The sequence below is a fragment of the Amblyomma mixtum genome, chromosome 2 (genome assembly GCF_055824585.1).
Source record: "Amblyomma mixtum isolate Tamu chromosome 2, ASM5582458v1, whole genome shotgun sequence".
NCBI lineage: Eukaryota > Metazoa > Arthropoda > Arachnida > Ixodida > Ixodidae > Amblyomma > Amblyomma mixtum.
In genome coordinates, this window is record NC_143013.1 from 223518810 (window position 1) to 223590545 (window position 71736).

Sequence of the window (71736 nt, forward strand, 5' to 3'; positions counted from 1 at the left end):
ATCCGATTTCTCATTTGGACGCCAGGTCACCAGGGTCTACCAGGGAACGAGGCCGCCAACTCGGCCGCCCGCGCACTTAATAACCGGGATCACGATCTGGATCAGGACACCTGTCCTCTTTTAACATTCAAAAATATATCCGCTCATTACCGAGACTAGCACCGTCAGTACCCGGCTCCTCTCAAGGGCCTAGGAAAAGCGGGCGAAAGAATACTTCTTAGACTCTATACTAACGCTCTACTGTGTCCGGCAGTACTCAAACATTGGATCCTTCATATTCTGGCCTCTGCTTATCCACATGGTCTGAACACGCCAGCGAAATCCTTCTCTTCCACCCCTGACCCATTCCCCTACTCAAGAGGACTGGGAGGTGGCCCTGCTCGGCTGCCACGACTTGCAGGCCCAACAAGCCCTGGTTCAGCGAGCTCGTGTGGCGGTCAGACCAATGGGGTCCCTGATTAAGGCCGATTCACACGACGGTCCGCTCGCCCGCGGCCTGCGCACTACGTGTTCATGCGTCATCACAATGAGAGACGCGCTGTCGGCCCGCGGCCTGCTCAGTGCGCCTCTCAATGTGCTAACGCATGAACACGTAGTGCGCAGGCCGCGGGCGAACGGACCGTCGTGTGAATCAACCTTTAAGGGGCTCCACCTAGTATTGTGAGTGGAGCTGCCCACTAGAGGCTGCTTCCCTGTCAACCTCTCTGTAAATATTATAAAATGCTTATCATCACCATCATCCGTCCGTTTGCTATTACAGAGCCCCAAATACGTGCATCATTATTTTCAAGAATATCATTCTTTTAAAGAGTCTGTTAGCACTTATTTAAGCCAGTTATTAAAGAGGACCCAAGTGAAAACGCATCACTCAAAGCTAGTACCATGAAGCCTACGCAAAAGAACAATTCATGAATATGCAGAAATTTAGCGGCTAAAGAATCGGTAAAGGAATCTTAAAGACAAATATTTTATCACTCTAGGGATTGCGTTTTTCTGTTTGTTATTTTTGCTCGCAGTGATGATTCAGTGACTTTAGCATTTGTAGGCTCGACTCAGGGTCCCGAAAAATATTATTAATAACTATATATGAGCAATACACGATTGCCCCCATAGTCTGGCATAGACACCTCAAAGTCCTGAATCTACGCAGAAACGTGTGACATATTTTTGGGTTCTAAAACCTGATGTTTGCTCCATAACTTCCAACTGCGGAAGAAATGTTTGCATACATTACATGAGCTCAGTGATTCGAACTTGAAAGAAGAGAGGAAATAAGGAAATAAGGGCTGAGTTGACGTAGCCATACCCTCTCCGCGTGGCATAAGTCTTATATCTGAATCATTCACAATGTATATTTTTTTTCTACGTGTACTGCTTCTACTTTAAGTCTTGAATACCAGCCCCAATCCAGTCCCGACATTTCGAATGCCGCGACTGCGCAGTTTCCGTGTTGACACATAAACCTGCTTTCAACTTCATGCCGCAGCTGCAGTATACACTTGCATGCTGCTCTCAGTCCGCGCTTGAAAGCGTTGCCTCCGCTCGCGCCCCAATTTTTCTTTGCGTTTATTCATTTTACGCCGTGTAGAGAGGCAAAATCTGGTCGCTGCATTTTTCCACGAATATGAGCAAAATGCCAGAATTCTGCGTGGAACTCGCAACATGGCAGAGAAGGTATGCCTGTAGAATGCCCCATATAAGCGTTTCGGCCACCGAGATGGTGCAAGAATCAGTTTCAACGAGCCAAGCTACTGACACCCTTGAGGCTTATATATGCGAAAAATTAATGTAATACTTTATTATCTTAAGTGTTTATGTAATAACTTACAGGAAATTATTAACGCCGCCGCGGTGGCTCAGTGGCTATGGTCCTCTGCTGCTGACCCGAAAGACGCGGGTTCGATACCGGCCGCGGCGGCTAGAATTTCTTTGGAGGAGAAACTCTAGAGGCCCGTGTACTGTGCGATGTCAGTGCACGTTAAAGAACCCCAGTTGGTCGAAATTTCCGGATCCCTCCACTACGGCGTCTCACATAGCCTTACTCGCTTTGGGACGTTAAACCCCATAAACCAAACCAAACCAACTTATTGATTTCTGAACCGTAATTCTCCGCTGCCGCTTTCTCGCGTACACCAAAGGGAGCCCATTGAACGAAGAAGGCTAGGATGCCTGAAGCGAATTCCTGACGACGGATCATGACGATATATCTGCTCCTTCATAATGTGCCCAGCAAGGTTACTCTTTGTGTTCTGACGATGTGAAGAATAACGAAGATGCGATCGCTAGTCGACATCTGAGTTAAATATTTATAGTACACTTCTAGAACATACAGCAGCGCAGCAAAATATGTCGAAAACTGTGCCGGCTTCCGAAGTATTTTAAAATTAAGACAGATATCAATTTTATAGGTGACTCCTATTTTCTAAATGGTAAGGTTGGTTTCTTATCAGAATAAGCACATACTGGTGTCTCATTCTTTGTATGAGGTTCGATATGTCGGAGGCTTACGGCGGCAACTTTGGTTCGAGTTTTAAGTGGCTTGCGCCTGATAAAAAATTATTTGGGCGGACTCACCACAACATCTCAGTGGATGTGGGTTTAGGTTGCCCACGTCAGGTTACTGGTTTGATCACGACGACAGATAATGTGTTTTAGTGGAGGTGATATTCAGAGATAAAACTGTATAGGGAATTTTTCCTGAACAACAAAGAGCCTCATATTGTGATAATATATCTGCAGCCCTCAGTTACGAAGGGCTTCAAGACGCAAAGTGTGGTTGCGGAATGTAAAAGTCTGAAGATTATAATCAAATTGAGAGTCAGTGCTAGTTATGCAATTATGCTACAATGGCCATGCAGTTTATTGGCTGGTTGAAAACTGAATACACATTCAGATCTCAAACGCTTAGGAAAGTACAGACCAATTTAGGGAGCAATCAGTTGAACTGCTGCAGATTTGGGAACATTGGTTCCTAGTTGCCGAAAGTGATCACAAAATTATGAGCATCAAGCACTTTGATTATGCTTAACCTTTTAAAAGCCGCTTTATGAGCCTACTTTAAGACAAAAAATACTTTTGACAATTCACATATCCTTTCTAGAATAACCGCGAAAACAAAATGTAGCTACATTTACAATGACTAAGCATGCTTTTTAAATGTTGAATTTCTGAAATATTGGCACCTCCTATATACATAACGCTAATGTCGTCTGAAGAAATCAGATTTTATTATCCCTACAGTGCGAATTTCTGCTTCCTGCTATCTGAAGACAACCTTAAAGCTGCGTGCAGTTTATCCGGAAATTAGAGAGCGAATTATGCAGAAAAGCACTATGATTGAACAGTGCTTTCTTTCACCTTGCTAGTTGCATCGCATTCAGCCTTTCTGAAGCCGCGATAGTCGGGAAACCGTTGGACGAGTAACGAATTTTGCAGCATAGCTATGATATGCAGATCCAATGACGACCCAAGCTTGGCTCGGTTCCGTGATCACGCGACCACCCTCTACACGTGCTTCGCGCTGCTTTTTCAGGTGGAGTGCGCACAAAAGGCCGATTCATACGGCTGTCAGTTTTCTAGCTCACTATACAGTATTGTGCGTTTTTATTGTGAATATTTTCAAAAATTTTGCCGCCTCAACCGCTAGCTCGTTTGCGATGAAACTGCACACAGAGCTTGCGTATTATGGTAACTTTTGTATCGTAGCAAGTTCTACAACGGTACTTACTTAGTTGAGCCGTGCATGATGCGAAACGTAATCGTCTGCGTAGAGATCGGTGAACCAAAACCCGCAACGGAGGCTTTAGCGCAACGGAGGCTTTAGCGCAACGGAGGCTTTAGCGCAACGGAGGCTTTAGCGCAACGGAGCCTTTAGCGCAACGGAGGCTTTAGCGCAACAGTGTTAAGGGTAGCGTTGTGCAAAAAATCCGTTGTGTGGTGGCTTGAACGGAAAATCCGGATTAGTCAAAGGGGTCGTGACGGCAGAGCTATACGAACTCGCACGATTAATTAAAACTTCTAACAATGTCGACACACTAAAACTGTGATCACTACACAAATGCTCATTGGTCCACAGGGTCGTGCCGTCATTCAACCATAATTATGGAGTGCCTCTGAAGAAAGAAAACCAATGGTGCTGAGAAGAAAAATGGTCCAGCCGGGACTCGAATCCGTGCCCTTTCGGCCGTGAGCCAGGCTCGCTACCCGTCGACCACTAGGCTTCCGAAAGGAGCTATTAACGCTAACGTTTCATGCTCTTCACGTGGACATGCCCTTCACGTAGAGCTTAAGTTTCCCCAGAATTTTTCGCTATTGACAGCAGTTTCTGTCATAAATCCAATTTTGTGAGCAATAAATTCATCATGCCCTGCTGAATATATAGCAATAACGGTGCAAGTTTCCTTCGAATTTTTTTCGCTATTGACATTAGTTACGGTCATGACTAACTTTCTGAGCAATACGTTGACCATGTCCTACTGAATAGATAGCAATAACGGTGCACGAGATCAAGAATTGACTTTTGCTGACAAGAATTCCATAGAGCTGCTTTCAGTCTGCCTTCAAGGAATCACACTCCGGCGGCTTGGGTAAGGCAAAACGTTCGTACTTGAGTGAACGTAAAAAACAGTACCAGGTCAGCGGTTGATTTTTTAAAACCCCAGTTTTACGCCAGTTTTACGCGATTCAAAATTAGAAGGTCGTACAGATGGCAAACGCGCCTACAGTCCCAATAAAAACACGCCAGCGCAGCCGTGTTGTTCAGCAGTGCTAGCATGTAACTTTATCTTTATGGGCGAATGAGGGAGAGGTGGTGGGTTTGGAATTCTTCCCTTGTTCGTTGTTGTGGTGCAGCTCAACAACCCGCGGCAATGAGAACGAAAAACAACTCTTAAACCGCGAAGCACTGTTAGCTGCTGGGCGGAATCATAAAGCATTTCCCAAAACCACCATTGGAAAATGTTTTGCTTCTTTATAATGGGAAACAGACCGTCTATCTGAGCTGGAAAACAACAATTCCCGTACGTAGACAGGTCGGGGCACTGCAATTTCCTTCATAAAAGTTTCACTGCACCGCAAGAGCATTCACGAAAATTGAGGTAAACAAACGCAGTTATCGGTTGAGGCGTCTATTCGTCTTTTGATTCCAAATTTTATGAATTGAGGAGACCGCAACAGAGGCCTCCTCAAATGATTCAATTCGCGTTAAAGAGGCTCATGTGCCGGACTGCTTAGGCGGTCAGCCTGAGTGGAATCGTGCTTGTCTGCAAATAACACGAATGGCTCCTGCTTCCTGGCCGATAACCGCAGGCACCTGTAAGACAGATAGCATTGAGTTGTCTGAAGGTCTAAAAGGAATAAACGAGACTCAAGGAATAAATCGATGGCTGTTCTTCGAAAGTATCCAGTGCGAGAGTGGAGTGGTAGACGGACAGCGCGCGCTTTGTCAAGAGGATTCAGTCTTACTGTCGTCGACAATGAAGACTCTTTTGAAGCAGGGACAAAACTTTCGGCAAATTTCTGTGCGTTGAGCCTATACGTAAGTACGACTCAGCAATTGTTATTCTGCTAGTGCAGAATACAAGTAAGCTTGAAAGTTTGCTACTCCCTTTCTCCTGAACGTTGAATAAAAAGCTATGCCCTTTAGAGTTTATCTGTACCCTTTAATGGTATGAAACACATGCGACCGAAAATATGAGCTCCGATTTCTAATTATATTTACTAGCAGAAAGCGAGAGAATTGAGATCACACTTTCCCTGGCAGCAACTACGCCTTACGAACTCAGTTTGTTCGTAAGCAGTGGAAGGAAGGCATTAAATGAATGTAATATGGCTATGATTTAGTTATTTTAGTCAAGTTCTATGCGTTTCTTTCCGTCCGCCTGTCTGTGTAACAGATTAAATTGATTGCGAGAGAGTCAGGGTATGGCGAAACACGAAAGGAATCAGAATGTAATAGAATTGGAATGGTTTGGTATATGGGGATTCAATGTTCCACAGCGGCTGAGGCTGTGAAGAAGCTGTAGTGAAGGGCTCCGGAAATTTCGACCATCTAAGGTTCTTTGACGTGAACTGACATCCCGCAGTACATTGTTCCCTGGAATTTCACCTTAATAGAAATTTTACCACCGCGGCCGAGATCAAAGCCGCGTCTTTGGGATGAGCAGTCAAGCGCCCTAACCGCTGAGCCACCGCGGCGGCCCGGAATTCAAATGGAACAGTTGTGTCACCTCGCTGTGAACAACAAAACAGCAGAGCACAATGCCCTTATGTCGCAATAAGGATTTTCATTAAGCAAAGTCAGCTAAAATATTGTGTTGAGGCTTATGTCTGCTAGCTTTATTTGTGTGCAAAATATCATCAAAAGGACCCTACATAGTTGGAGGGGACACTTCCGCTCCGCCTTAACGGTATATACAGGGTGTTTCACCTAAGACTTTCTGCAATTTTTAAAAATAAGCTATTTGAATTAGATGCGCACTTTTTCTGGCATAGCATTGTCAGTGGTGTACTACATCATAATGCAGCTAAGACGTGCTAACTAGCAGGCTTGTTAACCAATATTTAATAGTTAACTTTTAAACTATTACCGTTGGACTCCTTAATTATTGAGACGCATGCAGCCCACCATAAGTAATGTCCATATCCGTTTTTAGAATTTCGAGAACGCGATGATCCTCGGGGCTGTGGCCCAACAAATTTCACCTACATCGCGCCAAAATACATGCGGTTTGAGAAGCTTGCAGGCAAAGCAACCTCTCCAGTGCACGTAACTCCTCGAAATAGCCAAAATTTGTTGGGCCACAGCGCCGAGGATAATCGCGTTCTCGAAATTCTAAAAACGGATATGGACATCACTTACGGTGGGCTACATGCCTCTCAATAATTAAGGAGCCCAACGGTAATAGTTTAAAAGTTAACTATTAAATATTGGTTAACAAGCCTGCTAGTTAGCACGTCTTAGATGCATTATGATGTACTACACCACTGACAATGCTATGCCAGAAAAAGCGCGCATCTAATTCAAATATCTTATTTTTAAAAATTGCAGAAAGTCTTAGGTGAAACACTCTGTATAAAGCGTTATTGTTAATGGGTTTGTGCCCATAGATGCAAAGTTGGTAATTCCCTACTTGTCTTTCATGGACCCTTGGAGTCCTCATACCACTCCAGGCGCGGTGGTGCAGCGGTTAAGGGATGCTGCCACCGGTTGGGCTTGTGCGACCCAGGTTGCTCGGCGACCAATCATCAATTTAACTGCCACCTATCATGGTGCGCAATTTACTTACTATCCGCTGTGCAGGTTATGATTGCGCCACAAGGTTACACGAGTTATGTGGTTCACCTGCCTCCTAGATTGCTTTTCGGGAACTTTCCGTGCATTTTTCGCTTAAGTTCAACGACGCCCACGGCGACGACGAATTTTCTGCTACACGAGTTCTTTAACGCTACCCTGTTAATACGTCGAAAGTAAGACAAAGCCTTCTCCCGCTGATAATACGACATACCATGTCCAGCGCCCGCTGCGGCCGCATTATCCCACTAACCTCATCCGTCTACCTTACTGTCTGACGCCCACTACTCCACTTGCATCGCTTCGAATGCAGTCCGTAAATGTTTATTATTGTACATTATCTTGCCTTTAAAACTACATGCTCTGTCGATGCTAATTTCGTGTAGTTCACTTCAACTAGGATATTGCTAATTCTGGTTTGTGTTTTGGCCAACTGCTTTCTTCCTTTCCTTCTTTCTTCCTTCCTTTCTTTCTTTCTTTCTCTCTTTCTTTCTTTCTTTCTTTCCTTCTTTCTTTCTTTCTTTCTTTCTTTCTTCCTTTCTTTCTTTCTTCATTTCTTTCTTTCTTTTCTTCTTTCTTTCTTTCTTTCCTTCTTTCTTTCTTTCTTTCTTCCTTCCTTCCTTCCTTTCTTTCTTTCTCTCTCTCTTTCTTTCTTTCCTTCTTTCTTCCTCTCTTTCTTTCATTCTTTCTTTGCTTCTTCCTTTCTCTCCTTCTTTCTTTCTTTCTTTCTCTCTTTCTTTCTTTCCTTCTTTCCTTGTTCCTTTCTTTCCTTCTCTCTTCCTTTCTTTCCTTCGTTCCTTCTTTCCTTCTTTCCTTCCTTCTCTCTTTCTTTCTTTCTTTCTTCCTTTCATTTCACTCTCTCTCATTCTTCCTTTATTTCCTTCTTCCTTCCTTCCTTCCTTCCTTCCTTCCTTCCTTCCTTCCTTCCTTCCTTCCTTCCTTTCTTTCTTTCTTTCTTTCTTTCTTTCTTTCTTTCAACGGTGATTTTTCATTTCATACTTTGTGCGTGTCTTCAAGTTCAGGACTTTTCGTTCCAAAACTAGTTTGGAGTTCCCAGAATAAAAACAAGACTGCGGATGTCAGAATACAATCCCAGATCACAAGGATGATGTGCACTGTATAGAAATGCATACAGATAAATGCACCAGTATGCGCCACGGTTGAAATATATTGCTGTGTTCCTAAGTGAAATGCTCCAAAGCGGTCAATGAGCCCATTAGCCTCAGCAACAAAAGAAATAGCTTTCAAGGGATTTTGTGTTGGGTGCCTAGAACAACAAGAATGGCGACGACAAAGCCGGTGATCGGCATCCAGCGGAGGATACCATAAATCAAAGTTCTACTGCAATTTCAGGCAGTTTCTGTCCTCACTCGGCTTCCACCTGCTAGGCTGCGGCTTATCAAGGTTTGTTTTTCGGTTACGCGGCACGGACTGCGACAGCCCTTCTGTTCACTAAACCGCCAGCATGGTACAGCTGGCTTGCATCCGGTGTTCGAGTGAGCAACACGTTCAGGGATGAAATAGTGTTACTGTTCTGATCAGTGCATGCAGCCGTGAGTCTCATTGCTAAAGAGAAAAACCCAAGTGAGTGATAATATTTCGTACCAATGGGAAAGCAGCTTTTACTTATTGCCAGGTGGGTGCCTGCGGCTTGGGTAGCAATGACGTCCAGCAAATGTCGAGAACTCGTGTTAGAAGACTAAGCTAGCAAAAAAACGTCTAGAACAGGGTGTCGAACCGGAATTTTTTCGGGTTCGGTTCGGGTTCGGGTTCACGCCTTTCGGGTTCAGTTCCGGGTTCGGCTCCAAAGCGACATTCCGTTCCGGTTCGAACCGGTTCGGTCAGCTCCGAACCGGTTCAAACGGGTTCGAATGGGTTCAGACAAAAAAATTGCTAAACGTAGATAGATTTTAAGTAACCTGATTATGTTCTCTACAGTTCTGTGTGACACTGACATATTAAATAAAAAAATGGAAAATGTTTTCACCACAAAATGTTGTCAGTGCACCTACTTAAGCTTACTGTCCGCGGCAAAAAGATAGGAATTCACGGTAGGAGACGTGAAATCAAATGAACTCAAAATTAGTGTAAATTGGCTATGCATACTTTAGAATTCATCTGACGAGATATATAAGGAGAAAAGCTGGTGGATTTTGCATCTACAAAACCCTTCAGCTTGAGCAGTTCCGTCACTCGAGTAATAGGTGTCCCAAACGAAACGCGTGAGTCGAGAATTTCTCCTACGCAGAATATTTACACGGGAACCCCCTACCTCACCGTACACTAATGAGAGAGGAAGCTCTTCTGTATTGTACCGGCAGGTATGTACAGAGAAGGCGCTTTTCCTTCACCCCAAAACCAACTCCCCCACCCCATCTCCGGCGCACCTCCAACATGCATCTCGAGAGCTTGCGGAAAATATTTTATTTAAATCACCTGCTCGACATCGTCTTTGTAGCTCGCGTTATACATCTCGAACCCCTAAAGCTCTCTGTCTCCAAAAACACAGCAAATTGTGGCTTCTCACCAGGACAGCGTAAAATTAAGACTTTCGCCTCTGCTGATGTCGTCGCCATCTTTAATCCTGACAAAAAGCGTACGATAAAAAAATGCAGGCTTGGGTGGGTTGGTAGCACTTTGTTTCTGTACGGACATATTTAGCAACATCGTTGCGACGCCGCGCTGTGACACTGTTGCAAGTGCTGTATTGTGCGAAGAAAAAGGTAAATTAGCTACATAAATTTTGTGACCTTTCTAGGACGCTATCAAAGGAAGCTTATGCGTCAACCAAATTTTTTAATATGTTGATAGAGTTTGGTGAACCTGTCGGGTACTTTTGGTTCGAAAGGACTACTTAACGGTGTCAAACCCAACCAAGAATCTTGTGTGAAGCCTCGGAATATATTAATTTCGGAGGAGCGTCGCGCCAGCTGCCGCCGAGTGGAGAGAGGGTGAGACGATGAAGAGCGAGAAACGAGATTAATCGATTTAGCCCATGCAGTGTCTGCTTCGTGTTGTCCTTGTTTCCAAACGCTGCAGTCTCCATAATGAACAACCAACCTGCGCAATCAGCTACCCTCATCGAGAAACGGGATTGCGTGCACTCGCAGATGCCAGAAAGATGAGGCGCAGAATTATCACGTCGTTTCGCATGTCTACTCGGTTTAACTACGGTAAAACCCTATTAAGGTTTTGTCCACCAACTAGATTCAAGGTTTTTAATTTTTCAAAACCACAGACAACCCCTTCCTGGCCGTTGTGCTTATTAGGTGATTGAGTCCTCATATGTATTATCTGGACATGCCCTTGAGAGAATTTCGCGCTGATACATTCGGTTTCCTCTCCACTTTTCCTTGGAAAACTGTACGGCCTCTCCAAATGCAGATGAGAAAGGTTCTCATCGGTCACTACTTCTTCCCATAAACGTGCAGCTTTACCTAGCCTTTCTTGACAACGGTGTATTAGAGCGAGTTCAACGGATGCAGATTCAATGTGCCGTAAAAACCTTTTTTGGACTTCAAAGCGTTTTTTGGACCAAACGCGTGAGTAGAAAAACCTTTTTTGGACTTACGCGTATAGGCCGTGCATCGCTCCAAGGGACGTTTGTGCCACCGTCAGTGAATTGCTACCTGTGCTAGCAATAAAAACTATTTGTGTTCGTTTGACGGAAACTTCAGGAGACTCTTAAAAAGGACATTGAGATCATGCCTTACACTATAACATTTCTTCTTGTGATGAAAGACGCTGAAATTTCGTGTGAACTTTTCGTGTTAATAGGACTGTTTAGCGTGTGGAAAAGCCGCATGATGGATAAACACGCAGAACCACCGCGTTCAACGAGGTCACTGTTCAGAGTACAGTGTATTTCAGCGCAGGAGGTATATGCTACGCAAGTTAAACCTTCAGACTGGTTGCCGCTTCTTCTTGTGTTCCTACCGGAATTTTGATGCCCGGGCGGAATAAGGGAGTGATGGTGGCGTGATGGCGCATGCCGAGATCGCTGAATTCGACCCGCTAAAGTAAGATACGAGGCGGTCAGGGAGGTCCCTGGTATTCCATAAGACAAAAGAAAAACAAGCTTCGGAGATGGCCGAGTAGATTAAGCCTGATGACATCGTCATCATCATCATCACCAAAGGCATCAGAAAATCGAAGCTTCCCTCTTGCGCCGCGACTGGTTCGAATCTCAATAGGGGTTAGAGTGTTTTGTGTTTTTTTGTGTGTGTGTGTGTGTGTGTGTGTGTGTGTGTGTGTGTGTGTGTGTGTGTGTGTGTGTGTGTGTGTGTGTGTGTGTGTGTGTGTGTGTGTGTTTGGTTTGGTTTGGTTTATTGGGGTTTAACGTCCCAAAGCGACTGAGGCTATGAGAGACGCCGTAGTAAAGGGCTCCGGAAATTTCGACCACCTGGGGTTCTTTAACGTGCACTGACATCGCACAGCACACGGGCCTCCAGAATTTCGCCTTCAAGAAATTCAGCCGCCGCGGCCGGGATTGAACCCGCGTCTTTCGGGTCAGCAGCCGAGAACCATAACCACTGAGTCACCGCGGCGGGGCTGTGTGTGTGTGTGTGTGCGTGCGTGCGTGCGTGCGTGTGTGTGTGTGTGTGTGTGTGCGTGCGTGCGTGCGTGTGTGTGTGTGTGTGTGTGTGTGTGTGCGCGCTTGCGCGCGTCTGTGTGTGTGTGCGTGTGCAGCCTCCACCCTTGATGCACATTGGACACTTGCGCACTTCGGTGGACGCACATCCGGGCATTCACTGGTAAAAATGGCTGCTGGTTTAGCATTGCTAAGCACTAAATATTGTGAAAAAGCACGGTTTTTTGCAGGTGCACATAACCGCCTTGTACCTTAAAGCGCGATAGAGGTGTCCACTGACCCAGGCAGCTAGTTATGCGCCTTTCCTATCCTAAAAATCAGGTTAGGCAATCCGCCTACTCAGCCGGAGTTGCTGGGATCGAACCCGGCCGCGGAGGCAGCGTTTCGATGGAGACGAAACGCACAAAGGCGCGCGCGTGCTGTGCGATGTAGGTGCACGTTAAATATCCCTATAGGTGGTCGAAATTATTCCACAGCCCTCCAATGCGGCGCCTCTTTCTTCCTTTCTTTTCTCACTGCTTCCTTCATACCTTCCCTTACGGCGTGATTTGGGTGTCCACCTAGATATGAGACTTACTGCGCCCTTTCCTCCCTCTAACCCCCCTCCCCCCCCAAAAAAAAAAAAACTAAACCTTCCTCTGTTTTTGCCACAGGAAAGGTGCATAACTGCCTCAATTGGTGGACGCCACTGGTACTCACAGCGGGATCGAGGCGTCCACTGACCCAGTGAGCCAGTTACACTTGCTACTGTGAGGCTTGACACACACAGCTACACGCAGCTACACACAGCTTAAATCTTGAGAACGTGGCTAGAAGTGCTCGTGCTCTAAAATGCATCTCCCCCCCCCCCCCCCCCCCGCGCCCTCCCCCCTTCTCTGCAGCCGATGTAGTCGAGGCGGATTGCTGCTAATGCTTCACGTAAGCCGTCGCCAAAGCATTCTGCAAAAGAACGCCTACAAGCATAAGCTTCTCATCTGAGACACCAACAGCACCAAGTGAGACACCGAGAGGCAGATACAAGCCGCCCGTCAGAGAATTCAAGATCCAGCAGTCCGAGAACACATGACGAAGCCGTCCGCTAACGTTTGGAATTTTTATATATTGTTACGCCCAGGGTTTATTAAGACCGGGACGGAGGACTGAAAAGCAGCTGGGTCCGCTTGCCGAGCACGAGACAACACCAACCTCGTTCTCCTCATCTTCGGCTTAGTCAGAAACGCCGACCATGTAGAATAGGAATAGGTAGAATAGGCCTTTTCATGGGCGTCACACTTCCCCTTACGCAGCCGAAGCCCGCTGGTCGAGTTAAGAAGCGCCGCGCGATTGGTAGGGCTTCAGCCGGGCAACGTGAGCGACTTCGGTTCGCACTGAACGACGTCCGCTTGCCGTGAGACGAGCTACGCGGTAATTGAGCTCGCTAAATTGCTCAATAATGACATAGGGTCCATCGTAGTGGCACAGCAGCTTCTGAGATAATCCTCGCTTTCTGATAGGCCGCCACAACAAGACCAAATCACCAGGCCTGTAAGTGACGTGTCGGCGGCGGGCATCGTAGCGCGCTTTGGACCGATCTTGGGAGGCGAGAACACGAAGACGAGCAAGGCGTCGGGCTTCTTCGGCGAGACAGTGTCTCAGCGATTGAGGGATCTTCAGGAAGCTTGTCAGAAAATGGTAGTATGGTGTCCAGGGTGTAGTGTGGGGGCCGAGCATAGAGTAAAAAGAAGGGGCTGTAGCCAGTAGTCTCATGGCGCGCGGTATTGAACGCGTACGTGATGAACGGCAGGACGCTGTCCCAATTCTTGTGCCTTGAATCAACATACATTGACAGCATGTTGGTGATCGTGCGGTTCGTGCGCTCAGTGAGTCCATTCGTCTGGGGATGGTAAGGCGAGGAATGACGAAAATGCGATGCGCAGGAACGGAGAAGCTGCTCCACGACGTCAGCGGTGAACTGCCGACCACGGTCACTGATGATAACTTTTGGAGGTCCATGACGTAGAACTATGAATCGTAGAAGAAAAGAGGACACATGATACGCTGTAGCTGCGTGTAGGGCTGCCGTTTCACAATAACGAGTAAGGTAATCGACACAAACCACTATCCAGCGGTTTCCATAATAGGATTTCGGAAACGGGCCAAGGAGATCTATGCCCACTTGCTCAAACGGTGCTGCAGACGGTGTCACAGGGTGAAGCTGACCAGATGCAAGGCTAGTAGGTCGCTTGTATCGTTGACACTGAGTGCAGCTGGCGACGTACCGCTCAGTCGTGGCCCGCATTTTCGGCCATTAGAAGCGTGCCCGAGTACGGTGCAGCGTCCGTGCTAAACCAGGATGTCCAGATGTAGGGTATATATATAAGCATAACAGTTTCAGCGCATCGGTGTAACATAACCATTTCATCATAGCTGCATTTCATTGGAATAGCATCTTTCTGGACATTATCGCATGCCAGCGCGCACATGCATATGCAATGCCTTTTTGCGTAATAATTTTTTTAAAGTACCTCTACCGCTGCTACAAGCCCGTCTTTTCATTGCTTACTTCCATCACGTGCAACGAAGAATGTTCGCATACTGAAAAAAAAAATCTGCGCCAATTAATACTTCCTTTATTTTGTATAGTAATATATGGGATTTAACGTGTGGAAGCGACATGGGGGGCTATCAGGCACGCCGTATTGGAGGACTCAAGATCAACATAGACCAGCTGAGGTTCTTCAACGTGCGCTCACATCGCACGGTACGTGCGTGTTCTTGCATTTCGCCGCCATCGAAACGCGGCCTCCGCTACCGAGATCGAACCCGCAACCTTGGCATCAGCAGTCGGTCGCCCCAGCCACCGGGACATCATGAGGAGTCTTATTTAGTGTCTGATGTTTGAGATAACGATTACCTTCGAAAGTAAATGTTGCACAACATGGTTAGGTCGCTGCGCCTGTGTTTCACATATTTATGCCACATGACACAAAGAAAGGGAGGCTATTCTCACTAGGTTTATGAGTTAGAGCAGTGCTAACAATTTTATTTTATACGCAAAGATGCAAAATGGGAGACAGTAACAAACCGAAGATTTCACATCAATCAGGAGTACAATTCTTCAGAATTGCCGAAAGCGCATTGCAGAAGCGCCAAAAAATCCATTCCTGGACAGCAGACTTCCTTGAGTTTTGTTGTCGCATAGACTGGATGTCATTTTCGCTCTGCGTAACGGGAACAGATTTCGATGGTGAAATCTACGCGCGAGTACATCTCATTTTGTCTAAAAAAAACAGAAATAAAAGCATGCCGATTTGCAAAAAAAGTGGTGCTGAAACGGGTCCCGAACCGGTTCGGAACGGTTCCTTTAAATCGTTCCGGTTTGGGTTCAGTTCCAAGATGGCGAAAAAAATATGGCTTCGGTTCGGTTCCGGTTCCGGGTGAAAATTCAGGTTCGGTTCCGGTTTCGGGTTCAGGTTCGGTTCCGGTTCGACACCCTGGTCTAGAAGTAATTTGGAAAGAAGTGTGAAGAAGATTATATTTTCTGCATTTCTCACCAGCTCGTGTTCTCATATCCGCTGCTAAAGTGTTCTTATGTCTTATTTGAAAAACGAGATTACCAGTACTTTACTAAACATAAAATCAAAAGAGCTACTACTGGGGCTAGTTGGAAATACATACTTGAAGGAATTGGTGAGTGCTAAAAACCACGGAAAAAGGACGAACAAACAGGACGAAGCGCTTTCTAACAACTGTTTTAATCTCAAAAGGAACATGTTTCTGTGGCTGTTGGCTTCTGTCATGTGTCTATATAGTCATGTTCCTTTTGAGATTAAAACAGTTGTTAGAAAGCGCTTCGTCCTGTTTGTTCGTCCTTTTTCCGTGGTTTTCAGCGCTCACCAATTCCTTCAAGTAAACATAAAACTTGTACTATTTAGGTTAGGTTTAGGTTTATGGGGTTTAACGTCCCAAAGCGACTAAGGCTATGAGAGACGCCGTAGTGAAGGGCTCCGGAAATTTCGACCACCTGGGGTTCTTTAACGTGCACTAACATCGCACAGTACACGGGCCTCTAAAATTTCTCCTCCAAAGAAATTCTAGCCGCCGCGGCCGGGATCGAACCCGCGTCTTTCGGGTCAGCAGCCGAGCACCATAACCACTGGGCCACCGCGGCGGCCACTTGTACTATTTTGTGAAAATGTAATAAAGAGAAAATATTTCTTCAAAAAATGAACGCCGATAGTTATATTCGTCCCGCCATTATATTGTAGCGGATGAAATGGGTTTTATACAGGTGAAGGCTGGACGGAACACAGATGGCAAACAGCTCGGAGCCCCAGATGAGTCTGCGCGCGCCTCCCTCTTCTTCCTCCAAGTCCTCAGTAAGCCGCTACGCGGCGTAACAATTTCCCCGGGGGCAGACGATGCTCGTCCTCGAGAAAGTCAGGCAGATCGACGCTGGCAGCGCTTCAAGCGGGCCACATGAACGACTTGTGTCTTGCAGTAACGGCGTTTATCCGTCGTCACCTTGGCGATGACGTAATTCAAGTCATTTAATCGGTCCAACACGACGAAGGGGCCATCGTACTTATACAGAAACTTTTGATACAATCCTCGCCTGCGGGTTGGCGTCCAAAGCCAGACAAAGTCTCCAGGAGAGTAAGTGACTGCGCGATGATGTGAGTCGTAGTATTCTTTTGAGCAGCGTTGAGAGGTCAGGGTACGTAAACGGGCTATACGACGGGCTTCTTCGGCACGGCAGAGTATCTGGGCAACGGACGCGTTGTCGTTGAGGGAAAACGAGGGGAGTTCGGGCATACAGCAAATAGAAGGGAGAATACCCTGTGACCTCATGATTTGCCGTGTTATAAGCGTACGTCACATATGGCAACACGGCGTCCCAGTTGCGGCGGTCAGACGAAACGTACAGGGACAACATAGTTGTCAGGGTGCGGTTGGTGCGTTCGGTAAGACCGTTGGTCGGCGGGTGTTACGGAGTAGAGTGCCGGTAGTCTGATCCACAGAGCCGGAGCATTTCTTCCACGACATCAGTAGTAAATTGCCGTCCACAATCACTTATTATAACACGGGGTGCGCCGTGGCGAAGAATAACAGAGTGGAGAAGAAACGACGAAACATCATCAGCCTTGGCGGTAGCGAGAGCCGCGGTTTCGGTGTATCGGGTAAGATAGTCCACGCAGACAATCACCCAACGGCGACCCTCTGAAGACTTTGGGAAATGACCAAGCAGGTCAATTCCAATCTTTTCAAAAGGGGAAGTGGGTGGATTGACGGGCTGCAGAGGACCGGCCGTCGTGGTGGTTCGTGCCTTAAGGCGTTGGCATATTCACATGTCGCAACGTACTGCTTGGTGGTCTTATAAACTTGCGGCCAATAAAAACGCTGCCGAATTCGATGGAGGGTACGAGAGAAGCCTACATGACCAGATGTGATGTCATCGTGCATAGCGTGCAAGACTTGCGACCGGAGACTTTTCGGGACGACCAAAAGCAGGGAAGCACCATCGACCGAGTAGTTCTTCTTGAACAAAATACCATCTTTGATAATAAATGGGGTTGAATCTACTCCTCCTTCTGCTGCTTCTATAAGGGGCTGCAGTGAAAAGTCCCTACGTTGCTCTCGGCTAAATGTCTCCATACTGGGGAACGTCGGCTCGCACGAGGCTAAACAGTCCTCGAAACCGTCTTCATCATTGGCTGAGGTTGGCAACGGGTGGCGTGACAAGCAGTCTGCATCACTATGACGGCGCCCACTTTTGTAGCAAACGGCAAAGTTATATTCTTGTAGGCGCAATGCCCAGCGCGCCAGACGACCAGATGGATCGCGAAGTCGATGAGCCAGCAGAGAGAATGATGGTCCGTAACAATGGTGAAGTGGCGTCCATACAGATACGGTCGGAACTTGTGCACAGCGAACACAACGGCGAGGCACTCCAATTCGGTGACAGTGCAGTTGCGCTCACATTTTGTTAACTTGCGGCTGGCATAGGCAATAACGTACTCAGCCCCACCGTGCAGCTGGACAAGCACCGCCCCAAGACCGACGCCACTGGCGTCAGTGTGGATCTCCGTCCGAGCAGAAGGGTCGAAGTGCCGCAGAAGGGGTGCTGACGTGAGAGAAGATTTCAGCTGATGAAAGGAGGAATCGCACTCGGAGGTTCACACAAACTGCGAATCCTTATGCAGAAGAGAACTGAGGGGGTGGGCAATCTGCGCAAAGCCAGCAATGAAGCGACGAAAATATGAAGAGAGTCCGAGGAAGCTCCGAAGGCTTTTCAGGGTGCGTGGAGGCTCGAAATCTCGTACTGCAGCGACCTTCTGCGGATCCGGCCTGATACCATCCTGGTTGACGAGGAAGCCAATAACTAGAGTTTGCCGGTCCCCAAAATGGCACTTCTTTGAGTTCAAAATGAGTCCCGCCGAGCCGATGCATTCGAAAACAATATGGAGTCTTTCATTGTGCTCAGGGAAGGTCATGCCGAAAATGATGACATCATCCAGGTAACACATGCAGATTTCCCATTTTAAGCCACGAAGGATCGTGTCCATAAATCGCTCGAACGTTGCGGGGGCGTTGCATAATCCAAAGGGCATTACATTAAACTCGTACAAACCATCTGGGGTTACGAAGGCTGTCTTCTCACGGTCGGATGGATGCAGAGGAATTTGCCAATAACCAGATCGCAAATCAACAGAGGAGAAATATGACGCCGAATACAGACAATCGACTGCGTCGTCAACGCGAGGTAGCGGGCATACGTCTTTCTTTGTTAGCGCATTTAGACGACGGTAGTCAAAGCAGAATCGCCAAGAGTTGTCTTTTTTCCGCACTAGGAGCACAGGGGCGGCCCACGGACTGGAAGATTCGCGGATGACTCCTTTCTGCAGCATTTCGTCCACCTGTTCTTGAATGATCTTGCGCTCTGCCGGGGAGACTCTGTAGGGTTTCTGGCGAATAGGGGGTGCGTTTCCTGTGTTAATTTTATGCTGTATTCGAGAGGCTGGGAAATGACTACCCGATCCCGTAGAGGCAAAGTCGAACACTTGAGCATGACGTGCCAATATGTCTTGCAGCGTATGGCGTTCACTAGACGGGAGTGATTTGTTGATCATGCGCTCAAGCTGAGCAGAAAAGTCAGACTTCCCGGGAGCCGCTTTGCTGACATCAGAAATAGTTTCAATGGCGTGGGTCACATGGTTCTCAAATCTTGCGAGTGCTAAACCAGAAGGAAGACGAACAGACTCCTCTGACACATTCGCAGTCCAGATGAGTGCGCCGCCATCCACTGCCTCGACGACGGAGCGTGGCACCAAAATATTTTTTTTCGCCCCATTCGAGAAATTAGGCTCGACGACTAATGAGTTCGTGCCCCCGAAATGTTGGGGTGATTTCACAGGTACAAATTTTGCCGTCATCGCCGGCAGCAGCACATCTTCCTGCAGGGAGAGAACTCCTTCATGATGCTGCGACATGTCATCCACTAATACGGGGATAATGTTTGGCTTCAAAGAAATTTCACCGGCACTGAAGTCTAGTGTTGCACCACACTCGTGCAAAAAGTCAACACCTAAGATAACGTCATGCGTAGCACGTCTGCGCACAACGAATTCTGTTCGGTAGCACTCGTCACCAAGCACAACTGAAGCGTAGCACAGGCCGACCGGAACTAAAGTTTCACCCCCAACTCCACAAAGCGTACCGATCTGTCCCACACAAACATAACTTTCTGTCGAAGGCGGTTTTTAAATGAAAAGCTCATAACGGAAACAGCGGCACCTGTGTCAACTAAAGCATCCGTTTCAACATTGCCTACAGTCACTGACACTTTTTTCTAGTCGATGATTATAGGTAGAGGTATTCGCGATGTTGACTGTCCGGCGACCTTACCTTCATCGGTCGCACCGCCTAGTTTCCCATCGGTGGAGAAACGAAGCGGCGACGTGGCGATGGTGAACGGCCTTGTCGCTGCAGCGGCGGAGTGATGCTGCGATCGGAGACAGGGGAGTGATTGCGTGCACCGCGTTGGGGAGGAGGAGGCCGATAGAAGGTAGCGGGTGGCTGCTCCCACTGGGCGTCATTCCTGAAGCGTGGTGCGCGTTCCACAGGGGTCGAGAAGATTGGCGACGCGGGCAAAAGCGGGAGATGTGTCCGCTGAACCCGCAGCCGTAACGTATTGGTGGCTGGCGGCTTTGGTAGCTCACAGCAGGATCCCTTAAAGGCCGAGGAGAGGCGACGGACGCACGACGAGATGCACCACGAGGTACTTCATCAGAATGGGATGGAAGCTGCTGGAAGTTCGGGTGCGACGTCGACTGTTGGCTCTGCTCAATACCGGAGTTGTAAAATGGGTCGTTGTTATTTGGTGCAGTCGATGGCGTACGCTGCTCCCATGATGGCATGGGCCTCGAAGCCTGTTTGTAAAGTTCATCCAAATTTGTACGTAGCCGCTGAGCAGCCAACTTCTCACGTACAATCCTCCTTACTATAGAAGCGATGCCTTCTGGCTCGGGCATGTCGATGCTGGCGACGGTTGTCACATTGGAGAGGCGGCCGAATTTGGGCGCTATCCGGCGTGCTTTAAGCGCCTCAAATGCAAGGCATTACTTTACGACATCCGCAACCGTAGCAAGGGTGTCTCGGGAAATCAGGAAGTTGTACACGTCCTCAGCAATCCCCTTGAGAAGGTGCCCTACCTTGTCTTCTTCTAGCATTTGCCGGTTGACCATGCGACAAAGTTTCAATACTTCCTCGATGTATTTCGTGCATGTTTCACCGGGTAGTTGAGCTCTTTGGGAAAGTTGATGCTCAGCGCGTTCCTTCCCCTCAAGAGTATCCCCGAAGGTCTTCTTGATTTCTTCGACAAACCCGCGGCTCCAGGTCGCAAGATTTTCCTCGTGGTTGTCGAACCAAGTCAGAGACGTGCCAGCAAGGAAGAAAACAACGTTGTACAGCGGGCGGTAGCGTCCCAACGGTTGTACTTGCTCCACCTTTCGTAATGACGGAGCCATTCTTCAACGTCCTCTTCGGTCTCGCCGTGGAATGTGCGCGGATCTCGCTGAAGGGTCAAGGTCGTCTCCTCTTCAGCTCGCAGTCCCTGGGTCTGCGTCGCTTGCATGGTAGCCATTGAAACGAACTGCTCAGGCGATAAGGGTGGCAAACCTGCTACACGGCGGCTGCGACGGGGTACTGGTGGATCCAGGACGTGTTTACCCAGAACCTAGCACCAAATGTAGCCGATGAAATGGGTTTTATACAGGTGAAGGCTGGACGGAACACAGATGGCAAACAGCTCGGAGCCCCAGATGAGTCTGCGCGCGCCTCCCTCTTCTTCCTCCAAATCCTCAGTAAGCCGCTACGCGGCGTAAAAATATCATAAGCCACTTAATTAAAAAAAAAACAACTGCACAGAATGTTTACTGTAATTGAATAAAGGCAAAAGCATGGTTTTCTGTTATACGGAGAAGATGCGACGAGCGGGCAGTGCCGCGGTAGCGAGCGCTCGCGCTAGGTCAGCTCCCGATTATAGGCCGATTCCTCAGTGTAGGTATGTGCCATCTTTTGTGAGGCTAACAACAACAACAGCAACCAAAAGCAACAACACGCAAGAGACGATTTTGCTCGGACAACGAACAGTTCTGCTCGGGTTTGGCATCCATTGCATTAGTGCTTACGCTCTAAAAAGGGTAAAAGTAGACAGCAAACTTTTGATGTAACTACAGCAAAATGGGTTCGTTGGCCAGGCTCAGACGTATCTGATATACGTCCCTTTGATTCTATTCCTTAGCGAAAACATAAATTAGTTCGGGCACATGAGAAAGAACTTAATAGAGTGTCACGCAGCTCACACTTCGAGAGAACAGTTAGTATTTTGTGTTAAACGAACGATGGCGTTTCCCAAATTTACAACGTAAAACCGTACATTCAGATGAAGTGTTTTTGCTGCGCAGATTTTTTCCCGCCCGAGCTCTTAAGTTTCGATGACTGATGACAAAATGCTACGTACATATCGCGTGTACTTGCAGATGAGCTACAACGGCCGCTTCGCTTTCAAGTCCAGCATCTTGGTATACCTGCTGGTACCTGTATGCTTGTGGGTGCTGTTCTACACTACCTTTACCCAAAAACAAACTACATCAAAATGCTGTGACTGTTCTCTGACTGAGAATCACCTCGATACATCGCAAGGTAAAGTTAAGTTTGGCTATTATGTATACTGTTATATAATGCGCTCACAGGGTGCATAAACGATGTAGTGCAACAATAAAATATTCAACAACTCTGCAGAAGACAAAGGTCAATAGGCAACATTCACTGCGTCATGGCGAAGCAATCTTTGTTTTAATATAATTTGCATTCATATGCAAGAAACAGTGCAATTCCTAGAGAAGGCCGAACGAAATAAAAGAGAAAGAGAGAGAGAGAGAGTTAAAGACGAAGAGGGAAGGCGGGGGTGTTAACTAGAAGGGTGCTCTGGTTGGCTACTCTGCCCTGGGGAAGTGGGATGATGGGATAAAAAAAATCAAATGAACTATACTCTATTTCTTTAAGGTACTCACAGCATGTTTGTAAAGAGCGGCAAAAGAAAGCACGTAAAGTACGCCTCCTTAACAGGCCCTCATCTAAGCTTAGATATGTTCAAATCACTGACGAAAGGCGTGAGCATGAAAACTACTCAGTTACAAAAACGGAAAGGATAGACAGACTGAATGCGCGCACAAGTGTAAAAATAATAGCATAACAGCATGCAAAGAGAAGCTAAAAATTCATCTCAGCCAGAAGATCATTTCAAGCTCTACAAGGGGTAGAAAAGTTCGCTAGCTTCGGTTTTAACTACTTAAGCGGCCCTGGTGAAAGGAGAACTGATGTGTAAAATCTAATCTATCGAGCACATCCATGCAGCCCCAGAGGATGCGACAATGGCCGAATTGGCTCAAGCACTGGGAAAACAGGCTTGTTTGTTTTTGCCGGCGGTGTTTCAAATCCACCTCGGGGATGAAAGTTTTCTTATTCTAGATACCATTGCCATGATAGGGATAGGACGCTCTAGTTGCCTTTACTACTGCCGCTATGGCAGCAATTGGCGCTGATGTCTGCATCGTCCACACAACGGTGGGTATTCATGTGACGTGACGAGCGCCATTTTGTTGTCCAGAGCATAGCAGGCGATAATCCCATTAGACACGCCCGCTGCCTTTCGCCGTGCTCCACAGACCACAAAATGGCAGCGGCAGTGACGTCAATGAATACCCACTCCCAAAAAAGTTTCCCAATTCTACTCTGACACTTCAACAAATTCCAATGACATTTCACTTTAAACTCGTGCCGATTTTTATCCCCGTTGGGTTTCACGTGTGAATCTTCTCGCTGTGTGCTAATACCATCCAGCTTAGCGTGACAGCTGCCAATCGCCTATGGCTATGAATGATAGAATGCTGTGGTGTGCGATACGAAAAAGCGTCCACGCCTGCGTTCACAGAAAAGTGCAGGGGTCATTTTATGCAGATAGTCTAGTTGTAAAAATAATTTACCGTGCAGGGATGGTTTCACTGGTCATGGCAGATACACGGATGCAATACTGTGAGTGACTAGGTGTAGCGTCTTTTCCTAAAGTTTCCTAATATTTTTTCTGCTTGTTGTCACAGCAAGCCGTGCGTCTTTCTGCAGGTAAATTTTTCCATTCAGTAGGAAGGTAAATTACCAGAGCTTATGCTGTATTTTGGGACCGGTTTCGTGAGGCATGTTACATCTCTCAGTGCGCTGAAAAATGTCAATTACAATCTTCCACGCCCCAATAAAATCAATCGTAATATCTTATTCGTTTTTCTCTTTCTGGCAGTACTCGTCTACGCATCGGGAGGAAAGTTATTCGTTGGAGACGTTAGAAATTCTACTGACTCCAGAAACCGTGCCCGAGGAGCTTCTGAGGCTGTGGAAGGTGCCATATTGGACTCCTCGTTAGAAGGTCCACTGCCCGTCGCTTTCCAACGGGCCCTACAAACATATCCTGCCGTGCCAATCACCAACGTAAGAATAGTGCTGGTCGTCACGTACTATAGATCCGGATCAACGTTCTTCGGCCAGCTCCTATCTTCCGGCCCAAAAACCTACTTCCACTATGAGCCACTGCAGCCGTTCACCGGAGCGGGTCATATTCGACCGGGCAGAGAGCGCCACGCCTTCGAGCTTCTTGACGAGCTCGTTCGATGTCGGATGTACCGGGTGCCTCTGTACACGGTCTGGCTAGAGAACGGGCCGAAGTACGAGCGTAACCTTTTCTTGGCTGACGTCTGTGGCAAGGGCCCGTCGTGCTCATCTCCGGGCCACATCAGCGCTCTGTGCTCACGGGCCCAAGCTCAAGTTTTCAAGTTCACCAGACTCTCCATCACACAGGTATTAAGGCAGAAGTTTATAGAATTGAGCAAAATTTCTCTACACACTCAAGCTATATATCATCAGATGTTACAATTTTCCTCTGTGCCGTCAGTCAGCAGCAGTGGAAGCCTTGTTTCCGAAATCCCCCTTTGGAAGCCATACTGAACGGTAGACATCTTATAGCGCGAAGAAAAAGTAGGAGCCCGTGTTTATTTTTTTGTTTGCGTCGATTGGTCATTCCCACTTCGCCTCCCCTATATGACATCCATTTTTTGGCCGAGATTTTAGCAGTGGTCGTAGCCTTGTGTAAGCTGTAGAACTCGTTTTGTTCTGCCATAAATACGACAGATTCAATATCCCACCCTGCTGAATAAATTCTATGATGCAATAAACTCATACAGTTTATCATACAAATATCACAGACTTATCATAAAAATCATAGAAAATTATCATTCAATCTCATACATTTCTGTAAAATCATACAGTCATCATAGAGACATCATAGAATATCATACAAATTGTATGGTATATCATACAGATTGTATCACATTCTGTGATGAATGATCTATGAGGTTATTGCATCATAAAACTTTTTTTCAGCAGGGCAGTGTTCTTCTCTAGCAGCGCGAACGGAATCGCAGGCACTATCCATAATCAGGCTTTTGGGACCACCACACTTGTCTTCGTGCGGTTAGTTTGTATGTCTGGGCACGAATGGATCACTTTAAATGAGGACGCAGATATCTTGACGAAGGCGTCTCTTCAAAGCTAAGACAACTCTCTTCCAGACGTGCGCATATATAACGATGGGCTTGTTTTGTACCTATACAAAAATTCAAGAATCTGCTGCTTCAGTGCGTACTTCCTTTACCGAATACCAGCCTGTTCTATTCCCCTGGTACGGTGAAGAGTTGCGATTCCTCAAGCTTTAGGTTTATTTCATGCCACTACTTTGTTCCATAGCTCAAATAAACTTCTACCTCCACAGATCTGATGTGGGGGTTTTCGCTTTTTGCACATTTTCTGCTGAATTCGAAACCATCGGTCACTTTTGTTGTCCTGCCACTGCTTCTCTTCACCATGGCGCCTGCTAGAAAATCCATTTCAACAGCTCGGTCGGAGGTTTTCGACTAGGGATGTTCTTTCCTTTGGAGTTTCTACGCTCCAGTACAGCAGCAGGCAAAAAGCACTTCTCCATAAAACACTTTCGAAATGCCCCCATCCTGAAATAAATATTCCTAAATTCCTCCTTCCTTCAACCCATGCACAAAATCAATTCTCATTGAAACCTTCCCATACTTTACACTTACAGCACTCTTCCAATATCCAATAATGCATCTCACAGGCAGCCATTTGTTTTCAATATAAATCTGCCACTTCCTATTGATATCTTTCTCTGTAGAACGCTTGTGAGCCCTGGTCAGTGATAGCCTTTGGCATTTTAAATTCAGCAAAGCGGGTATGCGCCATTTATCACCTTTGGGCTACAACGACAACAAACTAATTCAAATGCAGCTTCATTGCCTACGACGAGGGTCTGCTTCTTCTTTAGCGTAAAGAGCTACAGTTCTGTCACACACTCGGAGATGTAAGTAACCGATTATTGCCGCTTCACATACGACCATGTTACTTCATTCACACTCCTATAACGCAAGAAGAAAACAAACTGGCAGCCTGTATGTGTATGTGTATATCTGTATGTGTATGTGTATATCTGTTCAAAATGATTAAAAATGATTCCCCCTAGAAATTTTACCAGAGTATTTTATTCCTTTTTACTGGCCATGACGCTGTCATGTAACTATATATAAAAAGTTATACGCTGTCAACGATAACCACACTGCAGCGCTAGCAACCGCAGAAGGGCACCTGACATGGTGAGGGGACAGAGGCGTAATCTCTAAAATTAATGATGTGTGGTACATGGGGAATATTGCTTCCGACCACGAGCACGGATGCCAAAGAAATGCTGTGTGCCGCGCTACCTGTTCTGCTGTAGAAGAACATACGAAAATATAACATTTATCGACTATCTGAATTGATACAGCAGACGCGGAGGGCTGAAATGGATCAGTCCATCGCAAAACCAGGGAGTTTTTTTTTTTTTTATACTCCATATACCGGCGCATGGGAAAATTATTTTGGCATCAGTGACATCCTTCTTGTCGTCGTGTCACAGTGCGATGCGACGACAGCGCTATAAAGGCAGAACACAGGGGCGCTCCTTTGGTTGTATATTCAAGTACCGATCTGTACGACGTTGAACTTGGGTTGTCGGCTGTACACGCCGCAGATTTGGCAGCTTTTCGCGACGCAGACGAAACAGTTTCTTGGTGACCAAGGTGCTGAGCATTTCAGCGCTAATCGTACACTTGAGTCGTTCTTTTTTTTCCCAAATGAGCCAAATCTGCCTAAACAGGCACTCAGGAACCGCGACAGTTTTGTAACTGTGCAAGGGGTAGTGCTCTCCAGGGTGTTATATAATATTCTTTGCACGCTAGTTAGCGCGACTACGCACCTCATGGTACTGAAAAATTACGCTTATAATTTGTTCATTATCAGCGTGTAAAGTTTAGATTTCGCTCTTTGCAGTAGCAGTTTTATTCAAAAAGCGTTATTTATACAGCAGTAAGTCATGCCCCGTTTATGAAAATAATGATTAAAAGTGACTGTGCGGTGAATAAAGCAGAAAACCATTAAAGCACCTATCGTTTCAATTAGGGGAAGTACAGTCCTTCAGCAACATAAACAAGGAGGTCTGAGTAGCAGGAATCTGTAACAAGAACTCAGATGACAGACCTCTTTATTGGGTTCCGACGCCGGCAGCAGAAGAGTAACCCAGGTGGAATTTTCGGTATCTAGAATTTATTTCATTCCACGCGCACCCAAGTTTAAACGCGCACCCAACTGGCGCGCGTAAACCTACCCCCGCCCTCACTTGACATATTCCGCCAAACACTGCTTTAACTAAACTTATTCTCTTTGCGCAGGTTGTGGCGTGGATCAAACGAAACCCCGATATCGCACATCAAATGCAAGTAGTCCACCTTGTACGGGATCCGCGAGCGATCTACGCTTCTCGTCAGGCTCTCTATTGGTGCGTGGAAGACGAGGATTGCGGAAACTTAGAAGCTCTGTGCACTCGAATCCGCCACGATCTTGACGCTTACGAAAGCCTCACGGGCGAAAGTTGGTCGCATCGCAAGCTAAGGGTTCGCTTCGAAGATGTGGCTGTTGATCCCGTTAACGAAACGCTGCGACTCTTCTCCCGCCTCGGTTTACCGTACGGACCATCCGTCATCTCCTTTGTGAAGAACCACACGGTAGCCAATGAAGAAGACCTCAAGAATCCGTACTCGACGAGGAGGAACACCAGCGCAGTTATCAGAAGATGGAATGCGAAGCTATCGAAGGAGGCCATTGGTTCTGCCGAGAGAATTTGTGGCGACATACTGCGAAGGCTTGGCTACAGTTTTGTTGTCGATAAAAATTAAAAGATTTGGCGTCTTCACAATCCGGACACATGAGAATTTTCAGATTGCGTCTCCGTTGAAGGCGAGAGAGTAATTTCACGCACTCGTACAAGTGCATCATCAGGCAGGCCAAAGTATATGAGGGGCAAGGGCGGAGGGAAGGGCATAGAAATCAAACCTGTGGACAGCCGCTTCCAGTGTAGCAAAAGCTACAACTTCAAAGAAAAGCGGACCTGCCAAAAACGAGGAACAGTACACCCTAGTTCAGAATACAGCCCCCCTCCCACAAACAAGGCCGACCAAAAAATTATAGAAAACAATGGGGGTATTTAAGGTATTATCTAAAGTGTCCTATCAGAATGCGCGCACTAAGTGATACGAACAGTCTCGGAAATAAATGAAGCGCGAAATATCCTGTCGCATATATTTTATGTGCTTACTTCCCTGCTTTCACATATCATACGGCAAGGAAAACCTAAATACGCACAATGATGATGGCATGAGAGAACAAAAATAAGGGTGAGAGCTACGTGGCGGGATAAAGACGTCAGCTGCGAATGTTTAGGCTAACAAAATAAGGCTACATGTTTTTCAGGATGACCTACAGACCTGGAGCCACACTATAATTGCATTGCCGTCATTGTAGGCTTACGCCCATTAAACTTTCCGCTACATGGAAAGTTTAATAATACCGAACTTCTTAGCCCTTTCAACACACAGCCACGAATAGAAGTGTGTGTTTCGCGCTTCCCTGGGCGATCTGCAGAATGCAGTCCTCAATGGCTGGCAGCGCCCTTAAGCGCGATGAAAACTAAACATTTAGTGCAAAAGCATTACTACAGTGACTAGCAGTGCTTCACTAGCAATCCTGAAAAAGGCAGTGTCTCGGCGAAGCCGCTCAGATTCCGGCAGAAATAAAATAAATGTTTCCAACACAGGGTAACGAAGCCATGGCGGTGCTAACAGATCAGCTTCGCTGGCCACTGCACGAAAGCACTATGCTATCATCGACACCGATCCCGCCCCATTTCAAACTGCCACACTTTCGCGCTGTGCATTTAAAACAAGGGTGACAAAGCCGGGACGACTGAGTCTGCTTCGAGATGGATAGCGCGCCTGTGCCTTCTCAGCAGCGCGGGTTTTTTAGCACCGTGCTTTCACGCAATATTTCGTGCTCAGCAATGTTAAAACCCCAGCGATTTTTTCGTGGCTTCGGTGTTCCGAAAACTTTTTGTGCACTCGTACGTCCATGAATTCAACAATAACCTTCAAACATACGGGTTAACGTATTTCGCATCAAGCATGTCATGTTCTAGCGACATGCATGGATGAATTCTTATGTTTGGGCCGACGCTTAAGCATCCCTCCATTCGGTCTACGACCGTTAGTTGCTTAAAATCTTCCAATGTGCGTGCTTTGGAAGTCTCGAGGTAGTAGTGGAGTTAGTTTTCCAGTCGCAAGGAAGACAGCTCCCATGTTTCTTTTCCCGCCTACGGCACGACGGAAATAGCCGCTTGCACTCTGCAGCGGACAACCGCAGTCCAACATAAATTTTGTTCTTCAGAGAACCATAATTCCGCCTCTCTTCTGCTGTCAGCCGCACAAATGGCCCGCGCGCCCTTCCGCTAAGCCTCGGCAAAACAAAATTGGCCCACGCCTAGGTCGGGACGTGGTACGACTCCAGGGTTGCTTCATTCTCTTCAAACCATCCAGACACTAATTGCTCGTGCGTTCGCATATGCGCTAGAACGTCTTTCAACAGCCTAGCGTATTTTAGTCTCCTGTCTTCCTCCATTCCCCTGCTAATCGCTACCGCGCTGCCGCTATCGCAAGGCTCAGCGCTCTGTCCCCGGATCAACCATGATGTTCCCAAAGGCTCTGCCTTTGGGAACATCCTTTGTGTAACACAGAGCTTTTGTGTTACTGCAATCTTCAATTACTACTGTAGTGGTGCAAACTACTCCGACGTCGCCTTTGGTGCGGCGTCTCCATGGCCTCCTCTTCTCTGGCTTTTGCTTCTCAACACATCATCTTCGTCTCCCTCTGCCATCTCAACCCCCCCCCCCCCCTCCTTTCTTTTGCACGGCCGCTTATCAGCTAGGGCTTTGATATAACGGCGCCAACAGAAGAGAAGGGGCACTCGCCTGGTCACTGCGGCCTCCGTTGCTCGGTTCCTGGCTGGTCAAAGGGTTGAAAAGCTCTCCCGTCAGTTTTAGAAGTGAGCCGCCGCCTTCACCAGTCACAACGTCTTCGTCTCAGCAATCTCCAACTCAGCCACAGCAGGCCCCGTACGACTGCTCCAGTTAAACTTCTATGAGCGATTCCTGGCTCTCAACCCCCGTGCTTGATTCAGAGGTCCGATGGTGTGTTGAGCCACTCGACTTCGGTGAAGTTCTTCGCCTTCACCCGCTCGGGGAGTGTCGGTGGTCTGTTGGGTCGTGCCTACTGGCATCTTAGAGAAAAAGCTAGGACTTGGGGACTAGAACATTTGACTTAGTTTATTGCATGACTTTCTCTCCCCGAAACACACGATTAAGTAATCATCCAAAACAAAGCACTGCGATCGAAAACAGGTCCATGCGTATGGACGGAGCGCAACGCCTCTCTCCAGTGTTTCCCCTCGCGCCTGGTGCGGGCCATCAATAATTGTTGCACGCACTCTATCCACGGTGGACACAATGCCGCGAAGTTCTGAGTCGCGAGGTCAGCCGGCGAGCTGCGCTTGACTGCAGGGTTCCTTGATTTCGGGCTTGTCGCCACCGTACAACCTTTCACCGCCGCCGCTGGTGCGACACGGTTCCGTCAACCTGCGGCGCGTCACAGTGGTGCCCGTTGGTGCCCAATTGGGAGCTAGTGCGGTCACCGGAGACCATTGTGGACCGTCCGGTGCATGCCAATGGCACCCATTTAAAGGCCGGCCCGGCCGCAAGCAACCATTGTGTAATGTCTCTCCGACTAATCCCATAATAGAAGGCAGGAGGCCCAGAGGGTGAGCCAGCATTCGGCTTCCCGCGCGGTCGTTCGAGGTTTCATTGACAGAAGATGACATCTTGACGAGTGCGACATTCGTAGTAGCAGAGAAAGCTACGTGAACGGCTACCTCAAGCACCAAGAAGCTCGACATGCCTTAATTAACATTAAGAGCGTGACGAGGCGTTGATGACATGGCGGCAACAGAAACGAATTTTCTTGATTTCTCCACATTTTAGCCTTTTATTTTTACGTGACAGTCCTGCTTAAGCAAGGTTACAAACGTAGCGAAAACGACGAGACCTCAGAAAGACCGATACACACAGCCCTAACTTCCAACAAAGATTTATTTGGCAGTTTGCACAGCGTGTGTCTGTATTTCTGAGTGCTCGTCTTTTTACGCTATTCTTTATCCGTGCAATATGAACCAACAAGACCGATCGTCTACCTATTTCTTTAAGCACTATATTTATGATCAAATACCGAAAATAATCTCGTTTGATGCGGTTTTCTAACACTCGTACAGTGGAAAATATATCTTGAATTTAATATTGGGCAAAAACCACCAGGAGAACTTTTCAGTTCCCTTACATTGCCTGTTTGAAAACTGACGCAGTTATAGCGAAAACGGTAGATAGTTTTTTTCATAGCCAGTTAATCAAGAAGTTGTGCTCAACGACCAACGCCGCAAGCCAGTTTGGCTATTCCGCATTAGCGATAGCTGAAACACAAACGGAAGCCTACATGGTAACTTAGTGGTTATGGTGCTGGGCTGCTGGTCCCAAAACATTGGTTCCATCGCGGCCGTGGCGGTCGCCTTTCGATGGAGGGGAAATGCTAGAGGCCCGTGTACTGCGCGAGGTCAACCTACGCTAAAGAATTCCAGGTTATCGAAGTTATACGGTGCCCTCCAATACGGCGCCTTTCATAAACCAACCCTATAAACCATAACCCTATAAACCAAAACAAAGCGAAAAACACAGATTAAAACCATTGCCCTGGAATTCTCCACACGCTAGTCCAGCTGTGGGCTGAAAAGGAGTCAAGTTAGAAGAGCAAAAAAGGGAGACCTGAACAACACATCAAAGCACTGATCTGCTTCTTTTTTCGCTTCACTATAAATTTGGAACGCTCAATTTAGAAATAAGATTGAAGGTATGCTATACTCATCCTGGTACCGTATTATCTGCCTTGCATTTTTTAAGTGTGACAGCCACGTGGCTTGACACAGAAATATGTGGCTGCTGCACAACTGCAGCAGTACGCATAGCTCCCTATGAATACTGTGCTCAAAAAACACCGCGGTGAGATGTATGGTGACTGAACTGGCTATGCGCCGAATACATCTGGGAACATTTCCAGCAAGACGCATTATTTCCTTTCTCAGCTTCCAGTGCACGTGCCTCGCGAAAAAAAAAAAAACTCCTTTTGACGTTTTTATGTTGCTGTCCTAAGTGATCGTTCTGCCACGTTTTTATTTTTATAAAACATACCAACCCTATCAGGCACTGAGGCGTAACCTTATCACTTAACAGTAATTCTGGTTAGAGGACAAAATACCGAGAGCAACTGTCTATCAAAGGGAATGATCCTTCCAGCGAACACGTGAGTGGAATGAACGCGACTTTCAATCCAGCGGCTCTTCGTTGGCGACATAAAAGGCGGAAACTTTCTGCGAGCTACACTAGAAAGCGTTCGACAGAGAGTCATACAGACGACGCAACGCCTGTCAGCCAGAAAGCTTATCATTGCTTCATTTCCTTAGGCAGTGTTACTGAACAATTTTGTCGCTGCTATATGTTCTGAAAAAAATAGTAAAAAAGTTTGCTTGTTCGGTCTTTTGGTAGGGTAATTTATTTCACTGTTTTCGAATTTTATTTCGTGTGAGCTCGTTACAGCGGTGAAAAATTACAAACAATTTATAATTTTCATAGTATCAAAAAGGTATAGGATTCACAATAATTGGCAAACGCTCATTTCACACCTTGTAATTTACTTCGGATTGTTTATAATATTTATTTCATGATGAAAAACTTCATCATGCCAAAATGAAAAACAAAAGTAGAATATTACACAAAAATTTACAGAATGCGGGATTACGGAATGAAATTTATATCTGCGCGCTGAGGCCAGCAGGTCCAAGAAAAAATGACGGTCGATTTATGCACTCAGGCCAAATGCTAAATAGGTTTTACCACTTCGGTTTTAACTTCGACATCGGCGTTCGGATCCTTTGGTCACCGAAGAAAATTGTTCGGATAGCGATAATGGCTCAATGCCAATATGTGCGGAATTGGTCATTCTCAACTTCGCATGCATAGATGAATGGGAGTCCTCATAGCACTCCTGGAGCAGTGGTGCAGCGGTTAAGGAAGGCTGCAGTCCCTTGCGATAACAGATGCTGCCTTCGTTGAAACTTCTGAGACCCAGATTGTTGTTGTGACCCTTGAGCCCAAGACCTAATAAATGTTTCGAAATGAAGCGATCTTCCTCGTTTTACTCATGTTTGGGCCACCGCGGTGGCTCAGTGGTTATGGTGCTCGGCTGCTGACCCGAAAAACGCGGGTTCGATCCCGGCCGCGGCGGCTGAATTTTTTTGGAGGAGAAATTCAAGAGGCCCGTGTACTGTGTGATGTCAGTGCACGTTAAAGAACCCCAGGTGGTCGAAATTTCCGGAGCCCTTCACTAAGGCGTCTCTCGTAGCCTGAGGTGCTTTGGGACGTTAAACCCCATAAACCAACCAACTTAACTTTTATGTGTGTGCGTGCGTGCTTGCGTGCGTGTGTGCGTGTGCGCGTGTGTGTGTGTCATGATTATATGATGAAGCTCTTGTACGGACCAGAGCAGCTTCCTAAAGCCATCTGTTGAATGCGGAGAAATGCACAATTTCCGGGCTGCCACGCGACACCAGATGACCAAGGGCGCATATGGTAGCAGCGGCCAGTCGGCGCTTTGCAAACGCTGCAGTAGTCCTAAAGTTATAAACATAATTTGCACTGATCGAGTTTAGTCATCCTGGGACTTTTAGCGAGGTCGCTCAGTTCACTGGCAATTGTTTTTGTGGGTACTTCGTTCACGACCGGTGTAGATGCTCCCGGGAAGTGCAAAAACCTCGCACTTGATCAAATCACGTGTTGTTGGAGGCCTGCGAAACGATGAGGCACACATCCACAATGCAGCGAGCATTGCAAGAAACCATTCCTGCATGCCTTCCCTTTGCGTGGTAATGAGAGAACAACTGTACAGCCGGCAGTTTTGATATGGTTTCGTCAAACTACTGTTTGAAACCCCCTGACACTGGTACTTGTTCTGGAGCCACCCATTACATACGTGCATAGACGCGAGGCTATGAAATCCAATGTATACGATAATTCGGGGAACCGTGCCGAAGCATTACCCATTTATGTAACATTTACGTAGTCGGACTACAAATGAAAGCGAGGCGGTTCCAACAACGAAAATAGAACTATGGTGGATCGCCCCACTCTGCCAAATTCGTTGCCTTCTATCGGTCATGCTGCTAGCCACAGCGCTATTTCAGCACGGCAACACAAATTGATGCCTCTAACATCTAAACCAAACAGAGCAGCGCTGTAGCTACGGGCAGCCCCCGCCTTACGTTTGTAGCTAAGAACTGGGATTCGTTGAGGGCTTCGCTCTGTCGGTGATGTTGTTACAACGGTGGGCACAGACCACTAATGACGATGGGTTCGTGCTAAGGTCGAGCCTAATCCACCAGGAGTAGTACACGCTCAATGGTGCCCTTAATCTGGGGTTCTTCATGCACTGCCCTTCACCTTCTTCACAAGCGTTTCTGCCAGAAGGACCAAACCGACTCCGGGAAGCCAGCTGCAACGACCCTGTAGATATGACCAAGAAAGCTAGGTTGCGTCTCATGCACAGGCGACTTCCGCAGCGAGGCCTCCAACAGGAGGGTTGCGATGCCTCTTTTCACTGTCTTTCAGCGGGCAGTAATATAGGGAAAGAGCCCCTTCTGCGCAGGAGGGAATAAGACCAGCTCTTGCCGCATGATTATTTCCTGATTCGGCCTTCGTCCTTTTGGAGGAAGCAAAACTAATCTTGAGTGCAAAACGGTGGCCTGTAGTGGTGCTGTACATCGACAGTTACATACATCCTGAAAAAAGTGGCTGACCGGTTTAACGTACCGACGGTTTTCTCTGCCACCCTAAAGCTTGCTGAGCTAAGTCCTCGCATAGCTTGCGATGGCCAAAAGGCTGGCTGTCAGAAGAAGCACGGTCAGCGCTTAGTAAAGTGTGCCACTAACGTCGTCTACGGGATTCTTTTGTCCTGCGGGGCGTTGAGGGAACGATGAACTTGGAGAACATGCAAAAGATGTAAAGATGATTGAGGGTGATCGACTTGTAGAACAATGCAGCAGGCCTTGCACCAGTTTTTACCATGGTTCACAACAAACAGCTCCTGAAACTTCGGAAGCTTTTTACATAAAAAATGCCGGTTCGAACTGTGTCAGTGGCACATCTGTTTTTCGCGTGAGGGTGAGAATATATCGCTTTCTAACCTACTCTGATAAGACTTTTGCTTTAAATGTTCTTGTTGACTTGTACACTAGCGCACGCGCATAGTTTTCTGGAGGGCTATATACGTCGACAGCTTTTACTTCATTAAACCGTTGTGAGTAAGCGCCCGTGTCGCCATCAGTCTTGTGTGTAGTCTTGGCGCTAAAATATCTTTCTAATTATCTGTGTTTATTTTCGCCCACGTTTACTCTTGTTGTAAAGCATAAGGTCATGCTTCTTTGAGAGCAGACTAATACTAAGAGGCTTTCTACTGTTTGTTTCTTGAGGCTGAAATCCGCTGGCACACGGCTTTTTCGATTTGAGACGCAAGATTCCATCATTTTTATCTTCAACAATCGAAGGCGCATGCAACTGCTTCTACATTGTTCGAGATGGTTCTAGCTGGCTGTGGCTCTATCTCCTGAAGGTTTTTATCCAGCTTCGAATTGAGCGCGGACCGCGGCGGTGATTCTGTTCTTCGAGGACAACTATCGCTAGCGCCGAGCTGTTCTGTTCTTGATGAGCTTAAGACAGCCCAATAACTGGTTGGTTTCAGTGCCACCGCAGTTCGCTCATGTTTCCTTCCTGGCGTTGTCATCCCCATGTGACCGTATATTGTTCACCGCAGTGCTCATTGAAATATGAAATCTGTTTACAGAAAATCTGTACTTGGATCAAATCTTTCAGCAAAAAAAATTCTGATACTATATTATTAAGATACCAGCATAAAGATTTTCTTCAACCGGTGTGCATTAAAAAGTCTGCAAAATAACCTTTAAAAGCAACTAACAAGTCTTAAAATTTCACTAGCCTAAATGAAACCACAATTTTAACCTTGCAAGAAAAACGGGCCACTTTTTGAGGCATCATTTAAATACATGCTTTCATTGCTGGTTTAAGCCATGACGCGTTCATATTTCTGCGCAACACGCAGCGTCGAGTAGTGACCGCATGATGACGTCATTCGGCGTAATACATTTAAAAAGCATGAACGCTTGTTCAAACGAAGAAAACGAATGGCAGCAAATTACGGTAAAGTCCTAACTACGTCGTTTGGCTGTACTTGATAGCACCGGGCTGAGCAGGCGTGGAGGCGGCGGAAATCTCAGTGCTTATCGCAGGCGACGCCGTCACTGCAGTTATCCAAAGACCCCAACGCTGTTAGGAGAAGCTTGAACGTCAGCGCCAGTTAATTGACTGATTAATACCCCTGTCGCACAGCTTTCCTCGAAAGCCTTTCCAGGAAAGGCTCCACTTCTACCAAAGCAGTGAAAGCTGAAAGGAGCAGCGACGCCGCTACACGGTGCAGCCCGAAGGTGAAGCAATCGTTGAGGCCCAGTACCAGCTGCTGCACGCGAGGTCGCTGAAGTGAGAGTTATAAAATTAGAGCGGGGTATTCTATTGATGTAGTTCAGACATTTGTTTTTAAATTCTTGTTGCCTGCTCAAAAGAAATTCAACGATTACTTTCATCAGGAGCAGCAGGCTTTGTTAATTGCTTCCAACAATTGCTCCAACAATTTTACTGTCGTGAAATCTGAGCATAAAATAAATTACAAGCCCAAGTACACAAAAGCAGACAAACCTTTATTAGAGTTGTAAGATATTTTCAAACAGTGTTAGCTGCTTAGATTTTTTTCTTTCCTTTTACTCTTTGATGTTGGACGGCGCTACAATCGTAGATTGTCGAAGGCCACGCCTCTGGACTCTAGAGGTCTCGGACGGGTACCTTCGCTTCCAAGGTACTCAGCAGCATAAGTGCAACATGTGTGCCGTGTAGCTGCACACCTTGGACCTTTGAACATAAGGAACTGATTGTTACTAGGCTTTGGGGTGCCCGTGTGAAAGGGGTATAGGTAGAGACTTTAAGTACTAGCCAAAACTTTGCAGCTTTACGCAAGAGCTTCACAGCTTTTAAACTTTGATTCCCTGTGAGTTCTCAGCAAACGAATGTGGTTACGTTAAGTGCTACATAATGCAAGGCCTGTTGCCCATTGAATGACATTGACTTTTAAAGTATCATGACTTCTGTTGCTACTCCTAAGCCGGAGCTTGTTTCCGGGACGCGAAAGGCAGGTCCGTCAAACAGTTAATCGGATCTGTAGTGAAAATATGACTAAAATAAAAAAATACGCTGCTCAAAGTGGTGAATCACCACAGTAACTTTATTGAAAAAAAAAATATAGAAAAATGAACTAAGCGAAAAGGCACAAACTGAATCCGAAGTAGTATGGAACCAAGCGCAAGAACTGCGACTCATTTGCAAGTGCACCACTTTACATGCTTTGCGATTCTCAAGATGACAGGCTTGAGGGACTGGCACTGATCGTTGCAAAAGGGAACTCTTCAGGATTCTAACGCATGGATAGTGTCACCAGGAGTCAACAAAACTGGTGTCATATCAACGCATGGTATGCATACAGATCCCCGGAAGGCCAGTGATAAATGGATTAGGGTGCTACCATTTGAGGTAAATCGTAATGAGTTCAAACCTAAAAGAACCCTGGACAAAGTTAGCATGCATGTAAAATTTATCGGCATAGTTTGACCAAACTCGGTCTGCTGGCATTAGTTTACGGGTCGCAGGATTGTATAAGCTAACATGCACATATTGCTAGCTGTGCTATTGTTGGTAACGAACTTCACTACGACGCTTCATAATGCAGCGGTGCCATCGTGACAATGTCGGGACGTACCCGATGTTACAAACGCAGCTATCTTAAAGTGCCGGGTTAGTTCAGACGATCGCTTGCCTCAGTGCCGGCGACGGCAGAGGCTGTTCTCAGCAGTCATGTCGCTGCCCTAGAAGGCGCGCAGCGCCGCCTGCCAGCTGCTAAGAGAGACTCTTTGAGGGTATCCGTGCCTCTCATTCTCTTTCGCACCTTGATAAAGAAGTCATGGAAAAGCTAACGTGGTGTCGACTGTGACTGCTTACGCCTCCAACTCCACTGCGAGATAATGTTTGGAGAAAAGCTCCAAAGTTTTTTAGTCGCAGCGAGTGACAAATATAGGAAACAGTTGGCCATCCACTTTGAACAAATGTAAAGTTCTATTCATAATTCAACAAATAAAAATAAATTCAAGGCGGTCGAGAAATGTTGGGACGCGTAGTGTTTCACGATGATGCCGTTCTCCCATAAAGTGCCCATACTGTGCAGTTTTTTAAAGGTATAAGCGTGTTTGTCCTTACTTTCCTGGGAGGATTGGCTCTGCGGCGAAACTTAGGTGTTTCCGTCCTGAGTGACTGCGAATAATTGCAATAGGTGTTGACGAATGATAATCTTACTCCTGATAATCCCGCTGACTTTCGCCCGTTGACACTGCTTTTCGTGCGTGAGTGCTATTTGTGCCGCGCGCTTAACCGCATGTAACAGGCTGCTCGTCCAAATGTCGCTTTCGCTTTCTGTTTTTGTTGCCGCATTTACTTATTTGTTCTTAGGGGCTTCACTTTGGGGAAGAGTGGAAAATATTCTCTGCCTTGATTTGCGAGGTGACATTTACAGAATCCCTTTGCCAATCCAATCCCTCTAGAGAAGCACAGTCTGAGGCGTGGACAGTCAAGGCAGACGCCGCGCTAGCTCTTTCACGGCTTTGTAAAGGAGGGCGACAAAAGCAGAGGAAAGCAGACGCTCGTAGCGGTTATATTCACAGTTTCGGGGCGCTGGCGCTCCTAGCATGGCAGCAACACGACACCGGAGAACAGCGACTGCAACTGTCGGCTTTATGGCCGGAGAATTCTTGACCATCGTTCTCCTTGGTATTGCTCATGCGTTTTATTCGTAGTCGACATTACTGAAAGCATAGGCAGACTATTTATGCTTTAGAATTCATATAAGTGAATTTGTACCTTTACACAGTTAAAAGATTACACTAGTTCACTAGATTATGCAGCATATTGCGAGTAGAAAACAGGAAGTTTTAAGAATTGTGTAAAAACAGCCACCAATTAAAGGTTTTGGACAAAGTTTAACGCAGACTGCGGCACCCGGAAACATCATGACGATACGCAGGGAAAGAGGACATGGCCTGTTACCTTTTAACTGACTTTCAACTCGTCCGGAGTGAACCTGCTCAGGATTCTTCTTCACAGTAAAACAATACGCCCTTTACAGAGCACCTTAGTTGCACAATTATCAAATGTACGTAGGTAGACAGTTCTTTGCATTCATGGTAAATGCACAAACTTCCAGCAGCGTTGAGCTGGAAATACTTGAAGAGCATCCTGCCATAGGTTTTGTGTTGCAGTACATATTCAGCGCGATAGCACGGGTTATACTTCAGCTGTCATGAACTACAGCATGGTGAAGCGAACCTAGTGAACGTCGTTTACAAATCTGGACTCTCGGATCAATTACAATACTGAGGTGTTCATTGCTTTAATGTGCTCCGCACTTCACCTAAAATGTCAGTGTAACCTAGCCTTTGTAGTATATCACCGCACACACGCTCGACTGAGACAATGGCCTCCTTCGACAACTTCTTAGTCCAACTCCGGATGGTCCCGCTCGTGTTTCTTTTCGTAGAGTACAGATCCTTCAAGTCCTTCGTGTTAGCAACAGTGTGGGTCTCCAGAAACGATGTCGCGTATAAACCATAATCTAAACCGAGACGGGAAAAGAGTGTCTTTGTTTCATTTAGAGGATCACCAGCCACATCTTCGAAGCGAACCCTGTGCTTCCGGTTTAGCCACCTATCATCTGAAAGATGTTCAAACGCGTCAAGGTCCTGACGCATTTGTGCACACAGGGCCTTCGCGCTTCGACATTCCTCGACGCTCATGCACCAACTCATGCTCCGACGAGAAGCGTAGATCGCCCGCGGGTCCCTCACGAGATGCACCACTTGCACTTGCTGCGCGATTTCAGAGTTCCCGTTCATCCAGGCCACCACCTGCGTCATCAAATGATTCAAGTTTACACAGAGTTTGGGGAGATAAAGAGGCATTGTGACGTCACTTTGCACTGTGTCTCTCCGATGTAGTCGGGTTCGTTCGAAAGATGTCAAGCTATGCTGACATTTTTTAAAAGAGCGCTTGAAAAGGCAAAAATTTTCTTGACTGTTGTCTTAACCCATGAACGAATGAGGCATTTATGAAGAAAACAGGGCACGAATAAAAACCATTGCAAATCAAAAGTGACCACTGATTGAAGATAACTGGAAACTGATGTAAGGCCTAGTATTGAAGGAAATAGACACAACATATCTATACCTGTTTAGCGCAAGAAATGGAACAGGCGATTGGGGAACCTATAGCTTTAGTGTTGTGAAATCGAGAACTCCTGGTGCACGTCTTTGTGCCATCCACAGGAATGGCGTTTGCGATGAGACGAAGAAGAAAATGGGAGGTGCGTGGGTAGGGCCATTAAGCCTGAGGACATGATCATCATCATCATCACATAGACAAAGTAAGATAAGTTTGACGCACAATGCTCACACTAATTGCCCCTTCCCCCACCCCCCTCCTCCGGACGAAAGCAACAATTCTGGTTGCAATTAGAGTGATGACGGGCAAAGGGCTTGAGCCAGGACACATGGACGATCTGGATGCCACTACAGCGACAGTCAGTCAGTAACAGGTGAAGCGGGTGCTGCACGATACCTAAAGGTGGATGTTTGTTCAAGCACTGTATAGGGGCCAATATAGCGGTTCATTAGTTTTATCACCTAGCCTTGGTGTACACATGGGTGTCCAGAATAAAACCTCATCGCTAGGGCAGAGACAGTGCATGGAGAATAAGGTCACAACATCGTTTTCAGGAGTCCTGGCAAACGCTGTGATCGCTGATGTTCACGGCAGGGGCGATGGGGGAAGTAAATTGTTTGTGGGAGGGTGCGAAAGAAGGGACGAGGACAGAAAAGAAAGCTGGTTCCATGACAAAGGTAGGGATCTGGCCGTAGACAAGGAAGAACGGTGAGTAACGGGTTGTTCGTTGCAGGGCAGTATTGTAGGCAAAGGTTACAAATAAGAACAGGGAGTCCCATTTGGTATGATTAAGCTGAATGTAGGCGGAAATCATGTCGAAGGGGTCTGATGGAAGCTTTTTGTGAAGCTACTGGTTTGGAGGTGATAAACAGATGTTGTTTTCCGCATGGCTTTGGAGGCATGAAGAACTTGCTCCAAGACGGCGGAGAGCAAAGCCTTGACGTGGTCGCTGAGATGAACACGAGGGAGTACGTGGTGCAGAATAATGACGTGCAGAAAAAAGTGGACAATCTGTGCAGTGGAGCCGCAAGGAAGAGCAGCAGTTTTTGCGTATCTAGTTAGATGGTCCACGGCGGTAACTATCCAGTGATTATTCGCCGGTGTCTACGGCAGAGGTCCGCAAAGGTCGATGCCGACCATTTCGAACGGAATGAATGGGTAAAATGCACGACTCAATGCAAGAATACCATGAGCACTGGCCGTTCCAACTCCCACTCGTTCCGGTTCAGCCATATTTTTTTAACTCTAAACTTTCCACACCACACTTAAGGCAGATAAATATCGAGGTGCGCAAAAGCAAACGCGAACGGCAGTTCTTTAGCGGGAATGTAAGAAATTTTGTTTAAAGGCTAAATTGTTATATAATGTAACAAATAAATTTCCGGATTTTTTATTGAGTGCATAGGAGATCAAGCAACAGATACTGTTTATCTAGCAGACGCACATAAAACGAGAAAACCGGCAGGAAATACGCTACTGTGAGAAATTCAGTGAGTGCGAAAATAGCCGAGGACGTGCTACCAAGTTCATGCCCGTTTCCTTCCATTCAAAAGCATTATGGGCACGTTTCACTAAAGACACGATGATGAGGTGTCCATGTGAAGCCACCACATCAGCGGCCCTATAGTGGGGCGCCATAAAACTAGCGTTCTCACCGGAGGAGTTCGAGGGGGAGACACGGAGAGGAGAGCGCATCAGATTTGTTCTTTCGATCACGCCGTCGACGTCGCGCACCAGCTCAGTAGCGCGTGAGCCGCACTGCCTTTAGTCTAGTTAGAGCTTCAGCATGCGATTGATGCTCCCGGTCTCTCGGCTAGAGAAGACACTGTGAGAGTTAGGCGAAGTTTGGCGCTTAAGGCAACAGCGGCAGGTGAAGAGGGAATAGGCTGCGCACGGCTCAGCGTTGTGAGCGGCCGATGCGTGAGCGAAGCGGAAAAGACGCAAAGATCCAGAGGTGCGAGTAGCCAGGTTGAAAATTATGCGTAAAAAATACGAAGCAGAAATGTAGGCACGGCGGTTGACCCACTGCTGGCGTAGATTTGGCGCATCACACTGAACGATCGACCGTGAATTTTTTTGTCACGATATCATTCATGATGAAGTTTAGCGCCAAAAACGAGGACTAAGTAGGAGAGAATGAATAAGATTCAACTCGCCCAACTTTCCACCTTACTACGATATCATTAAGCAGGGTTTTTTATTGAGTACCAATCCTATTATTCGTTCTCTTAGCGTAAGCCTCCCCAAGAATTTGTTTTCTATCCTAAGCTCAGAACTCTTATTAATCAGATGAGATGAATATTGAAAAAGTGTAATTACTACATACTTTCTTTTCATGGATTGTCAAAAGCATCCTGTAATTGCGCTTCGTATACGTATAAAACCATGCCGCAAATACCTGTGCGATGGACAGCCTCGTGAACTTAAAAACTTGAAGTTCGGCCCTTGAGCAGAGAGCGCTGATGTGGCCTGGGGATGAGCACGATGGTCCCCGTCCACAAACGTCCGCCAGGAACCGGTTGTGCTTGTATTCGGCATTGTTTTCTTGCCAGAGCGTGAAGAAAGGCACATTGTACATCCGGCACCGAACGAGCTCGTCAACAAGACCGAAGGCGAGCTGTTGCCTGCCCGGCCGAATACGACTCGCTGAGGTAAATGGCTGTAGGGGTTCGAAGTGAAAGTAGGTCCTCGGACCTGAAGAAAGGAGCTCGCCGAGAAATGACGATCCTCCTCTAAAGTAGGCGACGATCAGCACTATTCTAACTTTGGTGGTCGGGACCACAGGATACGTTCCCAGGGCCCTTTGAAAAGCGATTGGCAGTGGTTCGTCTAGAGATGAGTCCGAAATGGTGCCTTGCAGTGATTCAGAAGTTTCGTTTGTCAAGAACCACGAGCCGCTTGTGTTTTCGGTTCTTTGAACCGGGAACCTTGCTCGCTGTGTGTACGTAGAAACTGCGGAGAATAAAAGTAACGTGTTAATTCATGTCCTAGATGACACGGGAGATCTGCACTACGCTCTAAGACACGGTTCACAATGCTAGATATGAATAAGAGATTCCGTTTCCTTCAATGGAAATCGCTTATCTCGAAAAAATTAGACAAATTGCATAGCACATCAAATGCCATTAAGACGCCATTTTATTACTGAGCTCCCATCTCGGCTTTCAGCGCAAGAGCTCCGTAAAATTTCAATGTACATGTGTCATGCGCCACTGTTCCTCGCGATCTAGAAAGGTATTAGCATTATTTTCTTTTCGTTTTGGAACCATAGAGCTCCCCTTCACTAAAAACTCAGCACATTCGTCCTTATTCGCACTGACTTTTATATGTGAAGTAGTAGACAGTTCAATGCATAGCCACTACATGAGAAAAAACGAATAAATATTTGCCGTCTGGCGAACAGAACAGTCAACGGAGTTCGCTATTCACGTAGTAACCACTTTGCAAGTCTTCCTTGAGATGAATAATAATAACCGGGATATAGAATTTGTCTCGAATATCTCTGAGCTCCCAGATATCGAAAATACATTTTAAGGCATAGCTTACGAATCGAAAGCAAAAGCTGAATGCATAAAATTCGATTCTTCAAAATTTCTCAGTAGCCGTACACGCATAATTCTTATTTATTTTATATTAATTACGCTGCTGCTTTGGCGTAGCCAGCAATATTTTTCAGGGGGTGTTATACGCCACCGGAAAAAAAAAAGAAAGACAGCCTGGGCCGAAACAATATCTTAGCCATTTTTCTACTTTAATATAAAGCCGAAGGGTTAGTTGTTCCGTCCCTAAAATATTTACATAAGAATACGAGTGCACACAGGACTCTGGCGACTTGATTCGTAAAGAACGCTTATTCTTTAACAAAAAAGTACTCGTACGAAAAATCGCCTAAAATTTAAAATATTTTTTCACATAATATAAAACAACCCAAAAGCATCTGCTCTACAACAAAGCCAGCAACTGCGGACGAATGGCATTTGTCAAAAACTTGTACCCCATGCATGCGAACCAGCGCCAAGCCACAGAGTCGCTTAAAGAAAGTACTTTTTATTTTTGCGATAGTTTAGGACCATTTGGGGGTAATGCAAAGGATGAAAAAGTAGGCTGACGTGTAAATGTATGTGTAATTGGGTGAACTGTGCCCACAATTAAAAGGAGTGCCATACGTCGTGCGGTGGCGAATAAGTGACCCTTTTCTGCCATAACTTGCACTTCCTATTATGGAGCCCCGGCGACGTACATCAATCTTTTCAAGAATAAACAAGAGATAACGCAAGGGGTGCAAAACATTCCTGAATAATTACTGAAACACAAAAATAAGGGCCACTGTTTGAAATTCAACGCAGAGCTGTTGGGCGAGGAAAAAGAGCTCTATTAAAATACGGTCGCGGCAGTGCATGAAAATTGTGTGAGCTCCTCTGCAAGCTGAACATTATCTAAAATTGTCTGCGCGGGGGAGAGGGTGCTGCGCTCAGAAAATTTGTGGGGATGTTCTGACACTGAAACAATCCCCCCCCCCCCCCCCCCCCCCGCTCTCCTCACCCGTGTCTACGCCCCTGCGCTTCTGGCATTACTACTGCTCGCTTAATGGGAACCTCTACGTATGTGTTTGCCTGAACGCGTTCTACTGAAATTTTCACGGTAGATACCCCAGGATTTTTTCATTCTTATTGCCTAATTTAACAGTCAGGCAGTGCTTTCTGTCAGGCCAAGCAAATTTAATTTTCTCGTTTCGTAGCCTCGATCGGAAAGATTCCTGCGAGCAGCCTTGCTTATCTGACTTCACGAGGGGCGCGTCTGTCGCTATTCACTCTGCGTCTGCTCAAGGAAAAATTTCGGGCTTGTTTGTTGTCACCTCAGACTAATAATATTCGAAGCTGTTACCTGCACTCGCCAGTTTAGCCCGCCGCTCCTCAGACGAGAGGTTTTTGGATAATATCCGAGACGTGCTACTGTGGTAACAAACCAAGCTTCGGTTTCCCCGTTCGTCCTCTTTTTAAATGGTTTTGCTCCGTTCATTGAAAAAAATATATATATTCGTTGGAAGGTCCGAAACATATATAATTACACCCGAGGTGGCCTGTAATGTGCCTTAAACAAAAAATATTAAATTTTTATTCATTTGTTCTTACGATATTATTTCTTAATCACACAGTTCCAACTTTTCATGCAGATGGTATCCTGAAATATCACATTTTAACGCATACAGTTTGCTTGTATTTGCGGCTTTCACTCCCCAGTCGTGCATTTGATGGTGTTCTAGAAACTGAGGGAACAGGGTCGACAAGGATGACCGCATGGAATCATTATTTATTAGTCAGACAATATATGCACGTGTACTTAACAGGACAAAGAAAGTACATAAATTTGTTATTCTCAGAAAAAGCAGACTCTGCGGCCCTTTCCATGTATATTCTTGTTTGTCCCAAAGCAATAGATGCATTTATGGCTGGGAAAATTTAATTTAGTGTTTCCCGCCACCTGGTTCAAAATGTGACGTCTACACCGAAAACGACTCCGTGACAAGCACACTGAGGTCAGCGGTGATGTAGCCGAAGCTCTGGAGTCCGAGCCCAAAAACCTCTGTAGACGCACCGCAGCTTACTTCCTAATACGACCGATGAAGGTGATACCTGTATTCTGTTTTTTGGCCTTTAACAGCTTGTAAAAACTCAGTTTTCAATGAAAAATGGCGTCTTCTTCGCTATATCGCGGCAATCCATCGATACAGCCAAGTTAAGTTTGCCTGGAGTGGACGTCCAATGGCCAATGGAGATTTTTAATCACAAAAAAAAAACTTCAGTTTTTTAGCACTAGCAGAAGACTAAAATGAGTGGGAAAATAAGACAGTTCAATGCATAGCCACTACATGAGAAAAACGAATAAATATTTGCCGTCTGGCGGACAGAACAGTCAACGGAGTTCGCTATTCACGTAGTCACCACTTTGCAAGTCTTCCTTGAGAAGAATAATAATAACCAATGCTCGTAATTACGATCCGGGATATAGAATTTGTCTCGAATATCTCTGTGCTCCCAGATATCGAAAATTCATTTGAAGGCATAGCTTACGAATCGAATACAAAAGCCAAATGCATAAAATTTGATTCTTCAAAATTTCTCAGTAGCCGTACACGCATAATTCTTATTTATTTTATATTAATTACGCTGCTGCTTTGGCGTAGCCAGCAATATTTTTCAGGGGGTGTTATACGCCAGCGGCAAAAAAAAAAGAAAGACAGCATGGGCCCAAACAATACCTTAGTCATTTTTCTACTTTAATATAAAGCCGAAGGGTTAGTTGTTCCGTCCCTATAATATTTACACAAGAATACGAGTGCACACAGGACTCTGGCGACTTGATTCGTAAAGAACGCTTATTCTTTCACAAAAAAATTCGAAGGAAAAATACTAGCCATTTTTTCGCCTTTAATCTCTCTATATTATGTCTTGGATAGGGCGTATGTCCCTCCGAACATCTTAGATATACCTCTTGATGAAGTAAAAAAAAAAGCAACCTTCAGTTGACCTTTCTCTTTAAATCATTTTTGAAGCGCTGTTCTTTCTATATCAACATGAATTACAAACTCACTCGGATTTCTAGAACGCCATGCTTTATCCCTATAGTATTCAGAGTGGATATTTTCTCAGTGCTTGCGGCTGCATTTCAGTGCCTTTGAAGGAAAGGAAAGACGAAGGTTTTGGCGAAGGCGGTCCATGGTTAGCATGAACATACATTATTACCAGCGTTTTTTAGTTTTATCGAATCTCATTTTCTTTTTAAACAGCTAATCCTCACCAGTGTTTTTGGCTAAAACTGTAAAGTCATGGGCCTAATTATAAGGTGTGATTTAAAGATTAGTTACCTTGCAGTGCTTGAGTTGAGTGATTAGCCTTCAAGCAAAGGCAGCCTTCTGGCATTCCTTCTGACCTCTGTGTGCAAATGAAATAGAAGAATACCAAGAAGCCTATCGCAACGATGAGATATACGACACTTCGTTTCATGGAATTCCTGAATGCGACGAAGCTCATCTGTCAGCAGAAGAAAGAAAAATGGAAGCAGCATTTCAATATCGTCGTTTACTTTTGAGTAAACAGTGAACACAAATTACGAACGCATATCTGAAAGAAAACATTAATTTTAAGCTGCAAGGTTATCGCGTGTAGGCGCCAGGGACACGTTAGTGCTTTTAATGAGACATGGCTTCTCTTTACGGAAATGCTTGGCATGGATGAATTGGAATTTTCTGTTCAAAGCAATTACGAAGCGGATAATTACTCATTATTTTACTAAGAAAGTTGGTACCATAAACACAGAACAATCGTAATAAATTCTATCTTGATGAAGATACTAGAAAACTCATAAATATAGCATATATTATTTTTTTTTACAAAAAACCCTTTTCATTTCCATACAATTCATCTTCGAGACTTGAGTGGCACAGACTGACATTCCTGTCTGACAAACAGAGATGTCCATTATAGCCACTTGTGTTTGTACTCTATATAGAGCTGGAGAGTAGTGCTATTCGAGGTGTCCGTATCCTAAATAGTGAGCTAAAAGTATGAGCCTACGCAGATGAGCCGGTGTTTTTCTGCGCAGAGATGCTTAGCAGAGATGAAGTTGCTCGCTTGACTGAGCAGTTTGGCACAACTTTGGCTGCCCAGATGAACCTTTCCAAGACCTGCGGTCTGCTGTTTGGATTCTGCGGATCTACACCAGCTGAATATGCTGGCTTGGCATCGTCGTATGTACCGCCCAATTAGCTTGGTGTACCATTAAGTGGCTACATGCAGAATGAAAACTATTGGAAAGATTGCGTATCGGCTGTACAGCACTGTGCTCACAGAGTTGTTCCACATGGTCTGTCAATATTCGGCAATGCTTGTTTCAAGCTACAAAAATACGTTCTGGTTTGCAGATCATGCACTATGCAAGGATTTCTATTAATCGCTTCCACAGAGGTCTTGCTACTCTTGTTCGAGGTTCTTCCATGAAACCAATGCGACGTGATTATCTTTTGCGACCTGTCAGCATGGGTGGGCTTAATGTTATTTCTGCCAAACTTCCAACCCGATACACCGAGCGTTTTTCCACAAAAATTAAGTTAATGTTCCGCCCACGCTGCTTGTATCCTCTAACTTCTCTGACCGTTCCTATTTCTGGAGGTTTAAGCACGAAGTATATTTTGCTGCAAGTTTTTTCGCAGTCACTTTTTCAACAAAATTCTTACTTTCTATGGCGCAAAAACCCGTGTACCAAGACTTGATTTTGATTCATTTCCCTCCTCCTATTTACCGCTCAATGTATATTTTAGCAGGCTGCCTTTTTGTGCTCGTTGGTAGTACATAGCTTCAAAACACTGTAGTGCAACCAAAGACGAGTAAAAAAATGAACAGAAAGAACACCATGAACGCTAACTTCCAAAAAACTTTATTGTTCTCATGCAGCACATTTATACGCAAGAAAAAAACACGTCGTCAGTTTTGCACAAAATTATCGCGTTCGCAAAAAAAAACGAGTTCTTCGTCACTGAGAAAGATAGAAGGCGTGCTAACAAGAGTGTGACCTGAACTATTCTTCTTCTAAGCTTCAGTGATTTCTCCTGTTAACCTATTTCTGCTTTTTCCTGTGACAAAACATTTGTCCAGAAAAGCTTTGCATGTTATTGTCTGCAACGAAAAAATATGTTAAAGGAGGTTCCCTCCTTTCCTATACGTTATATTGCGAGCATGATCCATCAGGGGCTCATTGAGGCACGTTCCAGTCTGCCCTATATATTTGTTACCTCAACATAATGGAACCTGATACACGACCCCTTCATCGCACATTACATACGATTTCTGGTGCTTGACAGTGCACCCACGTGGCTTGCTGTTAGTTTTTCGAAATTTGCACAAGGTAGCACATTTTTTAGGGGCCGAAAGCGCCACAGTTGTATTTGCCCTTGGACCTAATCTTTTCAGGTTGTGAGAAATCTTGAGTAGATAAAGCACTACAAGTTATCTTTGTCTGTCGAGACCCGGATTCAGATTCCCTTATCTTGCAGTAACAAATATATAGGGCAGACAGGAAGGTGCCTCAATGAGCACCTAATGGTTATGCTCGCAACATCAAGAACTGAAAAGGAGGGAAGGTCGTTGAACATATTCTTTCGTGCCAGAAAAAACATGCAGAGCTTTTCTGGATAAATATGTAGCCATAGCAAAAAGCATACATAGGTTAACAGGAGAAATAAAGGCAGCTTAGAACGTGAATAGTTCCCGTCACACTTGTTTTAGCTCGCTTTCCATCTTTCTCAGTGACGAAGAGCTCGCTTTTTTGCGAACGCGATAATGTGTTTTGATGGGATAATGTGATAATGTGACGGCGTGTTTTTTTTTCTGGCGTATAAATCTGCCGCTTGAGAACAATAAAGTTTGTTGGAAGTTAGCGCTCGTGGTGTTCCTTCTGTTCCTTTTTGTCCTCGTGTTTGGTTGCACTACCGTGTTTTGAATCAATGTATAGATTGAGCGCTAAATTGGAGGAGGCGTACTTTAGATTGGCAGGAAATGAAGTTCTTATTAGGGTGCGTAAAATGCTACATTCACCATGCACTACGACCTGCTTCTACAAGCTACCGATGAAAGCATTGCCCGTGAGGACTCTGCTTCAGAAAACGGACATATTTTTGTTTCATCTCTGACTTGCCGCCTCTGTGATGTTCCAAAAAGAATTTAACCTGGCTTCATGAATTGTAAGGACACTATTTTGTTCCGGGATATCATGCAACAGACCTTGAAAAGGCGAGTTTATTTGACTTCTAGTAGCGTAGGATACCTGATTGCAGTGGAATATGTTTCTAAACTCATGATATGTTCTATTGTGATTGTACTTAATAGCTTATGGAAAATCAGAATGATGGACCGGCCAAAGCATTTAGTTGTTTCGGAAAAATCTCATTTCTCCCAATTGACTGTTCATCTGAGGGAAGTGTATGAACAGACCGACTTTAAACCGGAGTGACACGCCATCTTACTCCCTCTTGGTCATGTGCTCGGCCTTACCTCCAGGCAGGGGCTCTGCTACTGTTCTTGTGATGTTTTTCGGGGCGTTTTCTGAAAGAGTTATAGATAGTTCATGTGCATGTAAGATATTTTCAGTGAAAGGAATACCAAGTTTGAAAACAACTAAAAAAGGTGCCCTGGTCTAGTGAACAGAGTGGCCGGCTCCCATCCCACGAGACAGCGGTTCGATTCCCACCGCCGGCTCGCAGATTCTTTCGTTTGCCCTGTTAGGATGAACGGTTGCACCTCTTAGTTGCTCCCTCCAAACAAACAGTTGAGCCGTAGGGATAATACGTGGCTAGATTAAAGGTTAGCCGCTCTGCATTTAAGCACTTCATTTTTCCAGCAGGCGCTCTCAATGTCCATCGAAGAAACATACTTGACGGTGCACAGCTGATCAAGTGTGTCGTCGACACTGGGGAGGGCGTAGGCATCTTGCTTCGTCACCTCGTTCAAGCGGTAATATTCGACGCACAACCGAAAGGCGCTGTCTTTATATCTCAGCAGAACAACCGGAGCCATCTAGGAGCTCTTCAATGGCTTGATGACGTCTTTGCGAACATTTCTTAATCAATTTAATCGCGGATTGCTTGGCGTTTTCGCGGCGGCACACGGTAGAGCTCTGGAGTGAAGGTCCGGTGCGTTCGTCGGTTAAAATGTTGTGCTTGGCAATCGTTCTTCACACCTTTGAAAAGGGTGAAAAAACCCGCCGACGGATGTGAACTTCGGATGATCTCTTGGCAGTTAATACAAAACAGTGTACTCTGTAACGAATAATATTCGTGCAGAGTAGTGCCTGTAACGCAATTCATTGTTCATGAGTCGTGTTGACTGCCTTACGCCAAACATTGCATGAGAATAGTTATTTGCTAGAGTGGTATATATCTTCATATCTGCAAAGGCTTCATATCTTCCCAGAGCAAAGGCTCTTTGTCCAGAAACCCTGTGTCGCGGACCTCCTGTTGTTCTGTTGCGTGCACTTTCTTTTCTAATACCTTCAGAAGATGTTTCTGTTGTCTTCTAGTGGCATGCTGCCGGTGGGAGCCGAGCCCATCACCTGCGAAGTGCTTAACGAGCGCCTCAGATCTGGCAATCTTGACGCCATAGATAAGCTAACAGAATTCTCCCGCAGCTCCATCACTCGCTATTTCGTCACGTTCCACGTGACACTTGCTGTAATACTGGGCGTACTATACCCTCCGCTATGGAAGAGGTTGGCGCTGGTTAATATTGTGAAATTTAGGTTGCACGTAACATAAATGCTTCCGCCATACCTCTTTTCGTACAACATAGGACGCACAATTTGGAGGTCGCGGTTTTGGATCCCATGAGCCGTATATGATTGTTTTTCGTCCATTTTCTAATCAGTGATACTTGACGTCTGAAATGATCACACTATATATTTCCCATTGATTAACAACACATATTAAAGAAAGAAGCATTCCCCCAAACTTTGCTTTGTTTCAGTGACTGTTGGCTTCCTTCATATGCGAGGTGAATACACTTAATATTTTAAATTAATGAGAGCGAGAAAATGAGGCCAAAGCCATACACGATTATTAGGTAAGCGCTGTAGCTCGTCTTGTCGACGTGGTTTCTTATTCGTATTTTGTGTCCGCGTATGTTTTCGAACCTTTCTTGTCTTACGCCACAAAATACCTGGGGGAATGTCAGATCGTTAAAAGAAATTCACGTCCCGCATATTTTTAGTTGTTCTTAATGTGTCCATCCACATCAGAGATGCAGGTGGATCTTCTCTACTTACCGTCATGTTTTGAACACATGGCCTTCTATGCAAGCTAGGCAGGAGCGACATATTTAACCCTGCACTTCCCACCACAGCGTCTGTGCTTTGGCATTTATCCCATCACGTGCGCCCGTTGGCGCCGTACCGAAGAGTGCAACCACCAAAAGACAGTTTTTGGATGCGGCCGCTGTGCTGTCGTGTTGTGTGAATCACATGCGCGGATTTTACGAGAGTTTCTATCGCGCAGGAGTGTCAGAGAATGGACAAGACGATCCACTGTTTCTTCCAGCAGCTTATAAATTATGAAGTTGAATGGAATAATTGGGGCTCAGCGACTCAAACCAGCACAGCCAGAGAATGACCGGTTCACGCTTACTGAACTCAGAGAAAATTGACTTTGAGGTTTGTTAGCTGAGTCATGATCAGGCGCTTTTATGTTTCAGCACAAAAACAGTTGCCGATTTATCAGCGCAATACTGGTAGGGCTCCGCAAGCTTGCTGTCCAATTAATACAGCAAGTCGATGTGCTTTTCTTGTATGCGGTAATCTGAAATAAGTTTGGTCGCACAGCAAATTTCTATTTTTTGCGCGTAATTTAAGAACACACAGATTAAAAAAATGTGTATTCGTCATAATGTCAAAAAAGGAAAGGAAAGCAAGATAGCTATGAGCAAAAAATAAAATATGAAATGAAATCTTTGACTCATTCTTCAATACCATATCAGCCTTTTGAAGAAATGCAATATATTCGAAACGATTTCTTTAAATCAAAATACTGTAAATCCACCACTGTACTTATAAATTCACTTCTGCACTTTGTTACCTTGAAAATATTTCGAAAATTTGGACACAACGTACATTAGTTTCGTAAAACTCCGCCCTCTATGAGCAGTAAAATAACGACATACTTGGTTGAAAGTGGAAAACTTGTCGGTATGATTTCACCGTAGCATTTTTTTTTCCTTACTGGACCCATAAACTGAAACTGTCACAAATTTCCTAGGTTCGTAAGGATGTAGCACTAATACGCAACGCACGCCGCATACCACCTTCAGTGTGTCACAGTTCTGGGCAATATGTTGCAAAATTTTTGAAACTCCGGCAGAGACTGGCAATTCACCCATGTCAGTGTTTGTAGTCAAGCAAAAATGCTTTTTCTTGATGAGGTACGGGTCCACAAGCTTGCAAAAATACCAACAAAATCTAGCCTTTTTTATAGTTTTCTTAACCGGAACGCTAGTCATTTTCATACTAACTTATTTTCCTCACGAGTGTTGAACATATTTTTAGAATGCCACTGCCTTCTAAGCTGCCTAGTGATGAACCTGCATTAGAATAGGGAATTAGGACATTTGTCTCGGCTGGTTGGTGCATTGCTGATGGAAAGAAAACATAGCGGGAAAAAGCGCTGCCAAAAGGAAACACCCGTCCTGTAGTGCATTCCTCCTTGTCCTAGTTGTTCCGCGATGTTTTTTACTTCAAACAGGAGACAACGTTCCGGGGTCAATTTTTCCAAACAATTGCACTCACCTTAGATTCTGTTTCGTGACTGTCGCTCACGACTGCCGGCGCGTGCATGGTCTATAACAGTTAGATGAGCTCAGAACGCGCTGCTCGGTAGAACACCGGATGCGAAACAGCTGCACCTAGCCCAAGGATACCCATCCTGGTAGCTGCAGCGCTACGCGCACGCGCCACAGAGAAAAAAAAATACTTCCAGGTACACGCCAATGCCGAAAGTGGAACTAAAAAACGAATGTGTTGAAAACACAGCTGCATAGGCATTCGCTGAGCTCATCCAGACCGCATTGAGCGCCGGCTTTGACGCAGTGAATTCCGGGGGTTGTTTTTCCGCTTCCACGCCATGACGCCATGCTTCCGCCAGAATACTTTGTGGGTGATGGGACGCGGGCCGTTGCATCCTATCTATTGCAGTGGCGGGTCTGCCAAAACCCTCTCTGTTTTGTTCTTTGGGTCTGCTCGCAATGTTTCGTCGCATTTTTTTTCTTTGTCCTTCCTCTCCCCAGTTGCTAATTTGGTCGTGGACGTAGTCCACCGGAGCTAAGTGTCTTCTTCAAACCACCACCTTGCGTCGAGATGCATCACAGCACGTCGAGAACAACGCTCTGGCGCTAGGTTTCCAATGAGGTTTTTCGGTTCTTCAACCGGAAATGTAGTTCTCACTTGACATTGACTATAAAACGTTTCATGCGACATTTTCAATGAGTGGGTTGTATGCCCCTATTTTCTTGAAGAGTGACTGACTCGAAGAAAGTACTTCGAAGAAATTATTTATTTATTTATTATTTATTTATAAATAAATAAATAATTTCTTCGAAGTAGTTCCTTCGAGTCAGTCACTATTTATATATTTATTTATCAGTCACTATATATTTATTTATAAATAAATAAATAATAAATAATAAATAATTTCTTCGAAGTACTTCCTTCGAGTCAGTCACTCTTCAAGAAAATAGGGGCATACAACCCAGCCATTGAAAATGTTGCATGAAACGTTTTATAGTCAATGTCAAGTGAGAACTACATTTTTTAATTACACATCGTTATTTCCTGCACTCTAGACTGGTCCCGCTCATTATCCGACGCTTCACCTGAATAATAAACTGCAGGATTTAAGATAAGTTCATAAAATAGGTGTCAAGTAGTATGCTTTGGTTTGCCTAGCATTTTATTCGTCGTTACCTGGTGATGTCAAAGAAGGCAACTTTAGTTATTTTTGTTCCCGAAAACAATCTCAGCTTTCACGCATTGTAGTTTCTGTTAACATTGGTGGCGAGTAACAAAATACGTCGAGAGATAACGCCTCAAAATTTAAATGGCAATTCTGTGATTTTCGTAGGTGCGTCGAATGAACCTGTGAATAAATAAAGTTGTCCATGCTCAAAAACTTCGCGTACCAGATAAATAAGTTTTTTCTTGCGTCTTTAGACATCGGTAATGTCGAAAAAAATAAGGTATAGCCTAGATAACCACATTTTCCACAAAATTGTTCACTACATGGCATACAATTCACCGACATCTGTTTTACGCACCAGTTACTCAGAGTATTTCGGATGGGGATAAAAAATTGAGTTTTGGTATTTATTTTGTTCTATCCCGCAATTTGCATTAGTTGAACATTCATGACGATTAAATCATGGTGCATAATATTGCTGGTGTAGCAGATACATCACAAAAAGAAGCGACCCGCCTATTGCGCGTAAAGCCTCTCAAGCGTAAGAAAAATCTGCGAAGGATTTCCGCTACCACATTTTCAGGTGCCTGATGTCCTATTTACATGCCGAATAGGAACTGCGAGCATAACCGGGACCACCCCGCGGCGGAAAATTTGCGCCCCAACAAATATACGAATACGTTCATGCTGGGCACTGCGACCTCCCGCGGGCGTTTGAGTGTTGATGTAAATCCCCTGAATTTCGAGACACCTCCATGGAACACATAGAACGTAGTGTTACAGCAGCTTGACAACGAAGAGATAATTTTACGCACGAAAGCCCCGTAAGAGCAGTAGTAACCTCACTTCACACTTCTGCTGTGGAGACCATTGGTTTTGCCCGCAATTTTATCTGGATAGGGTGCACGAACTGTCTGGTTGTCAAAACGTTAGAAGTAGCATCGAGGTTCATCACAAGGCTCCATTCTAAGCTTCAATACGTAATCTACAAACACATGTCAATTTTGTAATGAAAAGAGTAAACATAGACCTTCATTAATGTACTCTTTGCAGTCACCCTTCTACCCACTAGCCCCCATCTGCACTTAGTTCGACTAAGTGCAACGTGAAGCGGTCTCTGTCGTCGCCCTGTATCCACGCGTCCACACCTAGATCCCGCAAAACTACTGAATTATTCGTTTTCCTCTCTTGTATGCCTTCTGAAAAATTTGTGTGTACACCGCTGTTCACCTGGGCACCGACCAAAACACTGCATACTTGTTGAGGTGCTTGAGTGCCTTTTTCTGCTACCAAATAACGAAACCTAGAGCTAGGCATACCAGAGAATGTCCCCTTATGGCTGCCTTACAAGGGGCTGCCTACGGTCTTCGTCTCTAACCGTGCGCATCCCGACAATCGACTGTGATGGTGGGGTAGGTTTTTTGGTGTTTGCTCCACACCTCCACCTTCCGGGAGCGCGCGTCGAAGCGCGATGCCAGCCGACGATTTTTTCTTTCCAAAGACAGTAGCACGTATAGCCTGATCTGAAGAGAAGCCGTGAAAGCAGTGTGCCGCAACCAATTTCCCGTTGGATTTCAAAATGCTTTTAGCATTTGCACCGCATGCGTAATCAGCCATGCTCGGAACTCGCTCACTGTCAATTGTATATTGTTTTTGGTGTGTTAAGTTTCCTCTCTTTGAGCTGGCATGCTATGCACTGTTCCTCTACATCTCTGTTCTCTGTGTGTGTGTATCTAATTCTCAAAATCTCTAAATACTCTCAAAGTTAGGCTTGCATTGCCTGCGCGGGGCAGTCGTATGCAGATTACGCTGTGATGGACAGCTGTCACTGCGGTCGTTGCATTCAAGCGGACGAGTGGTCAAGAGTGAATACAAAGGCCTTCCTTGAAGTCCACATTTTTTAGTGGGTTTTAGCGGAATTCTCCGATACTTCCACCTTTGCGGTTTGGTGTTCCGAAGCCAAAATGGTGAAAGCCCTCATTCGATACAACGACACCTCCCATCAGACAGAGATATTGGACCAGCGTCTGAAGAGACGTCAACGTGGTTTGGCAACCTTGAGTGGGCCAACCGGATTAAGTTCACCGTGTATGGCATCGTTCTGGAAAAGCTAGAATCTCATGATATATTTATGACAGCGTTTCAGGCGTCGTCGGAGCTTCTTTCTAGTAAATGTGACCGCATGCAGGGCGCCTTGACGGTCTACACTACGCAGATCGATACCCCAGTAGCACAAGGTGGCGGGCCCATGCGGGTCCGACATGGGCAATGAGGGCTGGTGGCTGCCCGCAATAAACCCACATGGGTCCCCCGTGGGTGCAGTGCTGGCACAAAACGCTGGGGCTGCCCACTTCCTGCCCGAATGGGACCCTCGTCGGCTAGGCATGGGCTTAAACAGATGGGCAGCCCACCTAGGTCCCACCGCAGATACACGCGGGCTAGGATGCGGGCTCTATTATGGTAAAGCGCGGGCAACCCCAAAAGGGGCTGCCCGTACACCACCATGAGGGAGCCGCAGTGTTTTTGTGTGGGCAAAGAGCTAGTATTCCCGCCTTCAGCCTACATGGGTCCCGCGTAGGAAATGCAGGGGCTAAACTATGGGCTTCACAGTGGCGAAGCTTTTCAGGCATGCAGTTTGGGCTGTCTTAGAACCACCGGCGAAGGTCCCGCGTGGGCTGGGCATGGGCACATTTGCCATTCCGACGTCTTCACCGCCTGTATTCTAAATCGGGTATGAAATGGGTAAGCATGGGCTGCGTGCAGTTCGTGTGCATAAAAGATGGGGCTACATGACGGTGAAGTGCGGGCACATCAAACAGGGGCTGCCCGTGCAGCGCCATAACGGAGCCAATTGGGCTGTGTGTGGGCTAACACCAGTATTCCCGCCTGTAGCCTAAATTGGTCCTGCATAGAAAATATATGGGCTAGGCATGGGCACAATTGCGATTCCAACATCTTCCCCGCCTGTATCGTACATATCTGGTAGAAAAGGCCTAAGCGTGAGCTGCGCAGTAGCAAAACATAGCGTGTGCGGGCAAACGGCTAGTATACCGGGTGTCCCAGCTAAATGTAACCAAACTTTTAAAAAAGGCGAAGTGTCCTAGTCCAGTGAAACCACCACAGAGTTGTTAATAGTCGCGTGGCCTAGTCTTGAGTATTTTTTTCGCTCTTCAAAGATAATTAATTAATTAAGCTTAATTAGCTAACTTTTTAATTATTAACTTGAGGAAGAAAGTGGCAATGCCAAAGGTTTAGGCCACTTCGAAAAACCGCTAGTAGTGCGGTTTCCGTCAAGTTACGATTTACGTAGCTTCATTTATTGGTGTTAAAAGAAAGTTGTCACGTGACCAGCTGCTCGCTCACTTATCTGTCCCAATGTGCTCCCAAAGTCTCATCGAGGAGAGGACTTCAAAAAAAATGGATTTTCTTCTTTAAGGTGCGTCTTGGGACGTTGAAGTGGCACAGTTGTCATGTGAAAGCTTTTTCTTATTGTGCGGGTTATGGTTAAAGGTCGACAAAAAAACTACTTTACGTAACTATTACTTTGCTGCAAATGTCTCAGTAAGCTGTTTCTCAAAGCAATCTACAACTTTTCCAGTGACACTTTGTTCCTCAAGTCAATAATTAAAAAGTTTGTTAATTAAGCTCAACTGATTAGGCAACCTTGAAGAACGAAAAAAATACTGCAGACTAGGTCACGCGACTCTAAACAACCCTCATTTAGTTTGAGACCGCTAGGAAACACCGTGTTTTTTAAAAGCTTGGTTATGCCGCCGCGGTGGCTCAGTTGCTATGGTGCTCGGCTGCTGACCCAAAAGACGCCGGTTCGATCCCGGCCGCGGCGGCTAGAATTTCTTTGGAGGAGAAATTCTAGAGACCCGTGTACTGTGCGATGTCAGTGCACGTTAAAGAACCCCAGGTGGTCGAAATTTCCGGAGCCCTCCACTACGGCGTCTCTCATAGCCTTAGTCGCTTTGGGACGTTAAACCCCACAAAACCAAACCAAAAGCTTGGTTACATTTAGCTGGGACACCTGGTATATCCGCCAGCAGCCTTCGTAAATCCTGCGCAGGTTACTCTGGACTTCACAGTGCAGAAACATCATGCGCCATTAGCGAGTTGCCGGGCAAAACCTATCGACAGTCCCACGTACACTAGTTGTACACGGGAAGAGTTGACATTCTCGCATTTAGTCTGCCTGCATATCCGACATCAGAGGTAAAAGTGTTAAGCGTGCCCAAATAGCAAGACCTTGCACGTTTTACTCTGACGAAGAGCAGCTCTTTGAACGTCGTAATAACAAGGCTGTGGCTAGAGTTCCGTCCAAACTGAGCTACAATTTGCGCTAGAGTTCCGTCTAGACGGAACTACAATTTGTGTTAAAGTTCCGTCCAGACGGAACTGCATGTAGCGATGGGGTTCCGTCCAGACGGAACTGTATTTGACCCCGTACAGTTCAGTCCAGCTTTATCCGCCACAAGAGTTATGTCAAGGCGGAATTAAAGCTGGCGTTTGATATTGGGAAACCAGTTTGCTTGCAGACTTTGGCATGTCCGTTTAAAAAAGTGGCAATCCTGTTCCGCCTAATGTGCGACAGGATATTCTGCTGCATCATTTTATTTTCCAAGTAGTGAGTGAGAAATGGCAACAGAACGAGTTTTGCCTTGGGTTTGTTGGTGCGTTTGCATAATGCCTGTTGACCGTGTGTGTACGTCTTAGTCTTTTTCGCGCTGCGTCATCTTGCAGCACAAACAGCGACAGCGCTTCACATCACTTCTGGAAGAGTTTCTGCACTCTGCTTCTAACAGTGTCCTTTCCCCGATCCTGCATGCATGCACGGAAGTTATACCTTCGAGGATGTAACTAAACGCAGTACGCGGACAGATATTTTGGTGCCGTATACGTGCGTAGAGAGAACATCTGGATACAGCTTTGTCAACTGGTTATTCCAGAGGCAAAGAAATGCTTCATGTGGGTAGAAATTACCCATTTTGTGTAGTATGGACAATACGGACATTAGACAGGTTTAGTTTTACGTACGTAAAACCTTCACGCACGTAAATGTGAGCAGTTTACGTAGCGTACGCTCCATGTCGCTTCGTACAGTTTTAGCTACACGCACGGGACGCAAACTGTGTAGATCTGCCATAGAACCTAAAAAATGCGCTAGCATGTTGTGCCGCGCCATCTAGTACAGATAAAGAAAACTAATTTTGTTTAGTCGAGCTGCTTGGAGCAGAGCCAGGCCAAGCCACAGTGCGGGGGGTAAATACTTTCCCCCTTTCTTCTGACAAACGTTGAGCGATTTCATTCCACCGAACTGTATGTTGCATGTCATCTTCAAAGGGATTGCATTCCTTCACGTACGGCAGCATGTTTAGATCAGCGCTTTTCGAGAAGCGAAGGCGCGCTGGTGTCCCACTCATGTTGACGACGTGTGCGTATGGAGCCGAAACATGCACTGTTTTGCTTTTCCCGCTGACTCTGCCGAAGGTCTCGCGGTATCCCGCGAGGTGTCCCGAGACCGTCGGCACACTCGTTGCTATGACGACCACAAACGCTTCTCCGTCAGGCTTAGGAGCTGCTGAAATTGATTCCTATCTGGAAAACAAAAGCTAGTTCTCACCTAAAACTTCATGCGAGAGCAAGAATGGGCCAACTGAAGGCAAATACAGCAGTTTACAGCACGATACCATGTCGAGGGATTAGCGACGAAGCTGGTATCGTTGTGAAGCGGGCGGGCAGGGCGCCGCCATCTTGCCAACGCCACGTACGCAAGCAACGTGAAGACCGCAACGCAAAGATCCGAATCTCACGTACGTCCGTGCGACCCACGCAGACACTTCACGTTCTCCGCATGCATACATGTGTCCCGTAAGAGCTCTACTAACGTGAAGCTTCTACGTACGTGAAACTAAAACTGTCTAGTGTATGGACGGAACTCTAGCTGCAGTAAATATTCCGTCTGGACGGAACTGCGGCAGCAGCAAATGTTCCGTCTGGACGGAACGCTAGACACTCCGTAATAACAAAAGAACCCGCTCCTGAGATTTGTTGCTGCTTCTTTTGCGTTTATCGCATTGTATTATTTTCTGTTGTGCTACGGTCGCCGCGTAGAAAGCTGCCAGGATAAGGTTTCTTGCTTGTTTCAATGCACTTCAATTACGCCAGCACTGCAAGCGCTTTCGTCGTCTCCATGCAACATGTGGCGCACGGAATTCATGACTGGTTGATGAACATAGCGAGCCTCCGGCGACTGCGCCAGAGGCTGCAAAAGGTTTGTTACTGTCGCGTTCATTGCAGTAGCTTCCTTAATGTCCGCTAGCAGCAGTCTGTAGCGACGCATCGATCAAGACACAAAATTCTTGGTTTTTGTGCAGGCATTCTTTGCGCGGCTTCTTCGTCAAGTGATCGCACATTGATAACGCAACTTGGCCAAGCGCATCGCGAGCTGCCCCACCGTTCACCCTATCAGGAAGAGATACTAATCACAAATCGCCGAGAACATTTCTATCGACGAACAAGAAAAGGTTAGCTATAGCGAAAAGGTACAGTGCTAGAGAGAACAAAATAAAAACAAACTCCTGTAGAAACGTCACACGAGTAACCTGTCTTTGCGCACTTTTTTTTCAAATTTTTTTCTTTCCTCTCACTACCGCCTTCCCTGCTTTTCCTGGGTCCACTCTCAAAAAAAAAAAACTGCTGCTCAACCCTGGTTTTTCTGTCTGCCTTTGTTCCTTCCCCGAGGGCTCCTCTGTGTCTGTCCTGTCCCTCCCAGCTCCCTTCCCCGAAATGGCGCGGAGGCACTCACTCTACAGCCTACTACCGAACATTTTAAGCCGCCCTCCCGACCACACTCCCCGCGACCCTCCATGAAGTGGAGAGGGGGCTCCGATTCTACTTGTTCACTGTGTCCGGTCGCTGCGTGGTGACGTTATGCAGAAGTGCACCCCCGCCTTTTCTGCGTTTGTTTGGAACAGATTTTTCTTTCCTGCGGTTGGATTGAGTGTCAAGGGATGAAGGTACCTGCGAAAACACTCTGGCACTCGCTAGTCCTCGTTGAATTTGTGTTATACAGTTTTTCGTGCCTTTCCTCGTGTAGCTTGATCAATCCACGATCGAAGATGACATCGCCTTCCATGCGTACGTCCAGTCCAAGTATGGTGGAACCCTATCGTCCTTGTCTCAGTGTTGAATAACTTCGGTCCGAAAGACGTGAGTGGTGAACAGTAACATTTACTGATATTTGATTGATGGAGGCCACGGCGGTGAAGGCGGATTTTATGACGGCGACGTCGTGCTGCTAGGACGTAAGTACGCATTTGAAATCACTCTGTTGTCTGAGTACTGCCGCCGTCTCAGTTATATGCTCGGCGTCAACAGAAAAACTTTCTAGTTGTTCAGTGTCTTTTTTGAACCAGCCAGTTGTAGATTGCACAGCGTAGAGAGACAAAATACCGAAAAATTTTCTCTCAGTTACATACCGAAATTTCTTGTCCTTCATGGTAACAAGACTAAAATTAGTTTTGTGGTGTGTATTCTCTCTTTACACAGGCATATGGTGCATACGTGCGAGCGCAATCAGCGACGAGCGTCCTGAGGGGGAGCGGCTCAAGGGCCTGAACAAACATCACGCATCGCATCGATGCTGCGGAATGTGCCGTAAATAAAGGAGGATGACCAAGCAAGCGTCCGAGAAACCTGTTTACACACCAAGAATGTTACGACACACATTTTAAACACAATATCGATTCAAATACGAAAGGCGTGAGGTGCATTCGCGATACTGAGCATTGCCAATCCTCAGGGCCAGGCGTCATGAGACGCCTGGCTTGTACGTGCCTTCTCTTTCGTCCTGTCTTCTATTGCACGCATTATCTCTCTTTAAGTAATGTGACGTACACCTTCCGCTGCGTAAGATTCTCGGTAGCTTCTTTTCGTCTTTTTTTTCTTTTTCTTATTTCTTAGCGATTACCAATCCACAATAACTTTACCGATAACGATCGTCGATTACAATCCCAATTATTGATTACCTATCATCAATCCTTATCTAGCTTACAGAGCACGACATACTACGCCACTTCTACACATACACACCATTTGTTTCAGTACACTGAAGCACCATAACACCCCTTTTCATTCCGTCCAATTTCTGACGCGTAATTTGCATATTAAGATTTCTCTGGCTCCGCGGTGGCTCAATGGTTACGGCTCTCGGCTGCTGACCCGAAAGACGCGGGTTCGATCTCGGCCGCGGCGGCCGAATTTCGATGAAGGCGAAATTCTAGAGGCCCGTGTACTGTGCGATGTCTTTGCACGTTAAAGAACCCCAGGTGGTCGAAATTTCCGAAGCCCTTCACTACATCGTCCCTCATAGCCTGAGTCGCTTTGGGACGTTAAGTACCCATACACCATACCAATATTTGTTTTTTTTTTCACTACTGTCAGACAAGAACACATCCCAAACACAGGTTACTAAGCCATACACCCGACCACGCGTTCAATGGATGTTGCTCAAACACGCCTGAAGCAATTACCCTTCGTGGCCTACGGGAATAAAGAACAAACAAAAACCTTCGTGGCATACGCGTTACTTGCCCACCTGGCGCAGTGGGGCTTTTTTCTTTTCCTATTTACAGGAATTGGGGTTTTTTTCCGACGGGCGGAGCCGGGATTTCACCTGAACGAGCTCCTTACGCTGTCGCTTAATACCTGCGAGTGTCCAATACTAGACCTTTCCCGGAATCATCACAGCTCGCATTTATTGTTCAATGTGAAAAAGATAGCGCGCACCGAGGTGTCTCTAACAAGGAGAAGGAATTGGGCGGGGGAGCCATCACCCAAGGAAAACTGGTTGAGAAGCAAAAGTGGACTGTTTTGCCTGTGGATGAAGTCCAGATTGGGCTAATTAGTGTATATTCGTAATGATGGTTCAACAGCGCGAACGCACCAAGACCAAGAAAGAGAGAGGACACACACACCAGCGCTGAATTTAGTGCTGGTGTGTGTCCTGTCTCTTTCTTGGTCTATGTGTGTTTGCCTGTGGGCCGAACTTGGGCTAGCCCACGTGGGCCGGACTTGGGCTAGCCCATGTGAGCCGGACTTGGGCTAGCCCATGTGGGCCGGACTTGGGCTTGCCCATGTGGGCCGGACTTGGGCTAGCCCGTGTGGGTCCCCGCTGCATTGCCGCCTAAGCCCCCCTGGAGGTCCCCTCTGAGAAGCCCATTACTGCCCCTATGGGTCCCAGAAAGGACTGAGGAAAGCCCCCTGTGTCGTTTTTATGCATGCAGACCATAGGGGTCCCCTGCTGGTCCTGTGTAGCAAGCCCACTGGGCTGCCCCTGTGGGTCCCTCGCTACGCCGAGTTGCAAATCCCGCACATATTCCACATCGGGCACCCATCGGCTGCCCGCGTGGGGACCACGAGGGCCCGCAATTCCGAGCCCCGTTTGTGCTACTGGGGTAGCGGTGAAAAGATTTGGAGGTTTCGACAGATTTTTTTCTGCAAAACACTCTGGTCCTTGCAGACCTTCGTGTTGCTGTTGATGCGCTGTTGAGTGGAGTTATGTTCTGGCTGCAGTACATTAGAGTTCCAGGGCATACACAAATTAAGAATGAGGGGATCAGGGCTACTCTGAAGTCCTTCGTTGGGAAGGGCAGTGTTACTTTCTCTCCAATGATAATTTTCGAGGCGATCCAACGACAGCCAGGAAAGGATGGCAAACCACCTCCCATTGCCGTAAGGTTTACCGCGCGGTTCCGCATATACAGGTATATGTGGTTGGATAAAGTAAACACACGCTGGCAAGGTGTTATCCGAGTCAGTGAGAATTTCACAGCTCATATACTAGGAGTTCTTCCGACAGAGAAATGAGGTGGAGCAGTTCGTCCTTGAGATTGACTTAGAAAGATAACGCGATGTTTTTTACTTGGAATACTGAGAAATCGGATGCAATCAAGGTACAAAGTGAGGCTCACAGAGTAGGGCTGCGCAAGTTGTGAACGCCGCTTACAGTTTATTACATTTCGCATATTCGACGGCTCTCAGAACCTACCTCATAGCCACCGCGTCATGTAGGCCTAGTCTAGATCTTGCTGACTTCTTTAAAAGACGATAATTCAATCTGGCTGACGATGCTTGAAAGTAACGTGTTTCATTCTTTATTGATGCGGAAGCGTTACATGGCTAATGAGGCGCAAGATCCGGAGTTGTCGTTGTGCATACCAGATTGCCTGAGAACCCGCTTGACCTCATGACGCCACCGAAGTGCCTACATCATAAGGAAAGAAAAAAATTTCTTCCGAAGTGGGTTTTGAATCTAGGCTGGCGCGAACAGGCCACTTCATTAGAGCACTGCGCCATCATCGCTTTTTATCTATTGCCAACAAAACCATACAATACAGGCTGCGAGTTAAACTGCCAGTCGTTGTTGTTGTTTCCTCTGAAAGAAAGATGCATAACCACGGTGGGGGATTGGCCAGATTGTGGAGCAGACTCAAGCAAGAGAAAAAAAATTCTCGCACAGTTATCTCAAAAGGTTCATAAATAACGATTGAGTAATCTGCTAAAGCTAATGGTGAATTTTTAAACGTTTCGAGGAGATAGGAATGAAAATTGAGAAAAGAAAGAGGACCCGCCGCGATGGCTTATCGGTTAGAGCACTCGGCTACTGATCCGCAGTTCCCGGGTTCGAACCCGGCCGCGGCAGCCGCGTTTCGATGGAGGCGAAACGCAAAAACGCTCGTGTGCTGTTGGATGTCAGAGCATGTTAAAGATTCTCAGGTGGTCAAAATTATTCCAGAGACCTTCACTACGGCACCTCTTTCTTCCTTTCTTCTGTTATCCATCTTCTTCCCTTTTCTTACGGCCGCCGCGTGGTTATGGTGCTCGGCTGCTGACCCGAAAGACGCGGGTTCGATCCCGGCCGCCGGCGGTTGAATTTCTTTGGAGGAGAAATTCACAAGAACGACCGCTCCATGGGAATTGTAAGTGTTCGTAGTGCGCAGTAGCAAGGCCGGGCTCACGGCTCAGGTTATGATGCAGTTGAAAGCATTCAAAACGAGAAGCAGTCAGCAGGGTAAGAACGATGTCAGCAAGAAGCCCATCGACGGCTGATTTCGCTAAGGAATTGGCCATCGAATTTGAAGTAATGCCACAGTCCTCTGGAATTTACTAAAAGCAAACTTGTTGCACTTGAAGGGGTAAAAAGACCATTAGGAATCTGCACGAGAGACTAGTCCTCAAGCTTTCAAGCGCTGCGAAACTGAGAGGTGGTCCGAAAGTATGATTACATAAGAAATATAGAGGGGAACATTTTGAAATACCAAACTAATAGCGAGAAATCCAGCTGCAAAATTTGGCCTATAATCTGGGGCCAAGACAGAATAACTCCAATCTTGTGCATGGAAATAGATACCTACCGCTATTGGTTCGCCATATTGAGAGGCATCTGTGAAAATAACTGCGTGGCTCGGATACTACGTCAGATATTCTTCCAGGATACCATTGAAAGCAACTGTAAATCAAGTTCTTTGAATTTTCCAGCAGCGTACGGTGAAAGCAAAGAGCAGAAGCAGCCTGCAAATTTCTTACGCATTGCGCGGACTTAGGACAGGCTACAATTTTAGACAACGGGGACACCGCGTAAACACAGACTGAGGGAGCTTGTATTGCTGCCAATGTTTATCTAGAAAGAATGCTTGGTTTGTGATAAAAATTGGAGAAGCCACTCCAGGCACAGGCTGAAGGGCCCGTAAGAAGGAGCGCACTGTGGGAAGCTGGAAGCGGGACCACAAGACAGGTACGTGGGCTTTCAAAAAGAGGCCTAAATTTGCCGCTGGTCTTGGTCGAAGGCACAGCCGAACAGCGCGCCTCTCCGAACGCAACAGAGAGTGAATTATGTATCTAGGTCAATCGGAGAATGGAATGCAACCGAACGTAAAAATAGGTGTTAGGTAGACCTCATTGGAAAAATAAAAGAGCCTGTCTGCGCATACCAAATTTCTTATTGAAGATTCGGATCAGCCGAGCGACAGCCCCCTCACCTTTCAGAACAATGCTTTTTATGTGAGGTCGCCAGTCTTTGTCGTTAATGAGGCAATTGCACGTGCCGTCGCGGTCAAAAATACGCCAGCCACGGCTCCGGCGCAAGGAGCGGCTATTAGGCCGCACCGAGGTGTTTCGTCCGACGCTTGCTGCGTGGCTGAATCGCCCTCACTCTCTCCAGAGCAAGCCACACAATTGATAAACTTAAAGTGCGCCATTCGCCTGTTTCGCTGCTGACAGTCAGCATGAACGAGAGCGCCTGTACTTTGCCTCGTTTTCCGCGCGGCCGTAATGAGGAGGAGTACGCGCGGTTCGCCATTGCCGCCTCGATGCTGCTTCGCTGCCATATAGACCGCGCGCCTATGCGTGGTGAGCCGTGGTGCACGGTGCGCTGGCATAGGGAGCCCAAGAAATAGGGCAGAACAAGTTATTTCGCGTCAATACCCCGGTATGTGAACTCTGTGTAGCCGTTTTGTTTCTGGTCGTCCATTAATACATTTTGTTGCAGCAGGAGCTTGCCTTGACTTTTTTTTACCTTTAAATGTCCAACCTCAAAGGAACGGGCTCTTATCTTCTAGCTGTTAATAAATGCGAACCACACATTGTTGCGCGTTAATTTGGTGCACGCACCGAGGGCTTGGCCGAACTGCCGAATGCGCGCCTGCCTTTGCAGGTCTGCGCATAAGGGAAACTAGATATTTAAGCAGGCGCTAGCGCCGCACTGAAAGTCACGCGCAGGATGCAAGCTGCACATAATGCACCGCCCTCTTTCGTACTCACCTCAGCCGTGAATCAAAGAGCTCAGCTCTCCACTTGAAATTTATCAGTGGTGTGACGTGCCCAATTGAAACTGTGGGCGAAGCTTTATCGCCACTCTGCGTGCCCTTGGAGCGAGCGCCCGACGGAGATAGCAGCGCCCCGGTGCGGCCCGACAGCCGAGGCTTGCGGCGCATCGTGGGCCGCGTACTTTTGATCGCGACTGGCTGTATATACGGTGGGGGATTGGCCATAGATTGGTGCAGATTTAAACAGTAGAAAAGTTCATCCTGACTTATCTCAAACGATTCATAATTAAAAATTGAGGAATCTGCGAACGCGAATAACGAATATTTAGAGAGTTTCGGAAGTTCGAAATGAAAATAGGGGAAACAAAGAAGTGAGAATTAAAATATATAAATAAAAAAACAGTCGTAATAAATAAACAAATCTTTACAGAGAAAAAAGGAAAACCAGTATTAAGAGGACATTCTCCCGGTGTCGATAATATACCCGTGATGAAGCTCACACATCATCTTAAGGACATGCCCGTTGGCAGTCGCACCGAATGAGTGCGGGGCGGAAATAGTAAACAGCACCTCTAATCGGGCGAAGAGGAATTGGCAAACAATTTTTTTTCCTTGCCAACCGGTCGGAGAGAATGTAATTATCTAGGAATTTAACGTCCTCACACGACGCACAAAGATTCGACGGCGTGAGCCCAGAACGGCATAAATAAAGACTGAGACGAGGAATCCTGCAGCGCAAGGGTGTCATGGAGATCCCACAACGCCTTCAAGCTCATTAACGAAGCCTCCAGGGATAACGCGGTGGATTTGGGTATCGTCGACATCAATTTTCATCCAATCGGCGGGAGCAGATTAGCTTCTCTCCCCGTTCCATTAGTGTATAGCACGCCACCACGCAGACGAATGCGCCGCGTGCATGCTTTCTCCTTCACAGCACACAATCAGTCTCAAGTGCCTTCCGTAGTTTTTGCCAACACCGGCGGCAAGTACAGATATCTTACTGTTTGAGCGAATATCGGGTATACTTTTCGCGCATGCTGCATCCGAGCCGAGCAATGAGGTACAGGGAAGAACAGATTCCGGTAGACATCCTGGACGCTACATTATGACACGTGAAAAAATTACGACCACGAAAACTTTCTAAGTGCGTCAGCAGGTTGAAGACTCAGAGTGTTCTTCAGTGCTGGCACGCGCTCATGACGTGGAAAGGTTACAGTATCTCAATCTCTTCTTTATTTTGTGCTGCGTCGGGATAATTTGTAACACTAGCATGCGAAGGGCGCCGTATAATACCCGGATGGCCTGCTTAACTCTGAAGCTCGCTTTTCACCATACGACATATATATGTAAGTAAAGCACCACATAAACACATGCTCACTGAAAAGTAAGCTCCATGATGATGTATTGCTCAATGGGCAAGTATGTAGAGTACGAGGCACACGCCCAGAAGAACCGGGGCGAAGCTGCACACTGCGCGATAACTCATCTTGGAGTTAGAGCGTTAGTTCTTTCAGCTCCTTCAATTTCGTGCCGTCGTCGTGGGAATCTGCAGTGCCACCTGCCACCTGCCACCTGCCTCGGCTGGCACGTGGCTCGCGATACTCTTGTCGTTTTAGGGCAACTACCTTCCGAGTGGTGCCGGTGGCAAACACGCATAGCTGTGCCTTCTTTCGCCCTCCTACTTCGACGGTAATCATGCGCCGCTTGGGGATTGCATCGCACTCGCGATACATTCCTAGTTCCACAGCGACCAACCTCCGAGAGGTTCCGGTGCTACACAGCTAGCAGTGACGCATTCCTCCGGTCTCGTCATACCCTACGTCTTCCATCGTAACCCCCCTACAAATGGTTTCTGTTTACGCCTACTGCTACTACAACGATAAGAAACCAAGGAAAGGGGGCTCAACCGTGGTAGACGTAAGCAGAGCATGCATATGAAAAATTATCTGCTGGCACACCACAGCTAACACAAACATTCCTGCGACAAGCTCGTACCCTAAAGTGATTTTTTTCACAAACGACGTGTAAAAATCCACCAGTGGCAATGGCAGCTGCAGGTGCTAGGTGGAATTGACCAAGTGCGTAGTAGGGCTTAAAGGAGAGGAAACTGAAATTGAGGTGTATCGATAAATTACAGGAATCTAACCAAACACACCAAGACCTCCGCAAAGAAAGATATCAGAGAGCTTGGTGATGGGTGGTGACAGCGAAATGTGAACTCAATAGTTAAATGAGAAATTTGCTAGCAGCCCCAGAACCATTTAGCATAGCACTTTATTTCAGTGATGGAGTAATTTCGCTCGATGGAAATGAGACGGCGGTTAGCATAAGCAATGATGCATTCATGGTTCTACTGTTCATCGCATAGTACAGTTTAACCGATAGCCGCTGATGCTAGTACGAGCTACAGCAGATAATTATGCGTCAAAATTTGTTATTACTGGCATGGTGGTGAACAGGGGCCAAATTTGCCCAAAAGCCTCGGGAAGGAACTATGTAGAACGTGTTTGTAACGGCTTTTCTGGGGAGCTCTGTAAGTGAACGGCCTATGTGAGCGAAATGCTCAACTAAACGGGAAAAACGCCAACAAAGATCGACGAAGCTACGGGTATCCTTCGTTCACAAATGAATAGGTCAGTCGTCATGGTGCGTATCTCACTAAGTCTGGCCGCACACAAAGGTGTAGACCAAGCGTCCAAGAATGGCGAGCTGGAGGCAGTCGCTGTGTGAGTTCAGGAAACAGAGGTACAGCACAGCGTTACGAAAAAAGGCAGGAATTAAAAAAAGAAGCAGCGTTCGTCCTTCTTCTCAGTGCGCTGTTTTTTTTAAGAACGCTTCATGAACTAGCCGAACTGTTTATAATAAGGTGCAGATTAGGGAAAAGTCTCTATACGTGAGCAGAAAATGTAGGCGCCAAACCCACAAGGTCGCCGAGGTAACAAAAACAATTGCTCTACATGATGTACCGAAGGAGAGAGAGTTCATCAACCGCTCGAAATTGGCCGGACGATAACATGGGCCGAATGGCATAATTTTAAACAGGCAGACACTACAAGGTCCCGACAGCGGTCTTTCCGTAGTCCAAGTCAGGCGAAGTGGACAGCTGGCGTCCGGTTGTGCCACGTGTCATTGTAGTGTCCAAGGCCGCAGGAAAGGGGTGTTATCATTTTTGTTCGTGACGCGACAAGCTACCGGACTAATCTCGATTGATCACAGTCATGAAGAACTGCGTCTACCTTTTTCCAGATTACTATATAGATGATCTTGACCTGTTATCTCGAAGTTTCCTTGAGGGCTTTAATTTGAGCGATGCCGCGAGCGCCGGGCATTCGTAGTCCGACAACTGACGAGCACGCTTGTTGCTTACGCCGCCGCCGAGTGATAAAGTTCTTTTGCGGGTGCAAGTCAGCCCAAGTAAAGAGCTTCGTTTGCAAGTCCTGTTGCTGTCTTCCCGACCGCTGGACGGCCGTCACTACAACGTGACATCTGGTACAGGTGCGGGGGTAGCCTTCCATGTTCCGGACACCCCCTACAAGTCGTGACGCCAGCCCTCTGAGTCATTCACCGCTGGACCTGAGTCCAGTCCACCGCGAAAGCCGACGTCTGCTAGGGGACGCACCTGAGTACGGGACTGTGCCAGAGCCTACCCGGAAGCGAAAGCAAACCGCAACGTCCGCCATGAGCTTGCCCCAGACGTCGACTCCAATCATTCTGCAGCAGCCCCGGGTGCCACCAACCTTCGACGCTTCGCCTGGCATCGACCCCAAAGAATGGCTGAATGGCTGGGGCAATTCGACCGTGTAGCTCTCTTAAACAACTGTGACGATGCCATGAAATTTAGGTACGTCTTCATCGCCTTGGAGGGGCCAGCAAGAATCTGGTTTTAGAATGACAAAGCTAGCCTTACGAACTGGGAAACCTTCAAGGAGCAGCTTTGAAGGCTTTCACAAACGTCGGGAGAAAGGAGAGAGCCCAGCAGCTGCT

The 71736-nt window shown here is 46.4% G+C and overlaps 2 protein-coding genes across 3 annotated transcripts; one reads left to right on the forward strand and one right to left on the reverse strand.

The window, feature by feature from the left end:
- The first annotated feature begins 23977 nt into the window (after nucleotides 1-23977).
- Nucleotides 23978-28003, forward strand: LOC149362735 (carbohydrate sulfotransferase 1-like). Its single transcript, XM_089569802.1, has 2 exons — nucleotides 23978-24269; nucleotides 27242-28003. Exons 1-2 carry the CDS (start codon nucleotides 24090-24092, stop codon nucleotides 27743-27745), a joined length of 684 nt encoding a protein of 227 aa, XP_089425928.1. The 5' UTR covers nucleotides 23978-24089; the 3' UTR covers nucleotides 27746-28003.
- Nucleotides 28004-36863: 8860 nt separating this feature from the next.
- On the reverse strand, nucleotides 36864-53855 carry LOC149362736 (carbohydrate sulfotransferase 5-like). 2 transcript variants are annotated; one of them, XM_089573194.1, is made up of 5 exons: nucleotides 53758-53855; nucleotides 50481-50531; nucleotides 47300-47465; nucleotides 42833-43386; nucleotides 36864-40121 (listed from the first exon to the last, which is right to left on the reverse strand). In XM_089573194.1, exons 3-5 carry the CDS (start codon nucleotides 47463-47465, stop codon nucleotides 39600-39602), a joined length of 1242 nt encoding a protein of 413 aa, XP_089429320.1. In that variant the 5' UTR covers nucleotides 50481-50531; nucleotides 53758-53855; the 3' UTR covers nucleotides 36864-39599. The 2 variants fall into 2 exon arrangements, with proteins under 2 accessions (XP_089429320.1, XP_089429319.1); XM_089573193.1 differs by lacking the exon at nucleotides 50481-50531 and having other exon boundaries at nucleotides 53758-53841.
- Nucleotides 53856-71736: the final 17881 nt, after the last annotated feature.

Excerpts from the sequence above, each read along its gene's own strand:
- LOC149362736 (XM_089573193.1), bottom strand. The coding sequence starts at position 53,805 with ATGCACGCGCCGGCAGTCGTGAGCGACAGTCACGAAACAGAATCTAAG. Across the intron at positions 47,466-53,757 it reads GTCACGAAACAGAATCTAAG|ATGAGCTTCGTCGCATTCAG; the intron begins GTGAGTGCAATT and ends TTCTGCTGACAG. Across the intron at positions 40,122-42,832 it reads CGAGGCTGTCCATCGCACAG|GTGGTGGCCTGGATGAACGG; the intron begins GTATTTGCGGCA and ends TTGATGACGCAG.
- LOC149362735 (XM_089569802.1), top strand. The coding sequence starts at position 24,090 with ATGTACCGGGTGCCTCTGTACACGGTCTGGCTAGAGAACGGGCCGAAG. Across the intron at positions 24,270-27,241 it reads CCAGACTCTCCATCACACAG|GTTGTGGCGTGGATCAAACG; the intron begins GTATTAAGGCAG and ends CTCTTTGCGCAG.